Here is a 69573-nt window from a genome sequence, read left to right as displayed (position 1 = left end):
TGGGTGGTGGGGGCAGGACAGCTACTGGCTGCAAGCCGGGCAGAAAACCTGGCTCAGAGTGGCGATCCTGGCCTCCCCTGAGACCAGCCTCTCCCTTTCCCGTAGGTCCTTGCTGTCCTCCCTCCCCCACTCCCTCCTTTCAACCTCTTGCTACCAGGAGCCTCCAGCCCAAGGCAAAAGCTTGGCAAACTCAGCCCCCAGAATTAAGTGAGTGCATGGTTTTTCTGTCTCTCCCCCACCCCCCCTATAAAGCAACATCCCGTGAGTGCCTGCCTGTAGCCAGACACTGCACTCCATGGCTCCCAGCGCCTGGGAGCTGTACTGTGAGCAGAGAAATCAGGCCCGGGGGGTGGGGGGTCAGGTCACAGGCTTAGGGTCACCTAAGCAGCAGCAGAGCCCAGGGAGGAGGCCCAGCCCCACCGGCAGGCTTGTGTCCTGTCTGCTCCACCTGGGGTTGGAGGGGTGAGCAGGAAAGGTAGGCCCTTGGACCCTGGCCTCTGAACCTGTCCCTGCCGCCCTGCCCTGCTGATCCTGTGGCTGTTGAAAGCAGTCAAGGCCTGCTCAGGCAGCGATGGTGAGGGTGGGCGTGTGGTGACCCGAGGTAATGACTGGTCAGGACTGTAGGGGGAGGCCTGTGTGTGCTGCATGGCCACTGGAATGGGCCATGGAGTGGACACAGGGGTGTGATTACTCAGTCAGCGGGCACCACAAGGGGCTGAAAATTATGCTCGGGTGTGAGGCATGCCTGAGTTACACTCAGCTTCCCCACAGTGGCTTCATCTAGGCCTCTGTTTGCTTCCTTGGGTGTCCTTTAGCTGGGGATATTATGAGAATTTGGTCCTGGGGAGGCTAGGGTTCAGGGGTCAAGGGTCAGAGGTCTGGGGATGCTGGGATGCAAGGGTCCAAGAAAGTGCTGAGGCATTGCTTTTGGACTTGTAGCTTCTCCTGGTCTCCACCAAACAGTCACCACAGCCAAGCAGGGGAAGACAGGGGCCTCGGCCTTGGCCCCTACGTTCGCAGGGACCTCCCCATACGGGCGCACAGGAAGCTACCCCTACACAGGAACCTCTCCGCGCACAGGAAGCTACCCCTACACAGGAACCTCTCCGTATGCGGAGACCTCTCCTCATGAAGCAACCTCTCCTCATGCAGGGACCTCCCGCCTTTCCAAACGGCCGGACTCCAGCTCAGCAGAGGACACCACTCTGGCCCCCAGCAGCAGCAGCTCTGTGTCTAGGTGAGCCTCGGATGACCAAGGTCACCTTTCAGGACATCCCCGAAACACAAGGTGCCTTGGAGCAAGTGAGGACCTAGCACTCCTTCCTCTAGGCAAACACAGCCCCCTATCAGGGCTGCAGCTTACAGCACAGACTTGGGCCCCATCCGCCCCCCAGCAGGGCCCTTGAGCAGTGAACAATGGGCACTGCCCAGCCAGCAGCCCTGTTGCTCTGGACACATAGGCCCTCCTGAGGTGGAAGGTCCCCAGCCCTCTCCCCGCACTAGCCTAAGGGGCAGTGGCCCCGATGGCCCTGTGCATCTTGCTCTGGACCGTGTGCCAAGCATGAACATATGTTTTTTCTTACCCCACTGGAGCCCTGGTCTGAAGGATTGGTTCTTGGGGATTATCTATACCTGCACTCAGTCACTGGCTGAGGCTTCCCTGTCTGAGGCATCCAGGTAACTACTGCCAAGTTCAGGCCCAGCTGAAAGTGTTTCCTGGGGTAGGTAGTGGGGGCTGGGTCCCTGCCCCCTGACCAGGTGCCATGGTCCCTGGCGCCCTCTGATCTCTTTGGGAAAGACAAGGGACATGGCTGGGATGCATACGAAGAATGCTGTGGTGCACAGCATGCCACTGACATCTGCTGAAGGCTGCTGGGCTCCTTCTGTCTCATCCACAGAGTCTCCATCCCAATGGTCCGCATCTTGGCCCCTGTCCTGGTGCTGCTGGCTCTTCTGCTGGCCGCAGGCCTGGCTGCCCTTGGCAGCTATCTGCTCCGCTGGAGGAAGGAAGGTGAGCAGAAGTAGACTGGATGGGGTGGGAGGCCAGGGACCTTGCTGAGACCTGCAGTCCCCCGGCCACCCCACCGAGACCTTGTGGGTCAGTGTGTCCATTTGAGATATGGGTACCAGGACCCCTGCTCTTCCCATCTGAGGGAACCACAGGTCAGTCAGCATTAGGAAAAAGCAATTCAAATGTGCAAATGGGAGAGTGGGGGCTCTTGGCTTGCTCCCATCTGTCCAAGCTCATCAATCACTTCTGTCTCTATTGATCCCAGCAAATCCATGTCCAGCCTCTGCAGGTACAGTTCCTTGGGTGACTGCTATGGCCAGGGGTGGAGAGGCCAGGAATAGAGACTAAGCTCTTGAACAGGATGAATGCTGTGACCTAACACCTGCCTCGGGGTCTTGAGAGGTGCTCAACTCCTGTCAGGACTTGGCTTCAAATCCCAGCTCTGCTACCTTTTAAGCTGTGTGACCTTGGGCCAGTCACCTAACTTCCCTGAGCCATGGCTTTTTGGGATCACAGATACAGACTACAGGAGAAATAGAACAGAAATAGAATACGAGTTCAGCAGAAATAGAATCCAAGCCACGTATGCAATTTAAGCTTCTCTAAAAGTCACATGTGAAAGGGTAAAAAGAAACTAGAGATGTTAATAATATACCTTATTAACTTGGTTATCATCTGGATGTGGAATCAATATAAAAATATTCATGATACATCTTCCAGATTCTACATTTTTTTCCCTGTGGAGCCTTTAAAACCTGGCATAATTCAGAGCAGCCATGCTTCCCGTGTCACCGCTTGGATGTGGCTCGTGGCTACTCTGGCAGACAGCACTGGTTGAGAGGGTTGGCCGAAAAATAAATCAGAGGAGCTGCCCTGTGCCAGGCGTTTTTGTGTAGCTTTTATTGCTTTTATCTCCTCTAATGCTCTCCATACTGTAGCATTAGAAACTACTCATTACAAGTGCCCCCATTTTCCAGGGGGAGAAACTAAGGCAGGGTGTTTAAGCAACTTGCCTTGAGTTTGCACAACCAGGAAGCAGTGGAACCAGGAAGTTGTGTGCCAAACACTCTGCAAATTGGCGGTGTTCTCCTACTGCACACGGCTGTGCGGGGCAGGGGCATCCTCGGCCTGCCTCTGACTTCTCCCTGTGTGGCCCCCAGGAAGAAATGTCAGCTTTGCCCGTGTCACCACAGAGGAGCCCGGAGGAGCACGCAGGGAGGGAGCATTCTTGATCAAGACCTCAGAACTTGTTAGCACCTTGCCTCTTGAATTGTGGTCCCCAGCTAGTAGCAGCAACGTTCCCTGGAAGCCTGTTAAAAGACCCTCAGGCCTCAACCCAAACCTGCCGAGTTAGAATAGGCATTTTCATAGAATGTCCCAGGATCCTGTAACGTACACTGAGGTTTAAGAAGCAATGATATGAGGAGATGAGCACTGGGTGTTATACTATATGTTGGCAAATTGAATTCAAACAAAAATTTTTAAAAAGAAGCAGCAATGACCTTAGCACCTAGAATTACTTTCCCAGCCAGTTTCTGGCCCACACACGGGGATTTCCATGTACCCATCCCAAAAAGGCTGAATCACTGCTATGGAACAGAGCTAGAAGTCCAAGCAGCTTGCCTGCCTGACCCGTCTGCTTGCTCCCTCTGGGAAGCCCCTGCTCCCAAGTGCAAGTGGGCCAGTCCCCCTCTGTGGAGCTTTAGTGGGCTGCTCCCAGCTGCTCCTGGCCTCAGGGTACTCCTGCTGGTCTCTTTCAGCTCACCTGGCCGCAGAGACACAGAGGAACGAGAAGGTCCACCTCTCACATTCACACTCGGTAAGGAAGGCAGCCTGCCGAAGCCCAAGCTCGGATCCCTGTGGGGCTGGACATCAGGACTCCTGGGCCCTGTCTCTGCATTTCCCTACTGCGTTGTCTATGACTGTCCTACAGTCAGGGCTTGCTTCCCATCTCTGGGGGATCTCTGCAAGCCAACAGGGTACAAAACCAACAGAGTGGCCCTTCTTACTTTGACTTCCTAGCAGGTGCCAGGCAGGGACTTCCCCAGGCTAAGCGCCCTCCTATCCCACCCACACCCCCCATCCGCTGCTTTAAGAATCAGAGACTGTCAGAGACTGTCAGAGCTGGATCCTAGGGATCTTTGGGCTTTGGGAAGGCTGCAAAACCACAGGTTCAGGACACAAGCCCCACCTGCCTCGCTTCCCCCACCCACACCCCCCAGCTGTTTACAGAGATGCCTCCACTTTATTCTCTTACTTGAGAGGGCAGGAAAGGGGAGCTGCCATTGCCTTCTTTCCTGGCGCCAGTGAGGACAAAAGACTCAGGCCCCATCCCCCTGGGGAGAGGCTAGGGCAGGAATGGGGTTTTGGGCTTTGGTTTAAGGAAGCAGCTGTTGTTGTCTCAGGAAGCCCAGCAAGGCCAGAGGCAGCAGACAGGAGTGAGATAAAGGTCATGGACACAGATGGGGAGGGGGGGCTGCCACTGTCCTCCAGAGACCAGCATCCTGACTGTGCAGGCTGCACATCTTAGGGCACATCCTGCCCTCTAAAAGGGGGACGGGGCGGGAGGGAGAACCTCTGTGCTGTGCTGCACTGCTTGGGGAGGCCCAGCAGAGACCACCTACACCAGCCCCTCTGCCCACGCTGCCGCCACCCTGCCCACCCAGGAAGGGCTGCCCGGGACTGCTTCCTGGGACTGCTTCCTGCCTGCCGCACCTGTCCCTGTCCCAGTTCACTGTGGGAGGGGCAGGAAGGGATGCAGGGCCTGTGGCCCCAGGGGCTGGGAAGAGGGCTGGCCCCTTGCGGGGAGGGTCAGAGACAAGATGCTGTGAACATGACCAATCGAGAGCTTTTGGCATATTTCCTTTTTGGCTCCTTTGTAGTTTTTAGAAGAGTCTGCAGGTGGAATTTTAAGGGTTTGGGATTTTCTTTGCCCACATTCAGGTCAAAGAGGGAAGGGGGCATTCTCCTGGCTCTGCCAGAGAGCCCCAGGGGGGTGTAAAACTCGGAGGGAAGTATGAGGGCCCAGACTAGCATTTCCCTTGCCCAGAGAGCTATTTCAAGAAGCTCTCATTTTACTCTTTAAGGAATACCTACTGTGTGCCAGGGGCTTTACCCATGTCACAGAACCTTCGTAACTCCTGTACGAAGTAGGTGCTATTATTACCCCCTTCTTACAGAATAAGAAATAGAGGCTCAGAGAGCATAAGTAATATGCCCAGAGAGACCCATCCTGAAAGAGGCAGAGCTGAGGAAACTAATCCAGTCTGTAAGGCTGGCAGCAGTGCCCTGTGCCTCTCCCACTCCGCCACATCGAAGTGTGGAGGGTTTGAGGAATGGAGCCACCTGCTCAGCCCAAGACTGTTCCCCTAGACTCGGAAGAAAGAACTTTTCTCCATCCATGAACGTGGGACAGCAGGGCCCCTGACTCCTGGAACAGCGCAAGTGGGAGTACTGGGCTTCCCTGATCCCCTGCTATTTTTCTAGCACCTAGACACAGAGGCTCTCCTAATATGTCTTGTATATTCAACAACACAGAAAATGCCTCTGCAGTTGCTGGAACAGCCCATGGCCCATGACGTGGGTAGAGGGACCAATGAGGGACCCACCCTGCCGCCCTGGACGTAGCGTAGTGGTCCTGGCCACTGCCTGCATGTGTGGTTTGGTCTCTGCCCCATGAGGTTCTTTCCTCAAATTCAGTCACCTGGGAGCAGGGGACGCTTCTGTGGCTGCCAGTGGTCAGCGGTCAGCAGTGGCTGCGTTGGGGCCAAATCACAAAGCTGTTAAGATGGGATGAAAGGGGAATCGACCTGACGCCAGGAGTCCTGATCAGGCCCCGGCTCTGCTGTATCCTCACCATAGGCAGGACTAGGAGAGACCAGGGCCGTGACTGAAAGTGAAGTCTCCTTCCACTCACCCCACCCCATTCCCTCATCACCTCGTCCCCCCAGCGCTAGCCCTGCTGAGGATTTCTGCTCTGATTTTCAGCTTGTCCTGTAAGATGGAATGTGTCGCCAAAGAGGGCTCAGACGTCCACCTCTGCCCCACCCCCTGCAGCTACGGCAGTGATAGAAGCAGGTGCAGAAGGGGCAGTTAGGGGACGAGCGACATTGAAACAAAGGGAAGTGTGCGGATGGTAGCATGGGACTGGAAAAGAGCTTGGGTCTGAGGTCACATGGTCACGAGTCCTAGTGGCAGCTCAGATACTTGGTAGCAGTGTGACATCTGGCAAGTTACCTCACCTCTCTGAGCTGCAATATCCCCATCCCACGGGGTTGTGGTTGGGAAATCATGAGATGAGACCCCAGTAGATGTCCAGAAAACAGGAGCCTCTTTGTCTTCAGTGCGCATGGAGCCATGGGATTTGCCGGCGGGGACACCTGGGAGACTTGCCTGGGGGCCCCGGCCGGCTCCAGCCTCTTCTGCCCCACTGCTGGTCCCGAGATGGCTCCTACTCACCCTGGACTACCTACCTCTCTTCGCTTGGCCTTGGCTTCCTTACCCCACCTAGAAGAGGGTGCTCGGGCTTATGACTTATAAAGAATTTTTTCTCTGTGGTTTGTTATCTGGTGAGCCTTTGAGGTGTTCGACGCTGCCCTCCCCGGGGCCTGCCAGGAACCTGCAGCCTGCACATTCTTTCTGCTTCAAGGATAGAAATGACAATAGTGAAAATGAATGAATCATTCCAGGAGCTCCCAGGTGTCGAGCAATAAAACATTACCACAAATGTTCGTGATAACCTTGAGGGTAAAATTCTTATCCCTATTTTACAGCTGGGGAGACTGAGCCTCAGAGAGGTTAGTGGGTGCCCAAGGTCACTCTGAGATGTAGGAATAGGACGGAGGGGCTTTGACTCCACAGCCTGTGTTCTTCCCTCTATCCCATGCTCTCCCGTGGCTCCCCCTTGCTGGGGTGGGTGGACAATCCCTGCCACCAGGAACGGGGCCCTGCTGACCGAGTCTCTGTTTCAGCCGCTGGAGTACCCCGTGATCAACCCCGCAGGGCCTTCTGGGCCTCACGCCAGCCCAGAGCCCGCCGCCAGCCCGTGCACAGAAATCCAGTGTCTCAGCCAGGTGTGAACAGAGGGCGCCGGGGATCTGGAGTCACCTACCCTGGCTCCCCTCTGACAATGCAGGGAAGTGATGGGGGGGCCTTTTTCCTCAGCATCCGCTTCCAGAACACTGCCCCTTGCATCCGCCCACCTACGCCCACCATAACCATAGGCGCAGGCCATTTCATTCGGGAGTCAGGACTCCCGAACTTACATCCTCATTTTCCCATCCAGAAAGTTCTTGAATAGTTTGGTAGTCACAGTTTAAAGAGCTCTGGGCTGGCAGGATTCCAACACTTGCAGGCAAAACCTAGCCAGAGGCCATGAGGGTGTTCTGGGGGTGTCCGGGAGGAGGATGTTTGGAAAGAGGTGAGGGCATGAATTAGAGTTTGGGGGTTCTGGGGAGACCTTGTTGGTCTGTGCTCCTTAGATGGACAGAGGCCCAGAACTGTGGGAAAGGCTGGGGTGGACCCTACCTGGAGACCCCCGGCTGGGCTCTGCTTTTCAACCCCTGACTGCTTTTTCTTTGCAGAGTTCAGGAGAAAGTGAAGTGCCTTTGCAGGACCCGGAGGGGAACATCATCCCAGGGCCTCCCCTCCACATGTCGGAGGAGGAGCTCTGCTTCTCAAAGTTCATCTCAGTCTAGCATGGCAAGAGTGCCCCCCAGGCCAGCCTGCCGGGAATCTGAACGGCTAGATTTGCACTAACTCCAATAAACTTTCCGCTATAGCTTCAGAGTTCACCTGCCAGACCCCAGGCTCTCCCCCACCCTCCCCAGGCTCTCCTCCTGCATGCCCAGCCTGACCTGGAAGCCTTGGCCAGCCCCAGGGGGTGGCCTCACAGTTCCAGTGGGGAGACTGGGACCTCCTCAATATGTTCACATCCCTGGGCAGGGTGGGGCGGGGCGGGGCGGGCAGCCTCTGGAGCTCCCCAGAGCCAGGCAAGGCTCAGGAGATCTGGTCTGAGTTTGTATCTGCTACAAGAGATCCCTTGCACCGGGGTACCCAGCAAAAGACCCCCACTTTCTTCTCCCTTCCATCCTGACTCAGCACCACTTTCTCCTGCATAAGTGTGCAAGGAGGAGGAGGAAGAGCATGCCAGGGGATAGACAAGGTTCTGATTTCTCAAAATGTGACTGCATCCCACTCCTTCAGGAAGCTGGTTAAAAATGTGATTCTGGGGCTGGCCCCACAACTCTGCATTTCTACCAAGTGTCAGGTGGCTCTAATACTTGAATTTGAGAAGCAGTGGGCTCAGGTTCATCCAGTTTAGAGGCTACATTTGGTGTGTGGGGTCTCCCACCTGCTCCGCCTCCCCCCCCCCACACACACACAATAGGGGTTGCTCTGCCCACGACACCGTGACCCAGTTGGGGGCTTTCCTGGGCCCATCCGAGTCCAAGCCCAGGTTAGGTGCACCTTGGAAGGGGTGAGTCCAGGACTGGCAGGGAGGCATTGTCTTTCCCAGCTCCCCACCCAGCCATGCATCCTAGGCTTTGGAAGGAGGCTGGAGAAAAGCTTGGCTCCTTCCTCATTGAGAAAGGGTTAATTGCCTGTGGGCTGGGGTTAGGGAGGGATTGAAAAGTATTGGGTGCAGGTGGGCATCTATAGGGCTAGAGAGAGGAGACAGGGCAGGAACCTAAGAGGAACCCAATGATGACCCTGAGGCTGGTCCCCTGGAGAGGGAAGGAGGAGGGGATAGAATAAGAAGACTGTTCTTCTTTTTTTTTTTTTTCTTTTTTCTTTTTCAACTTTCTTTAAAAAGCGAAATGGGTGGTTGCTCAGTATACAAAAGTTAGAAATCCAGGCGGAGGAGGAGAAGAAAACTCACTCAGGCTCACCACTCCTCCAGACCATCACTGTGATCACTGCGCGGCATTTTGTTGCATTTCCTTTCCTTTTTTTTCTTCCTTCACATCATTTACTGGTGTTCTCTCTTACAAATTATTTTGCATATACAACTTTAGATCCTGCTTTTCCCACTTAATGCTTTTTAAAAATTTTTTATTTGTAAGTAATCTCGATGCCCAATGTGAGGCTCAAACTCACAACCCAATCAAGAATCACATGCCCCACCGACCTAGCCAGCCAGGCACCACCACCCCCCACTTAATTTTTATAAACATTTCTCCATATTTTACCAAACTTTATAAATAAAATCTTTATCAGCTCTGTGATATTTCCTCACTGTGCTTCCATTTATTTCAATTCTCTTTCATTAGATATTTGTTTCTATTTTTGCTATTATAAATAACAGCATGGTGAGTCTTTACACAAGGCTTTATTTGCATTTGCAGACTTCTTTAAGAAGGATTTGTGTGTGTGGAACTGCCAGGTCATAGGGTGTAAACATTTTTGAAATTACTTATACCCATTGCTTCCTTAAATGACAGAACCAATTTCACTCCCACCAGAGCCTTCCAACCAGCATTTCTCAAAGTCCTCACCAGCCTCTACCCCTGTCGCTGTGGGTATGGCAGGAGAAACCACTCTGGAATGCCCCTGCAGTGAGCCTAGAGGGCTGGGCAACGTAGAGCAGGTCTGATAAAACAAGGGAAACTCTCTAGAAAGTGCCATCCAGCACCCCCCAGGGCTCCAGGGATGGGTAAGCTCTTTTACCTTCTCCGGTGTGAGCTCTGGGGTCTCTGCCTGGCATCTGGGCAGAGTGTGTGCCCAGATGTTGGAGAAGATAGGGAGCAACAAGTCTTAGTGGTGTCAGACCCCAAAAGTTCACCCTGTGAAAAATCCTTCAGGGGAGGGTGGTAAGAACTGGGGCTGCCCAGCGGGGAAAGAACCTTCTTGTCCTCTCCACCTGTCACCTGCTGCAGCCAGGGCTTCCTGGGGACCAGGAAGTGGTCAGCCAGGTCATCCCACTCATACGCTTTGCCTATTTTCAGACCATGTGCCAACTAAATAGACCGATACCTTTTGAGAGGCACAGCTCTGTCCAAGGCAACCTAGAATTGGCATCCTTGGGATTCCAAGTTTTCATGGATTTATCAGATACTCAAGTACCCTCTGTAGACATTTGTTCACTCCCTTCATGCTCACTGTTGTCACTGCGCAGGCTCAGTTGTGTCCTCCAGGCAGGTGAGAAAGACCACTCCTTTACCAGTTGTCACTTTGCAACCCCTCATCTTGAAACACGTTAGTTTTATGTTTACACACCAAAATACATAGGCTGCTCTCCTACTTGTCTATTTGATATTCTGTGGTCTCACTCCTGGCCATGAACTATTTGGTTTTCTTGTTTGATGTAAATTCTTGTATATGTGAATTCATGCCTTTCATCGTTCTAGGATATTCTCCTCAAATGTTATCTGTGCTCTAACATTTTTAATCTCACCACTGACCAGAATTAAATTTTTCTAGACTCTCTATCACTGCCCTATCTCTTTAACCTCTCCCTCCTCCACATCTCTTTGTTCTGTAGTCTATGTACTCTCTTCCAGTTTAGTACTTCTCAAACTTGAACATGCCTACGAATCACAGGGAATCTTGTTAAACGTCAGATTCTGATTCAATAATTCTGAGTGGAGCCCAAGAGTCTGCATTTCTAACAAGCTCTCAGGGCTGACGATGCTGCAGGTCCAAGTACTTAGGGGACAGCTTTCTGATTTACTAATCTCTATGCAGTTATGTTTAATTGGCTGTTAAACCTCCCCACCACACACACACACACACACACACACACACACACACACACAATTAGTTTGTATTTTCATCCTTGTATTTTTTATTTCTAAAGTTTTGGGTGATTCTCTTTCAAACTTAACTGGTCATCTTAGAGTCCTGCTGCTTGTTAATTTTTGTAATGCATCTTTTATTCCATTAAATATTTTATACACACACAACTGGTTTACACTTTGTGCCTAACATCAAAAGTCCCTGGAGATATAAATATGCAGTTGTTTATGTTAACTATCACACGTGGTGGTTTGTTCCTTTGTATTTTGTGGTCTCACAGTGTGAGCTCATGTTTGGATGACTTCCATCTATGGATTTTAATCTAGGAGGTTGAAATCGATGATACCTTCCCCCAGAAAGGATTTGTATTTGCATCTGTCAGGGTCCAGGATATGTATTATCTTGGAACTGAGTAGCCCCTTCCCAGATCCCTACTTTACCAGAACTTCAGGATCCCCCTGGCTTTATATTTAATTTTCCAAATGTGATGCTAATATTGTCATCTGCCTTTTAGGGTAACTCCACCTTTCCTGTCCACTCACCATGCCTCTTGGATATTTCCCTTCCCACAAGCTCAGCAACACAATAAAACTTGATTTATGTGCAATCTCATTGTTTAAAACCACACTGGTACCTTGTTCACCACTTTCCCTAAAGTGATTCTGACTCCCATTTCCAGGCACTACATAAGTCCCTTAGATCTTTGTGTGAGTGCACAAAAAGGACGAAGCCCTCTGAAACAAGATTGAGATTTCATTTCTTTCTACTCTGATGAGAAAAGACTCAGGGAAAGATTTGATTCAAGTTAGAAAAAAAAAGATGGCATTTCTTACATCAGCATGTGATAAAATAAAATTCACAATCACCACATCAGAATAAATGATAATTCTTAAACTTAAATAAATTCAGTTTAATGATAAACTTTCTGCTTTGTTCTTAATTTCCTCATATTGTCCCAGATGAAATGGTCCACAGATCAGTGCTTGAGCCTCTACTGCATAGTAGGAGGGCAGGTGTATGGGCAACTACCAGGAGAAGATCTGTTTCTGAAAAGAAGACCACGCTTTAGGGGGAAAAAATGGGTGAGGTGGGACTTACAGGCTTAGAGAATTTGTTAAATTGTCAGGCTCTATGCCAAGACTTGTGAAAGTGAAAAAAGAGGGCAAACATATAAGCCACATCCAGATGTTGTCTCCATGGCCCTTTCTCCTTCCTAGGCAGGGACGATGGTCAGAGGGGCACACTCATGCCTCATACCTGCCACATCTGATTCCCAGACCGCACTGTGACCCCAGCATGGTCTTTTTCGAGGACATTTGGCTGCTCTCAGGAGCTGGACTCCTGCCACCCAAGAGATGTCCTTCACTAGGCAACGTCAGCAGACCGCTATAATCATCAGCTTTGTCTTCTGGCAACACTCCGCAGACTGTCAGGCTCAGCCTCACTTTGCAATAGCTTTTCTCCCTGATTCTTTAGCATAAAATAATTTTCTGATTTACTGAAGGCAAGAGTCCTGAAAGTGGCTATCAATCTGTTATTTTATAACTATTACAGTCATTATTGAAATTACTAAGGACTTCAAAACATTCCTGTAGTGGACAGGATCCATTCCAGGTGTGCAGCTATACCTGGGAATGTTTGCGTGTGTGTCTGTGTTTAAAGTTTCATACCATTTACCTAACTGGGGCCAAATTTGCCTTTATCCTTTTGTATTGTTCCAGAAATATCATACTTCAAGATGCTTCTAGGTCCTTTATCATGAATGCATGCTGAAGATTGGCTAAGCCAGCAGTGATAAAAGGAATTAAGCTTCTGTTAGCTAACCCTAACAGGTTACAGGGTTCAAAGCTTATGCACACAGGGTCCACCTCCGTTGTGTAAAATAGGGAGTCACACTGTATCTTATAAGACCCTCTCCTGTTCAAAAGTTCAAAGACTACTGCCCAACTGGTACATTTTTAAGGGAAGTAAATCTCAACAAATGTACCTCAGTTAATTGTATTCGTTTGTTCAAAGAAATGATTTAGGGTTGATTCTAATTGTACTAAGCCTTGTACCAAAGGATAGGAGAGCTTGACCTCTGCCCTCCAGGAGCTCTGGTTATTGGGTTGAGAGGAGCAGCCACATAAACAATGCCACAGTGTCCTGAGGAGTACACAGGTTCTTGGAGGGTCACAGAGAGAATGAATGGCAAACACATGAAACTATGGATTTGGATCTTGGGAAATTGCTAAGAGGCTTGCCCAGGAAGAGATATGTTTGGAAAGCAGTTGAAATAGGGCTTCAAGTCAGCCCTGATGGTGCAGTGGTTTAGCGCTGCCTGCAGCCCAGGGTGTGATCCTGGAGACCCGGGATCGAGTCCTACATCAGGCTCCTTGCATGAAGCCTGCTTCTCCCTCTGCCTGTGTCTCTGCCTCTCTCTCTCTCTCTGTGTCTCTCATGAATGAATAAATAAAATCTTTAAAAAAAAAAAAGAAAACAGAGCTTCAGAGTCTCAATGCATAAGTGAGGCCGTGCATGTGCTGACTGCAGAGCTCATTTAGCAGAGAAGAAACAGGAGCTGAAAAAGGCACGGCACAGTTGAGATTGGCTTAGAAGATTCTCATTCCTTCCTGTTCTCTTGCCCCTCTTTGGAGAACACAGCTTCATTCTCTGCGTTAAGTAAGTATGTAAAGACAGGGCACCTGGGTGGCTCAGGTGGTTGAATGTCTGCCTTTGGCTGGGGTTGTGATCTTGAGGTCCTGGGATGGAGTCCCACATCCGGCTCTCTGCTCAGTGGAGAGCCTGCTTTTCCATCTGCCTCTACCTGCTGCTCCCCCTGTTCCTGCTCTCTCTCTGTCAAATAAATAAATACAATACCAAAAAAAAAAAAAAAGTAAGTGTGTGAAGATACACCTCAGACCCCAGATAGGCGAAAATAAGGACCCTATTCTATCCCAGCAATTCTAAGTTGTCTTAAGTATAGCCCAAAGCCAAAATAGGCTGACAGACTAAGGGCAATGGGTGTTCCCTTATTAACTTAAAAATTTGTGAATGGGGGGGAATCCCTGGGTGGCTCAGCAGTTGAGCGCCTGCCTTTGGCCCAGGGTATGATCCTGGAGACCCAGGATCGAGTCCTATATCAGGCTCCTTGCATGAAGCCTGCTTCTCCCTCTGCCTGTGTCTCTGCCTCTGTGTGTGTGTGTGTGTGTGTGTGTGTGTCTCATGAATAAATAAATAAAATCTTTTATAAAAAAAAAATTTGTGAATGGGGCAGCCCGGGTGGCTCAGCGGTTTAGCGCTGCCTTCAGCCTAGGGCCTGATCCTAGAGACCTGGGATTGATCGATGGATCGAGCCTCACATCAGGCTCCCTGCATGGAGCCTGCTTCTCTCTCTGCCTCTCTCCATGAATAAATAAATAAAATCTTTTTTAAAATTTGTGAATGGAAGGTAGATGAGAATTAGGTGATCTGTGCCTTAAGCAGAAGCTCTGCTGCCCCACCCTCACCTTATACACACACACACATACACACACACCCACACCCACACACACACACACTCAGATGAGGCTTCAATAGTGGGCACCAAAATTCAATATCTCTAATACCAAAATGCCAATTGTTTTTCTTTTTTTTTTTTTTTTTAAGATTATTTATTTATTTATTTGAGAGCAAGAGAAAGAGAGAGCACGAGCCAGGAGTGTGGACAGAGGGAGAGGGAGAAGCAGGCTCTCCACTGAGCATGGAGCCCCTGATGCAGGGCTGATCCAGTGACCCTGGGATCATGATCTGAGCCTAAGGCAAATGCTTAAGCAATTCAGCCACCCAGGTACCCCCAGTAGTTTTTCAATGTGAGATAAGCATTCATTCATTTGCTTATCAAACATTACCTTAAATTTGAGAATTTACTCCAGCATCATAGCCTCTTGGAAATGCTTTGTGACGCCTCCTCAGGCTGATCTGATCAAAGAGCAGTTTCTTGGGGCTCTGTGCTCTTATCACAGCATCCTGATGGAGACTGCTGTCCTCTCTGCTCCCTTAGACTCTAGGCCTCTGGATGTAGGGACAATGCCCTATTCAATGATGTTCATAAGATGGTGTTGAATTAACACTTAAAGTTCCATGCCACAATTTTTTAAGCAACTAGATGATTTATTAGAAGATGTAACAGAGGGCAGTTCCGGTAGCCCAGCGGTTTAGCACCGCCTTCAGCCCAGGGTGTGATATGGAGATGGGGGATCAAGGCCCATGTCAGGCTCCCTGCATGGAGCCTGCTTCTCCCTCTGCCTGTGTCTCTGCCTCTGTGTGTGTTTGTGTGTGTGTCTGTCATGGATAAATAAATAAAATCTTTAAAAAAAAAAAAAAAAAAGATGTAATAGAAAAATAAATAAATAAAAAGACCCTGTTCACAATAGCAACCCCAGTACAAAATACTCAACAAAATGCAGGGCATCTGTGTAATGAAACCCAATGAGAGATCTAATCCAAACTTTGAGATTTCACGGATCAATAACACTTCCAAAATATATTTTGTCAGCTTATACATCCATAAACAAGAAAAAAAATTCAGTATCTCATCCTTTTTATAAAAAGAAGACCGTTAAAATGGTTAAAACCCAAAGAGTAGTGTGGGAGTAGAAGAATCTTGGGATCGAGGGCAGTCCTTTTGAAGGAAAGAATTTTGTTTTATAAGAAAGTCACAGTGCTCTCCTTGGTATCAGACTGTTGCTGGCTGGAGACTATGCCAGTCTGACCAGTGCTGCTTGGCAGACAGGTGTGTGGGGGCCCTGGGCTGGAAGGAGACCCAAGTAAAGGGGAGACAGACCGTGGTCCTGCAGGAAAGACTGAATGAAGAGTGAGAATTCTTCCCAATGAATGAATCACCCAATTTCATGCAATTCCAGCTAGGATCCCTATAGGAAAAGGGTGCACTCTGAAAAAATTATCCTAGAGTTCACTTTCTAAAAAAAATAAGAAAATATTACTAAGAAAAATATTACTGATCAAAAGAGTAATTGGAAACCTTCTTTGCCAGAAAGTAAAACATAGAAGTTTCTAAATAATTAAAATCTTGATATTAGATTAGATTAGATTAGATAAATAGATCAATGGGACAAGCTAGGTAGTCCTCCCTGCTCCCTTACACAGCTGTCGGGTCACCACCAAACCCAGTCCCCAGGGAGGAGGGGCCAGAGCTCAGTAAGCTTTAGGCTGTTGATACCCTCAACCACCTGGAGTTGCCTGGATTTCTTCCAGAGTTGACTCTGGGGATGGCAAGATAGCCCACACGTCCCCCTCATGGTTCCCTTTTTTATCCCATGTTTCTCTTCCAGCAGTGCCTTCCTCCCCTGAGTGTCCCCACCCAGGACTCTATCAATCCCCTTCCATCTTTGGGAGGCAGCACACGGGTGGAAAGCGCCAGCCTGAGAACCAGGAATCCAGGGGTCTGTTCCAGCTCTGCCAATGACTTTCTGTGTGACATTGGACAAAGCTCATCACCTCTGTAGGTCAGCTACCCAACTATAAGATGATTAACAATCCTTTTTGCCTTACTAACCATATGCTATTGTGCCAGGAAGGGAAAAGAATTAAAATAAAAAACTGGTAGCAGAATTCATTTTAGAAATTCAACTCTTATGGATACCTGGGTGGCTCAACGATTTAGCACCTGCCTTCCACCCAGGGGGTGATCCTGGAGTCCTGGGATCGAGTCCCGTGTGGGGCTCCTTGCATGGAGCCTGCTTCTCCCTCTGCCTGTGTCTCTGACCCCGTGTCAGAGACACGTGTCTCTGACCCTGTGTCTCCCCCTCCCCGTGTCTCTCATGAATAAATAAATAAAATCTTTAAAAAAAGAAAAAGAAAAGAAAAGAAATTCAACTCTCTTTAATAGGACACTATCCAGATGCTAATTTGGGGCTAAAAGGAGAGTTCCTCCACTCCCAAAGGTATGATGAAAATAGATGAGCAGTGGTTGAAACTTGGCTACACATAGTATCAGTTGGAGAACTTTTTTTTATTTTTTTTCACTTGGGGAACTTTTAAAACATAGCTTCTGAAACTCCACTCCTAGCCTGGTAGAGGCTGGCTAGATTCTGTTTCCTCTTCCTGAGCACCAAGGAAGACTACATTTCCCAAGCTCCTTTGCAACAATCCAGGGCCACATGACTAGATTCTGGCCAATGGAAGTGGGCTGACTGGCCTAGTCCATAATATTCCTGAGTAATTTCCTACGCTCTATTCCTCTTCCATGACACCTGTGGAGCTTGTTCTTAAAGATGGTGATGTCAAAAATGGAAAGAGGCTAGATCCCTGAGTCATTGAGAGGAGTGCCACCTAATTCCCATCAAATATGATGTGAGCAAGAAATTAATAATAAAGCTGTGTTGGGGACACCCAGGTGGCTCAGTTGAAGAGCATGCGACTCTTGATCTCAGGGTCATGAGTTCAAGCCCCACCTTAGGTGCAGAGATTACTTAAAAATAAAAACCTCAGGGATGCCTGGGTAGCTCAGTCAGTTAAGCATCTGCCTTTGGCTCGGGTCATGATCTCAGGGTCCTGGGATCGAGCCCCACGTGGGGCTCTCCTACTCAGTTGGGGGTCTGCTCCCTCTCCATCTATGCTCACTCTCAAATAAATAAAATGTTTTTAAAATCTTAAAATAACAGTAACAATAACAACAATAATGATAAACAACTATGTTAGTTATAGTAATCAGCCTTTCCAGAACTTCTGACTTAATAGATCTGGAGTAGAATCCAGGCAATTATTTTTTCGTTTGTTTTTTAACCCCTCAGGCAATGCTAATGGGCAGCCAGGATTGAGAACCATTAGATTAGGACAAAGATACAAGTGTGGGGTTGCTAGGTAAGATCATGACATATCCATTTTCCAAGGACACCTCGGAGACCGGAAGAAGGTGGTTCAAAAATGAGAGGAAGAGGGGCGCCTGGGTAGCTCAGTTGGTAGAGCGTCCAACCCTGGATCTCAGCTCAGGTCTTAATCTCATGGTCGTGAGTTCAGGCACTGCACTGGGCTCCACGCTGGGTGTGGAGCCTACTTTAAAAAAAAAAAAAGATGACATGAAGAGCACGCAGCAACACGGAGGGAGGCAGGAGCCAACTCCTCAGAAAAATATTCTATGTGCTGGGAATGATCAGAGAACATTTCAGAGTTAGGGTATTTAATATTCAATTCTAAATTCTCATCAGACCTGTTAGGTGAGAGACATAAGTCCTTGTATTGTCTCTAAATCACCAGTGAAGTCGGCCCCACATTCATCAGGAAATCAAAGAAAGAAAGCCAGTTCCACATTTGGTGGTTGGGGGAGGGGGAGGGAAGAACTAAAGCCCCCTGCTGGGAATCCTCAGTGAACATTTTGGCTTCCCCTGAAGAATTCAAGGTGGGAAGGAAGGCTGATGCCTTAACTTTGAAAGATTTCACACACACACACATACACACACACACACACACACACCCATAGTGACATCTAGGTGACATTTCAACCAGCTTTCTATGGCATGTATTGTTGAATGCCTAGAACCAATCCCAGCATTAGCACTGGGAGAGTCCATGACATTTTTATAGAGGATGAACCTAAGAAGTACAGGGACCAGGGCGCCTGGGTGGCTCAAATGGTTGAGAGTCTGCCTTTGGTGTGGGTCATGATCTCCAGGTCTTCAGACTGAGCCCCACATCAGAATCCCAGCTCAGCGGGAAGTCTGCTTCTCCCTCTCCCTCTGCCTCTCCCCCTGCTTGCTTCTTTTTCCTTCCTGAAAGGCTGCCACATAGGGTCCCTGGCCACACACCTCCAAGCTCTAGCCTGTCCAGAATCCCAGCTCAGCGGGAAGTCTGCTTCTCCCTCTCCCTCTGCCTCTCCCCCTGCTTGTGTGCATTCTCTCTCAATGAATAAATAAGAAATCTTTAAACACACACACACACACACACACACACACAAGGACCTGCTGAAGGCAAGTTCTGAACGAAGTGGCATGGACTAACCATGGAGTCCCTGAGTCCCCTGGCCCCCCACGAAAGCTCACAGACTCCTGGATACAAGCATTTAGAATGAGCATCTTCTGGGGACGGGGCATATGGACTGGTGGGATGGAAAATTTTGGAAGACGTCACTGGACACAAGACAAGTCACTCTGACATTCATTCCAGATCATCTGTGTTGGGCTCCCCACTCTCACCCTGTACCAAAGCCATCCTGCAGGCCCCAACCAAAGACAAATAGAGCCCAGAAGCCTTTGTTTTCACATTTAATCAAAGGAAAAGAAAGAAAACCAGTCAGAGCAAAAGCTGAGGGAGGGGAGAGGGGAAAGGCAACAGGGCTGGCACAGAGTGTGGACAATGCGGGGCAGAGTCCTCATTATCCCGAGGTTCCTCAAATGCAAGCAGCCAGGGAAGGAGGATAGGGTCAGAGAGGTAACGTGGTGGGCGCACACCTGTTCCGACCCAGCCCTGGGCCAGGGAGTGGGGCTTGTGTAGGGGAGGTAGGATGCAGTTCAGGGAGGGATGAAGACAGGAGAGGGGGGACCCAGCCCTGCCTCCAGGGCATCACTAGATGTGAAGGTGCCAGAACAGCATCAACACGGGAGATCTGCCCTACAGGGCCAGGAGCCAACTCCTCAGCAAGATGCCCAGCCCCCAGCTCCCTCCACCCCCATCAGAGCATGCTGTTTCCATCAGGGGACTTTGGAGGTTGACCAAGGGTTGGGGGGGCTGCATCTGAAGATGCCTTCTTTGCTTCTACTCCCAAGTGCCCCAGGTAAGGTGGGAACTGGCAAAGGATACCATTGCCTCTGACCAGCAGGAGAGCGGCAACCGGTTTTCCTCCCCCTCCTGGTCCCTTGGGCTGTGGGTAAGGGTGATGCAAGGAAGAACTGAACTGAGGGAAAAGAGGAGTAAAAAGGCGAATGCATAGTGGATGCAGAGCTATGCAAATGAGATGGGAGCAGGCTTGACCTTGACATCTCATTTGCATATCTTATGCAAATGCAAATGAGATCCCTAATATAATAAATATATTTCTAACTTTGTAATAAATATTCTGTTTCTTCTCCCTCCCCTTCCCTAGGAAATGGGCACACAGTGGTTCAGGGGCCAGCTCGGGCTGAACCTGCAGCGAAGTCGGATCAGACGCTCAGAGAACTAGGAAGCACAGAGGCAGGTGGTGGGGACGAGGGGGTGGTCCCTGCAAGGACAGGTTCACCCCAGACAGGATCACAGAGAGGGACAAGGGCCAGATGCCTGGGGAAGTCGAGGACGGCATTCTTAAAAGAGATTCTCCTATTTTACACAATTGTCCTCCCCAAGGACTCAAGGGTGTCATTTAGGATGGGGCGACAATAGGAAAGGGGGAGAAAGACATGGGGGGGTCAAGACTCTGGAATCTGGAATAAGGGTTTCATAAGAAATGGGGGCTGATGGGGAACCCCCATAAAGGGCCCCAAAGAGTGACCTCCAAAGCAAAACAACCCTTCACTTCTCTTCTCCCAAAACCAAGACTGACACGCACGCTAACAGTACAGACACAGACCAGGTGCCCCAGCCTGTGGAACATAAGCTGTGCAGGCAGGAACAGTGTGGATTGCGCCCCCTGGAGTTGAACAACAAGGAGCCGCCTAGAGCACAGATGTCCTCTGCCAGCCACATGCTCCATGGCCAGCTCACAAGCTCCCCTCTGCACACATCCTCAGCCCCCCAGGCAGACCTGATGTGAGCGGGCCACCTGGACCCCTCCAGAGAGACCAACATGGACAATGGTCACAAACAGGGAGCCCAGATGTGCCCCATCGTGGGCCATGGTCAGTAGTAGGAGGCTCCCTGTCACATGGCTCAGGCTTCAGCTCACCCCTACCTTCCCTGAGCCCACCAACCCCTGCTGACCTTGCCCTGCGGGGAGCAGAGCTGACCTGTCCGGGGCACATCAGAGAAGTCTGTGGAGAGACTTCGGCAGTGAAAAGCTGTGGATGAGGGAAGGACAGGGCAGGGTCCACGTGTAGGACCCCACCTCATTCCAAGGGAGCTGGGACGGCACTGCTCCCTGGCTGTGGTAGCTGGCTCGTGCTTTGGCTCCTCCAGCCTTCAGGATGGCACCAGGCTGGCACCATAGCCCAGGACTGCCTGGCTACTGGGACCATGTGGAAACAGCCCAAGGCCTGCTCCCAGGCCAGAGGGGTGAGAGGTGGGAGGAGCCCAGGAATGGAGAGGGTGTTGCTAGTCCAAGGAGAAAAAGTGACTGGAGAGAGGTGGCAGGGGGCAGTGTACCTACCGACCACATGGCCCCATAGCAGCTTTTCTCTTCTCTGGACTGAGCATTACAGAGGTGACCCTGACACACTACTGGGCACAGCCTGGCCCTCAGAGAGGGACATCTGGAGGCCAGTGGGCATCGGGAGTGGGCAGCACCTGGGCACAGAGGTACCCCATGAACACCCACCACCTTGGCAGTACACGCGTCTGTGCTGAAGCCAGATTAGGCCATGCTAGGAGCCGTCACCCAGGGAGAGCCAGACCACCAGGGATCAGGGCTAAGGATCAAGGCTGGGGGTCATGACTGGGGAAGGGGATGGATTCAGGGTTCTGGGGCACAACCCAGAGGGGTGAGGTCCACATGAACAGTCTCAGTACACCCAGCTGACGGGCACCCACTGGGGCTCCGTCCGCAGCTTCTCCATGGCAGCCTGAAGCTCACGAAAGGTCCTCTCCAGGTTGGTGTTGACCAGGCTGAGGTCGAAGTAGTGCCCGTAGCCCCTCTGGATGCGGCTGCTTTCCTCCACTGTCCTCCTCAGGTCAGCCTCCTGATGGCACAAGGGGACCTCCCAGCTATCAGTGTCCCCATCACCCCTGTCATCGGGGGAAATCTGCCACCTCCCCTCTCTATCGCCCTCCCCAGAGCCCAGCCAGATGGGGTACTGACTCCCTGGCCGGGGACACAGGAGCTCCTCCCCACACGGCCCAAGGCAGCTTTCCTGCAACCACGGACAGACAAATGGGTGAAAAGAGGAAGGAAGGATATAACCTTTGGTGCATGCCAAGCTCGGCACTAACTGCATTGCAACCCACATAATCTTCACTACAGCTCTGCAAGGTGGGGTTAATTATTCCCAATTTCTAACAGAGAAAGTTGAGGTACAGAGAGGTCACCTGGTCATCAGCAGCACAGAACCTGCCTGACTCCAAAGTCAGTACTCACTCCACTCTGACCAGGCGCCCTTACCTCTGCAGCCTGAGAAATGCTTCCCCAGAGTGCCACTACTAGGGCAATCCCAGGGGCCGGGGGGCCACCAACCGCCACCCCACACGTAGTCAAAGCTGGCCAGCTTGCCAGGCAGGGGTGGGAAGGGAACTTTGAATGCTGATTTAAATAAGCCAAGGCGGAAGCTCTAGGGCTAGTCCAGCCTTGTCCCAGTGGCCCCAGTTGGCTATGTTTGTGGCCAGCGGACTTCAGTAGGGAGCCCAGCCCAGACAGTCCTTCTCAGGGCACAAGCGGAGCCCTGACCTGGGGCCGGAGAACTGCAGTACCAGGTGTGGCCAGCAGATGGACCCCTGAGCTCAGAGTTCCGCAAACCCTACAACTCCAGGGGAAGGCTGTTCAAGGGGTACCTGGTGGGGAGGTAGGTGCCCTGGGGTCTTGTAACACCTGACTTGAAGCCTCTTCTCCAAGCTCTGCCTCCTCCCTGTTGCTAAGTCATCCTTTGGCCAGCCTTCCAGTCTCCAGCTTCCTCCTTCCCTTCAGACTTTCCCTCCAGCTGTAAACAACCTGAGCCCACCTGACCCATTCTGCCCATACATCTCCCACTGGCCCTCTGGATTCCCGTTGGCAAGCACTCTGTCCCCACAGAATGGACAAAGCTGTGGGCGTGGCAAAAGTTCCTGCACCCCAGGCTAGCCATATCCCTGACTCTGTGAGACTTTGGGCACTTCACTTCCTTGCTCAGACCTGTTTCCAAGCCTATCAAGTGGGAATCGCAAGTCCAACCTCACTAGTACCTAGGGTAGGCTCCTCTCCCCTTCCCCAACACCACCTTCTTCCCCTCATCAGCTCTAGCCTGTCCTCTCCCCACAGGCAGCCACAAGACTCCTCCCACTGCACGTCAGAGCCCTCACCGTGAGTTGCTTGGTGGACACCCCACTCTCCAGTGCAGCCCGATTCATGGCCCGTAGGGTCTCAAAGTCAGGGGCCTCGATGAACACCACATAAGGGACAAATTCAGCTGTTCTCAGCACTTTCACTGCCTGCAGGAAAAGAAGGGGATGCGGGAGTCTATCCCCACGGACATCCTAGAAGGTGGGAGGAAGGATAGCTGGGGGGACAGCTACCTGGGCATGGTGCAGAAAGGGTACCTGGGGTCCCAGGACCTGAGTCCCGAAGATGAACGGTAGAGGAACAGCTGGTAGGTGGCTGGGGACTGGAAAACTGGAGACACCTAGAGGAGTGGGGGGCCTGGGACGCTGAGAAAGAGGTTCTAGGTGGGTTGGGTCCCTAGCAGTAGTTGAGGGGTTCCATGGCGGCTGCTTGGGAGACCAGTGCCTGGAGATCTGTGGGGAGTGCTGGGGGAGCAGCAGAATGTCCAGAAGGGATGTGGGCAGGATGAGAACAAGTAGGCTGGAGTAGTACCTGGGGGTTGACATCCAGCACGCACACCTTGCCGGCAGCAACCACACCCCGGATGGAGTCAATACGCGTGCCATACAGGTTGCCCTCGTATTCCCCATGTTCCAAGTAGCGCCCAGCACGGATGTCAGCCTCCATCTCGCTGCGGGACACAAAGCTGTAGCCCTGGCCTTCCCGCTCTGAGTCTTTGGGCCTCCGCGATGTGTCTAGGGGGGAGGAGGGGCTGAATGAGCATAGGCAGGCTGCACCACCTCGGACACACGCGCATGGGTCCTATGGCCCCTCCACTCCCCAGCATGGCTGCCTTCCCACACACGTACCCTCCCCCTCCCCACTGGCACGCACACGGATCACGGATCCGAGATGTCCTTAGTGAGAGGACCTTCAGGGTTCATTGCTCCAACCCAGTGCTCTCATATGGGGGGCTGAGGCCCAGAGAGGGCAATGTGCACACCAAGGTCAAGCAGATCTGGGCTCAGCACTCAGGTTCCTGCTTCCCAACCAGGAGCTCTCACCACCCCCTGCTTCTGTCACCAACAAGCCCTGTCTTCCACAAGGCTACATGAGGCCCTGTTTCACATGGGTTCCCGACTGGGCTTTTAACAAGTGGAACATGAGAGACTGGAATGGCAAGGCTTGCCCAGCCCACCCAGGCCGCAGTTGCAAAGGACCGCTTCCCAAACCTTCTCCAGCCTGCAGTTCCCCCATCACCCGCAGAGGGTGCACCCCCACACCTCATCCAAAAGTACTGCTTGACTCAATGCCCAAGCAGAGGCCCCCCCCCTCCGTGGACCCAGCCCTGGCCCCCAGGGCAGCCCCTGCTCTTTGCTCCCCACCCAGCAGGGTCCAGCTCCCACTCACAGGGCACCGTGGTGCCGTATCGATCTGGATCCCACATGATGAGCTTGTTCTTCAGGCTGCGCCGGCCTACACCCTGAGCTCCGATCAGCACCAGGGTTTTCCGGCGGAAGGGGGGCATGCGGGCCACCTCCTCATAAATGAGCAGCTCATGGCGGTCAAACTCTGAACACAGGGAGACAGCGTCATCAGGCTACTTGGGTGGCATTGGTGGGGCCAGGGGCCAAGGATTAGAGGGCTGGGGCCATGGGCAGTGGAGAGAAGGAGGCAAGGCCTAGGGACCCGACTGGCAGCATCAGCACCATGACAGCATGTGCACCAGTCAAGGCAGGTGGAGGGAGTGGGCATGCCATGTTGGAACAGGACAGGGAAGGGACCTCCAAAACCCACCTGCATTCTTGGTAGTCAAATACATCATCCGCTTCTTTTTCTTTCCTGAAAGGCTGCCACATAGGGTCCCTGGCCACACAGAGATGGGCAAGTGAAGCCAGGCAGGCTTGTGTCAGATCCCAGATTAGGGGTTACATTGGGGACCCTCCTACCTGAGGTGGGTGTCAGTTCCAGGTCCCGTTTGACAAAGGCTTTCCGCTTCTCCTCCAGCAGCTGGCTGGGGATGAGCCCAGCGCTGCCCCCTTCTACATGGCATGCCTGAAATGGACATGGGACCAAGATCTGCCTGAGTGAGAAGATACTTTCCCCAGGCCCTCACCACCCACCCACCCCCAACCCCCGACAAACCACAGCTGGAGACAGACACAGAGGACTCACCTGCCACCAGTTAGCGTCATCCTGGTTTACAATCTGCAGTAAGTCCCCAGCACTGAAGCGCAGGCCCGCTTCCTTGCAGGGGATGAGGCTGTCTCTTGCAGGGTCATAGTCAAAGTGGCATTTCACAAACACCTGCATGGGGGATTAGAGAAGCGTCAAGGGAAGAAGGGAAGGCTGGAGGGCAGTACCCTTCTAAGACCAGCCTGCCTCCACCACTTCCCCCTCTTGAGGGAATGGGGAGTGTCACCCAGTCCACCATCTTCCTCCTACCCTGATGAAAGAGGCTTTGGCACTGCCCCTCTGGAGGAATGATGCCCCCAGACCCACCCGGCCACTTCTCTGGTACCAGCCTCCCTTTCCATCTAGAACAAAAGGACTCAAGAGTGATGGGGCCTCTGCTCAAGCCTGGGGCCAGGGACTCATCCCTTGAGGAGAAGGCAGGATCGCTGGGGAAGGGACACAATCCTGGCACCTAATGCAGGATCCCTCAGTCCACCCACACCCTCCGCTTGGAACAGGGAGGCCTGGCAGATGACTAGGGAGCCAATAGGAGAAGGGAGACTGCAGCCAGATCCCCATCGTCCACCAACCAGGCAGCAGCCCTACAGGCCACGCCGCAGCCTGACACTGCGCATGCACGCACCCAGTACACCTAGGCTGGTCCAGGGCTGCCTTGAAACGGGTGCTCACATGTATATCCCAGGCCTTAAATGTGCACATGTCCCTCACATGTGCGTATGAGTGCCCAAGACTGGGGCTAATGCATGAGCATGTGGGAGATGGGGCCTCCCACCCCGGGCCTGTGACCCTGGCGGCTGCCTCCTGGCCCTCGGGCCGGAGGGATCCACCTGGCGGGGCAGATGGGGCTCCTGGTAGCTGGGCAGGATCTTGAGGATGACGCTGCCGCTGGCACTGCGTAGGAGCTCCTGCAGCGCACGAGGGTCGCTGCCCACCGGCTGCCCGTTCACCTCCTTGATGATATCACCCACGTGCAGCAGGCCTTGCTGAGCCACCATGCCCCCGTGCAGAATGCGTGCAATCACCAGCTCACCGCCCTCCACACGGAACGTCACACCCTGGGGGACAGAGGGCAGGTATGATGAGGCCCCAGATGCTCCAAGCCAGAATCTTTAGATGGGTCTCCTAGAAGCCCCGCCATTCCCATCCTCATCCCCTCCACCCCGGCCTCGCAGAGTCTCCTCTCCCATCGTTCTGCCCAAATTCTTCAGTTAGAGGGGCATTTGTGGAGAGAGAGGGGGGCAGAGTGGAGAGGGTTCTGGTACATGTGCGCAGCTCGGATGCACCATGTCTGTGGTCTCCTGGGGCTGCATGGGCCCGTCCCTGGGCAAAGCTGGTCCCATCTTGGTCTTTAGCCCTTTCCTGACCAGCTTTGGTCCCCATTGGTTATTCTCAGTGCCCTCCCCAACCCCAGATCACACCTCCAGCCCTGCCTAGCAGCCTCACCAGATGCTCTCCAGCAGTCTTTCGGATGCCCACCATGCGTACTGCGTCGGGAGGTACTGGCTGGTTGCTGAAGGTGGGGTCCAGGCCAGGGCTGGGGGGTGGTGTCTCATAGGTTTTTGAGGCCACAGAGTCATGGGTCTCCAGGAGGGACTGAGGAGGCAGTGGAAAGAGAGGGACCATGTCCCATGGTCCCTTCCCATCCCTGCTGAAACATCCTGTAAGCCCCCATCTGCGCAGCCTGCCCCAAACACCACCCCACCCCAGAGCAGGAACCTGGAAGTGAGGCTCCTGGAGGATCCGGGCCAGCTCTGCGGCTGTGCTGCTCTGCTCTGCCAGCTGTGCCAGGTCCCGAAGGATCTCCTGCACCAGCTCCAGATTGTTATCCCGCACGGCCTCCAGCTTGGTCTCCTCCAGCCGCTCGTGCGCCTGGAGGATAAGGACAGAACAGGTGACACCTGAAGCTCCCTGAGAACCCTAGGGTACCAAATACTGTCCCCTACCAGCTCAGATCCTGACTTCAGACCTCACCCTCAGCATTGCATCAGATCCTCCCTCACCCAGGCACAAGCACGCTCGCTCATGTGCAGACACACCTTGCTGCTTCCTTATTTCCCCAAAATGAAGACTAGGATCCTGTTTATAGAAGGGAAAATACAAAGGACAATCCTTCATTCCCATCCTCTTGTCACAGAGAGCCATTAAAATGATCAAGCTGTCCCCAGCATCACCTCCACTCCCCTACCCCCCAGGACCTTATAAGCATGTGAATTCAAGGACAGCTTCTTCTACCTGACATCATGGTCTTGGGCATCCTGTAGCCCAGGACGAGGAAGCCAGGGAGGTGGAGGTCACAGGGACCCAAACTTGGGTCTCCAGACCTTGAGGCCAGTGCTCCCAGTGAGGGAGGGGACAAGAAATCAATACAATTGACCTTTGAGCAACATCAGCATTAGGCACACCAACCCTGCACAGTCAAAAAAAATCCATATGTAACTTTTGACTTCATGAAAACTTAATTACTAATAGCCCACTGTTGACTGGAAGTCTATGGATAACATAAAAAGTTGGTAAACCATATCTTCTATGTTCTATTATTATATACTGTATGTTCTATTATTATACACTGTATTCTTAAAGTAAACTAGAGAAAAGAAAATATTAAGGAAAATATATTTACAGGACTGTACTATCTTTACTGAGAAAAATCCACACATAACTGAACTCACACAGTTCAAACCCGTGTCGTTCAAGGGCCAATTGTCCATGGTATCAAGAGAAGGCACTGTACCTACTTGTTGCTCTACTGACTCTGGACTTTATGACAGGATGCTTCAAAAAGGGGAAAGGAAGCTTTCACCAGAGACCAGCCCAGCTGGGACAGTTATGTTAGTTGGGTCAGGAAGTAAGGAGTGCTACTTCAGGGATATAAGTGAAGACTTTTTTTTCTCTGAGTCATTTGAAAAATAAATCACTTCACCCCAGAGTACTTCAGCCACACATCACCTAGGAACACACCGGAGATCTGCCACATTGACTACAATACCATTATCACATGCAAGAAGTTCAGCACTGACACATTGATATCATATCATCTAATAGTCTCTATTTAAATGTTAGCTATTGTCCCAAAAATATCCCTTATCGGTTCCTTGTTGTTGTTCTTTCTCTGATGGACAATCTCATCAAGGACCATGTGTTACCTTTGGTTGTCACAACTTTTTATTCCCTTTCATCTAGACCAGATCCCAGTGCTTTTGGTCTTTCGGGACATTTTACAGTTCAGGCAGGTAGTTTGTAAAATGCCCCACAACTGGATCTTTCTGATAGTTTCCCCATGATTAAATTCAGGCCAATCATTTTGGCAAGAGTTCTAAACATAAGTGATCTTGTGTCTTTCCCATGCCTTGAGATCATGTGACTATTCTGCTCCCCAACAACCTTTCACTGATGAATTTAGCATTTATTCATGACTCCTGCCTAAATCAACTTTTTTTTTTTTTAACAGGGGAGTGTGGGAAGGAAGAGGGAGAGAGAGAGCCCCGAGCAGGCTCCCTGCCCAGCACAAAGATGGATGCAGGACTGAATCTCATGACCCTAAGATCATGACCTGAGCTGAAATCAAGAGTTGGATACTTAATCAACTAAGCCACCCAGGTGCTCCAGTCAGTTCTTAAATTGGAGGTTGCAAAATGGTGATTTTCTACCTCTGTTACTACTTCTACATTTACTAGTTGGCATTCTACTATAAGAAAGAGCTTGTCCTTTCCCTCTCCCACCCCTCCTCCCTCTTGCCTATACCCCCCTCTCTGTCTCACTATGGATTCTTTTCACTCTGTGTTCTAAACCATCACCATCACTATCTTCATTGTCTCAATTTATCCCAGATTTGTGCACTGGGAGCCCCAAACACACCTGTGTCCTTTTGACATCTCCCCATCATTCCTTGAGCACCTTCTTCCTTCTGCCACAGGCTCATCCTGTACTTTCCCTAACCCAGGTCTGGGTTCAACAATTTCTCCTAGGAATTCATATTCCTTTCGGCAGGGAATTTAGAAACCAAGATGAGGGCAGTTGGTACGCAATGCTTCTGGGGTGTCACTTCTTTAAAAGCCATTAATCAATACTGATTGTTCCAACTAAAATCTAACTGCAGGATTTTCCTCATCTTCTCCCATTCCATATTTGTACCTCCCTTCTCCCTCAGTAAGAATTTGTTTCCCAATAACATTTAATATATTTACTTATTTGTTCTATCCTATAATATTCAGAAAGATTTCAGAATTGCTGAACTACTGCTACTACCTATCACAAACTTAAGAATCAAGATTTATCTACAGTTCTTTTTGTTCTCAGAATAGACTAAAAACACTTACAGCATTAATGGGAATGTTCTATATCTGTGCTGCCCAATGTGAGAGCCACATGTGGCTGTTGAGCAATATGATAAGTACAACTGAGAAACTGAATTTTTAATTTTATATCAGCATTTGGGTTATTTTCATTTTAAGTATTTAAATAAATACATGAGGCTGGTGGCTAAGAATATATCTCACATCGGGTATAAAGTCAGAAGATTGTGAGCAAAAGTTATTAGGGTTGGGATGCCTGGGTGTCTCAGCGGTTGAGCATCTGCCTCTGGCTCAGGGTGTGATCCTGCTCTGGGGATCGAGTCCCACATGGCACTTCTTGTAAGGACCCTGCTTCTCCCTCTGCCTATGTCTCTGCCTCCCTCTGTGTCTCATGAATAAATAAAATCTTTTTTAAAAAAGGTATTAGGGTTAATTTCCTTTTCTGGGAGCACCTGGGTGGCTCAGTGATTGCACATCTTCCTTTGTCTCAGGTCATGATCCTGGGATCCTGGGATCAAGTCCTGCATTGGGCTCCCCACTGGAAGCCTGCTTCTCCCTCTGCCTGTGTCTCTACTCTAGAGGTAATAATTTTCATTAGTTCTGGTTTATTCTATTTCTTTTCACAAAAATAAGTAAATATTTCTCTTTTTTACATAAAAGATAGAACACTATACACACTCTTTGATTCCTTGAGGTTTGTTTGTGTAATTAGCTTGGTTTGTTGTTTTGTTTTCTTTTTTACTTAACGATATGCCCTGGAAATCACTCTATGCTGCTATGTGGAGATCTTCCTTATTATTATTTTTAATTACTATATTTGACTTACTGTGTAACATAATTTATTCAACCAATCCTATGGGTATTTAAGCTGTTTCTAATATTTTACTATTGCAAATAAAGCTGCAGTGAATAACCCAGCACAGCTGTTGTCTATCTGTAGAGAAGTCTTCCATGTCAACTCCTGGATCAAGCAGGAGATACAAGTATGATTTCCTTAGATATTGACAACCCCCTTCTATGGGGCTTGGGCTGCTTTGTCCTTTCACCAGCATTGGATGAGAGACTTCCCTGAAACCTTGCCCCCAAAGTGTCTGCCAATCACTTGGATGAGAAACAATCTCTCAGTGAGACTCGGCTTCCATTTTGCTTATTGAGTGAAGCTGAGCATCTTTCCATATGTTTAAGAGCCATCTTTATATCTTCTCCTGTAAATTGTCTCCTGCCAATTTTTCTATCAGGTCTTGTTTCTTTTTTTCTTTTTCTCATTTTTAACATATTTTCTATTTTGGAAAGATAAGCCCTTTATCTGTGATACCTCTTGCTAATATTTCCCTTCTAGCTTGTCTTTTGATTCTGCTTATGGCTTTTTGTCAATACAAAAAAATTTTAACTTAGTTAAATTTATTAATACAGGGCAGCCCCGGTAGCGCAGCGGTTTAGCGCCCCCTGCAGCCCAGGGTGTGATCCTGGAGTCCTGGGATCGAGTCCCACATCAGGCTCCCTGCATGGAGCCTGCTTCTCCCTCTCCCTGTGTCTCTGCCTCTCTCTATCTCTCTCTCTGTGTCTCAAATAAATAAATAAAAAAAATTAAAAAAATTTATTAATACATGCATCTGAATTTTAAGGCTTCGTTTAGCGGGGGGGCGGGGCGGGAGGCTTTCCCCACACACAGATCCATGTTTTCTTCTAGAATATATATGGTTTATTTTTTTCACATTACATCTCTGATCTGCTTTGAGTTTATTCTGATGTATGGCGTAAGTATGGATCTGCTTTGATGTCTTTCTAAATGATAATCCAGGTATCCTAATACCATTTATTAAAAGTCCATCAGAAAGTTATTGTTTAATTTTCTATGTGTGGGGCAGCCCTGGTGGCTCAGTGGTTTAGTGCCGCCTTCGGCCCAGGGCCTGATCCTGGAGTCCCAAGATCGAGTCCCACGTTGGGCTCCCTGCATGGAGCCTGCTTCTCCCTCTTCCTGTGTCTCTGCCTCTCTCTCTCTCTCTCTGTATCTCTCATGAATAAATAAATAAAATCTTTAAAAAAAATTTTTTCTATGTGTGATGATGGTAGTATGATTTTTTTTTAAAAGAATATTTATCTTTGGGATGCCTGGGTGGCTCTGCAGTTGAGCATCTGCCTTCGGCTCAGGGCGTGATCCTGGGGTCTGAGGATCGAGTCCCACGTCGGGCTCCCTGCGAGGAGCCTGCTTCTCCCTCTGCCTATGTCTCCTCCTCTCTCTCTCTCTGTGTCTCTCATGAATAAATAAATACAATCTTTAAAAAAACAATATTTATCTTTTAGCTATATGTACTGAGATACAGATGAAATTATGTCTGAGATTTGCTTCAAAATAACTTAGGAAAGAGGGATGTAGGTGGAGGTATGGATAAAACAAGATTATTTATGAGTTGTTACATGTTGATGTAAAGTAATGGATGATGCGAGTTTGGAAGACATTTTTGAAATTTTTCATGATAGAAAGTTTTGCAAGCCCATGAGATGGGAAGATTTTAATAACACCTCACAGGGATATTCTGAGGATTCAGTGAGACAGTGCCTGGCACTTAACAAGTGCTCAATAAAGGCTAGCTTCTTTCTGTCTTCTCTTCCCCATACAGGGGTGAAGAGCATCACACATCGGGGGAGAGGCATGTTACCCCACAGTGACCTAAACCGTCCTCTGGCAGGTGTGCAGCATTTCAGACGTACTCCCACAGCCTGGATGGGCATAGCCCTCCTGCTGGGGGAACAGACAATTGAAGTGGCAAAGAGTAGCACTCAGGAACCAGCTACACCCTGAGGTTCTTCTGACATTAGAGGCATGCCTCGGAAGGTTCCACCAAAACCTATGTGATCCTGTCATTTAGTTCAGCACAGCCCACCAAGCTTCAGTTACCAGCATTTAGGATGATGCTGGGAGCCCAGCAACTATGTTTCAAGAATAAACAAAGGCACTCAGGGACACGACCATCTTACCATGGCCTGGTAACGTGAGCACAGAGGTCACCCATTTCAGCATCTTCTGCTCCACTGATGGGGAAAACAAATTTCCCTAGGAGCTGTCACCTAACCAAGACGAAGCCACTCCCAAGCTGCTTACCTCCCATCTCTGACTTAATGATCCTTCCCTGCAGGCTGGTCCATTCATCCTCCTGTGGCTGCCCTGGGCTTCTTACCCACAGATATAAAAGCACAGCTCTCCAAGCTCAACCCTCACAGCCCAGAGGAAAATTTAAGCATCCAATCATCCAAAAACGAAAGAAACACTACAGCAGGCTGATCTAAACAGCTGAGTGACCAGTGCTAAGAACACCTAACATGTACTATAATTTGCAACACACTTTTCTGGGACTTTGAAAACCCAGAAGTGGATGAACCCTATCCGTGTTTCATGATATTGGTTTGTTCATGGCTTCTTTTTAGTGAGTTGGTAGTGAATTAGACATTTTTGTAGTAGCATAACAGGGATCTAAGAACTCACCACTCAAATCATAAATGAGGATCTTGGCAATATCCTACATCTAAAACCACATGCACCATCCACCCATCCACTCCCAGAAATCACCATCTTGATTCCCTGTGATCATCATGCTCTAGCTTCCCATTTTACAGTTTTATTGTATTTCTGTATTGTACATATTCCTAAAACTAATACCATTTTTAGTTATTTTTACCTTTTTTTAAACAGCAGGGAATTGTGCTATACATAATTCCTGGGGACCCAATTTTTTTTCACTTAACATTATTAAGTGAAAAATTATTTTCCGTACTATTTTTTTTTACCCACTATTACTTGGCTAAGATTTACTCTCATTTTTCATTTCACTTTGTTTCACTTTGTTTCACCTACTAGTTTTCACTTAATATTATTCTCTATAATTCATTCTTTTCCCTCCCATCATGGTCGTTCATTTTAACCACTATATTATATTCCATTTGTGCGATTATGCCACATTTTATTCATCTCCTCTCCTGGGTGAGAGCAGCTGGGTCATGTCAGGTTTTTGCCATTGTGAATGGTGCTGCTATGAACATTCCAGTCTGTATCTCCTGGTGCACGTGTAAGAGTTTCTCCCGGGGACAAAATGGCTGGGCCATGGGTACATCTATGCTCAACGGTAAAGCAGCATATTTGCAAAATATCTCATTTAAACATCACAATGACCCTGTGAGATTAGTAGTCTCAAGGCCATTTTCACAATAAAGTATCTGAGGCTTGAGTGGGTCAAATGAATTCCTTCACAGTCCACAACTCATTGGTGTACAGCAGGGATTCTGGTCAAAGTTTCCTGACTCCCTGAGCGCCTCCACTGCTGTGGTGCCACTATCCAGGCACTTATTTTTAGAAAGCATGCTCTTGGTACGTGCACACCCTGTAGTATTAGATGCACCAGGCCCCGCTACCAGGAGACAGGAGAGTGGTTTTGAATTTCTGTGGGAACTATTTGTTGAATTCTGCTCGGAAAATCATCTTTGGCACAGCAGGGACTCAAGTTTATTCTAGACCAGAAGACTGGACCAAGTACACAGCTGGCTAATGGTGCAGCTGGTGCTTGAACCCCAATCTATCAGCTCCTGATCCACAGCTGTAAGCAGACTGCAAAAGCAGAAATGCCACACAGCCACTTCTTAGAGAGCTCTTCCCTCTGCCCTCCCACTCCAACCTCTCTGATCTTGCAGAAGACAAGGAATTCTCATTTGAAGCCTAGGCTCATAATTAAATAGCTCAAACACTGGGAAAAAAAGTCCCAGAGAATGGTGTGCCAGAAGGTAAAGTGACTCTTCTATCTGGAATTGACAATGTAATTTGTTTGGGTCCATGGGACATTAGCAAATGTGATGCAAGCAGAGGACTGGAAAATGCTTGAGACTTGGGGCTTGTCTTCCCATGCTGCTGAGACTGGACCCCTCCCTAGAAGATGAGAGACCACACCATCCTAGACATCACAGCCGTCCCACCAGAGACACCAGCCATGTGAATGGGAATGTCCTAGAACACCTTGCCCTAACTGAGCAACCTAGACCAGAAAAACCACCCAAGCCATCAAAAAGATCATGAGACATAAAACATGGTTGTTTTAAGCCACTAAATTGTGGGTGGTTTGTTACGCAGCAGAAGCTGGATGATATACTGAGCTCCCCACCACTGTAGCTTCCACTTGTCATGTTCCTTGGTCAGAGTCTCTATTTCAGTGACCTCCCCCGCCCACCTCATCCTTCATTCTTCTAGGACACTATCTTGCTTTGCCAACTCTCTCACCCTGGCCTTATCATAGGAGTGGAGTCCTCCCAATGAACTCCGGTCCAACGGCCAAGACTGCTTCGTAACAACTCCTTATGATTTGAAAAGCATTTCTACATCTATTACTTTCCCCATCCCCGCCATGACTCTGAAAGAGAGACATCTTTATCCCCACTTTTCAGAAGAAATAACTATTATCAGACACACTAAAACCACACAGCCAGCCAGTGACTCTTCTGACTCCAAATCCTATGTTCTTTCTACCTCGTGTCATATGGATTAGATCACAGGCCTTCCAGCTGGCAGATGTCCCCACTGTAACAGTTTGCCTGAATTTCTGAATGTCACTTGACTTGGATTCCTCACCTTAGCCTTTCCTGTTGTTGGAACACCTGCTGCTGGATCCCGATGTCACTCACTTGTTAGGGCCGCCACCTGTTGTCTGCAGCCAACCCCCTGGATTTACAATCCATTGGCCAGATCTGACTTCCTTCCAGAGCCTTTAGGGTTTGTCCCCTCAGGCCCAGAGAGGAGCGGAAGGAGCCCTTCCCATGCTATCTGCACAGCCCCAGAGGAAAGGCAAGCTTCCCTCCACAGGAGGAAGGGAAGGAGATTAATAGTTACTCCAGGCAATTCCAGCTTGACTACTCTTGAGTGGAAGGGCCACTGCACCAGGAGAACCAAGTTTTTGCAACTAGATCTTTGATCCAAGTGCTTTGTCTGTTAGGTTAGAAACGATCTCTGTACCTATAATCACTAAAATTAATGAGGAGTGAAAAGTAAGTCCTGTTGTCCAAAGCAAGTCATGTGGTCAAGCCCAGACTGAAGAGTGGAGAAACTCTATCTTTTGATGAGGGAAGTGACAAAATTCCATTGCAGAGAGTCACATGTACAGGGACGGGAGCAATTCTTACTGAACTCAGACAGGCCTTTATGGAGATACATCTTGCTCCTCTCACAGCTCGATGGAGAGAAGCTACAGGGTGCCCTTAGCCCATCAGCCTCTTATTGGGAGTCTCAGTATCAAAGAAAGGTCCATGCTACTTTTTCTTGTGCTTTATGCATCTAGAAGCCTCCTGGGAATCCCTGGGGAGGCAATTCTGACCAGCTCATCCCCAAGAACAATTCTGGAGAAGGGAGTTGATGTTTACAATCTGATCCATTCATCAATAACTTCTCAGTGCAGCTGTGCTGTATACCAGGGTGACAGACTGGGGCTCCCTCGGGAGAACAAACTCTCTGATAGCTCACTCCCTGGGCCCTAGCACTGCCATGGGTACTCGGTGAACACGCACTAGACGTTCGTCAAATCGAAGATAGATGACTGAGGGAGTGACGAAGTCCTCCGGCCAGCAATCCCCGCACTGGATTGCTGGCGGGTGGATCAGACACCGAATACACTATGGGGGCAGTGGTGCTTTGCAGGGCGCCTTCCAACCCTGTGGTTCTGCTATCCAGAAAGCTCCCTATCTCATTGTCTCACTGTAGAGGCAACAGCTCACATGCCCCAGAGGTGATGCGGTCTAACAAATTCAACTCTGAAATCAGCTTTGGCAGGTTACAGGTGTGGAGGGTCAAGTGTCCACCCTGGAGAGACGCTCACACGTGTGCAGAAGCAGAGGACTGTGAGGAAGTCCTTAGTAGAGGCAAATCAACAACATGCCTGTCTCTCAGCAGAAGCAATAAATAAATACACCGGACTCTCTTTCATATATGGGAACACCACACAACAGTTAAAACAAATCTACCCGTGTCTACATCTATACTTATGTCAATAATCACATTCCTTCACTAAAACTCTCACAAACCTAAGCGGCTCATGCTATTATTCCATTACAGAAAGTGTAAAATCCCCTATCATAGGGGTGGATTATTTACACCTAAATACATCTGTAGGTGAGATGGGCAAACATTCAGGGGGTAGGACATCATCAACCCCAAGCCAGCGGTCACCTGCGGGGAGAGAAAGCAGCGAGTGTGAGACAGAGAGTCACTAGCTGCATCATACTACTTCTGTCTTACAAAGAAATAGCAAGGGGCGTCTGGGTGGCTCAGTCGGTTGGGCGGCTGCCTTTGGCTCAGGTTGTGATCCCAGGGTCCTGGGATCAGGCTCCCTATTTGATGGGCAGCCTGCTTTTCCATCTCCACTGCTTATTCTCTCTCTCTTTCAATTAAATAAATAAAATCTTCTAAAAAACAAAACAAAAACCCAAAGAAATAGCAAGAACATAAGACAATATGGCCAGCATTTCATCCTGGAGATGACACTCAGAGGACTGGTAGGCTTTCTCCTATACTCTTTGTACTCATTCATTAAGCAAACATTCAGTGGGCACCTACTGTGTGTGAGGCACTGTTCTAGGCCCTGGGCACACCCCTGCCCCTGAGGAGCTGCTCACATTCTCTTTGTTTGAAACATGCATGATTCCTTGTGTTTATGTTTAATACATGAATATGGTCCTTGACCACTGAATGAAAAGCACTCTCCCTTTCTCCAATCCTCTCCCCCAAGTCTGCTTGTTGTCCTCCCCAGAACATTCCACTCTCACCCTCCGTGGTTAGCAACCTCCCCAAGCTTCAGCCATTCCACAGATGAAACGTTCCACATGATGAGGCTGTGTCTCCAGGACACGGTGTCCCCTCCGGTGGGGCCTGGCCCGTCTCCTGGTCCCCCTCCACACTCTATGACAGAGCCAGCCACAGCTGTCCTGTGACCCACTCCCCATCCCTACTCTGTGGAAAAGCTGCCACCTGACTGTACCACCCTCTCCCGCTGCCTCATCACCATCACCGCCAACTTCCTGGTCACCCCACCACCATTCCCTGGGACCCTGGGCCCCACCTCGGTCTTCTCCCACCCCAATGCCCACTGTACCCTAGGTCCAACACCATCCCACATGCAAACCTTCCATTTCTGGGCCTCTTTAACATCACTGACCTCCCAGTCCACTACAGCCACACCCTAAATTGTCACATCACCCCCGCCCCAGAGCTGTCCTCCTTGGAAACCTCCCATCTCCCTCTCTCTGACCTCTGACTTCTCTTCCAGCTATCCACTCTCTCCCCAGACATCCTGTGACCTCAGGGAGCCCCCAGGCCTTCACCTCCATTTTCGCCCTGCCTCTCTGTCTTCTCCTGACACCCCCCAACCCCCTCAGCCTGGGCCCCAGAGGTGATGCTCTGAGCTGCTCCCTCTCCCCTGTCTCCGTCACACCTTCCCCTGCATCTCAGCCTCCACAGCCCACACCCAGCATAAAACTTGGCCCAAAGCCACTTCCTTTACTCCCAGCATCCAGGGACTGAATCACCCCACCCCAGAAAGTCACACACCTGCCACGGACCATCTGGGGCCCTGTTCATCCTGCTCCCTGGCTTTGGTGGGGTCCCTCTCCTCTCCTTTCAGCAATTAGTTGAATCTTCATTTCCAAATGGTCCTGCTCAACCTTGACCCCCAATTTCCAGCAGACAACTGCCCCCTTCTCTGGAAAAATCTGAGTAAGTAGACATGATTCCCTATAACTCGTTGCCTCCATCCCAGGGGAGGGGGCAACTTTCTACCCCACCCTTACTCCCCCAACCCCACCTCGAACCCCGGGTGGCACCAGCCTTTTACTTCCCCTGTGCAGAATCCTGGGTGCCTTGCTACCCCCATCCTTCACCTTCCACACCCAAACCCCAAGCACTGCCAATTCACTTCCTAAATACTTCTTTTATCCTCCCCTCCTGTTGCCACAGGTCTAGTTCAGAGTCATCCCTAACTCTGGTCTTTCCAGCTCCAGCCATGACCCTCCAACCATCCTCCATGTGCTGCCAGAGGGATGCTCCTAAAACACTATATCATCACACCCCTGCTTAAAATCCACAAAAGGCTCCATGTCATTCACAGGACATCACAGGATGAGCCCCAAGCCCTCAGCACAGCCCCCAGTGCCCTCCACAACCTGTCAGCATCTCTGCAGCTTACATTCTCTATCTCGTACCTGAAGCTCCAGCCTAACACCAACATTTTCAGTCCTCCACATACCTCTGGCTCTTTCTCACCTCTGTTTCTGCTCAAGCTCTTCCTTTGGCCCCAAATGCCCTCTCCCTCCTCCTCAGTATTCCAGATTCAGCTCAAGTAGCCCTTCTTCCAGGAAGCCTTTCCTGGCTACCCCAGGCCAGGTTAGGCATCTGGCCTTTATATTCCCAAAATGCCTACTGCATCTGCCTCTATCATGGCCATTACCAAATTGTTTCATAACTTTCTCTTGTGAGTTTCTCCCCCACCTGATGCGTGGCAGGTGATCTTAAAAAGACATCTGCACAAAATGCCCAAAGGTAGAAGGACAGGCAGGACAAACTGTGTATTAGAGATTCCAATGCACAGGCATGCCCACCCCTCACCAGTAAGACTCTTCACAAGCTGGCAGGCACACCCATCCACAGGGGCATGTCCACACTCTCACCAGCCAGGCATGGGACAGCCCGCCACCTGCAGTCATACACAGTCATCACCTGGGCATGGATATTCATGGAGAGCCCTTCTACAGGTCTTCTGTGCCACCTGCCCCACTTCCAGGCACCCTATGGCCAACACCCCATAAACTCCCTAGGCACAGTGCCCTTATGCCCACCTCCCTGGAACACTATACCTTGGCCAGGGATCTTACTATGGGACTTTCCATAATGCCTCGAAGGAAGATCAGGTCCAGTTCTGCAGCTCCTGTAGCATTGGGGAGGGATCCCAGGTTGTCCAGAACTTGCTGCATGGCTGGGGAGAAGGGGCAGGCAGTGAGACACAGGTACCAGCTGGGCACAGGAGACCAAAACACAGCATAGCAACCCCACCCTCCTACCCTGTGTCCCACAGAAGACAGTCCCTCTCCGGCAGCACTGCCCCCCTGCACAGCACAGGCACTCCAGGCCCCTGGTCTAGGGGTGAAGGAGGAGGTCAGTTTCCTTGGCCTACTCTCTAGGCCCTAGGTAATGCCTAGGCAGGTGGGAGGCTCTAGGAAGCAGGAAATGGACTCCAAGGTGGGGAGCAGTTGTCAGGTTCTAGGTTCTACCCTGAATCAGAGAACCATAGATGCCTCAAGCAACCTCTGGATGGGCTGAAGTCTCAGGATTCAGCCCCCTGCATCTAAAGGGCTAAGGGATAAGAGAGACAGTACTTGGAGCATGTACCTGAGTATAGGCCCAGAGTCAAGCAAGCAGCCATGAAGGAGGCTAGAGCCTATGACAGTAAAAAGCATAACTAATTCTGTGTGATTTTTCAAAAGTCAGCATTCCCAAATGGCCTCAGTCTTTCCTTCCTGTAAAATGGGTGGGTGGAACTGGATAGTGTCTACAGGCCCTTTAGCTCTGACAGAGACTGACCTATTATCATTGAGAAGTTAATATAGATCATAGGAAGCCAAAGTTGCGGCCCAGAATATTGACAGGAGCTGGGGAGATAGGCACCCTGGAGTACTGTGGGCACCAAAGGGCAGACGTTAGTCTAAGTCAACCCAGGGATCAGCAAACCCTCAGCCAGCCATGGGACATAACCAAGTACATGAGATCACCTGACACTGGGCCACAGCAATGGCTGCTGAGATCTGAGGTAGGGGTTGTTTTTACCCACCCACGGAGGTGGGAGCTCCTGGCTGTGGCAGGTTCTACAGGGAGGAAGGGAGGAGCAGAGTGTGCCCAGCTGGGGGCAGAGATGGGCAGGGGTTATCATTACTCTGCCATCCAGCCACCCACGCCTGTATCTACATATCAGCACTCAAGCCGTGGAGGGTGGTGGGATGGATACAGTCCCTGGTTCCCTCTCACCACTCTTGTCAGAACCCCCTCCTCCAGGGAGGAATAGGAATGGGGAAGAGGGGCCATTGAAACTAGAGAGGCAGACATGGCTCAGGGACCCTCTCTTCCCCTCCTCCTCCTCTCCACCTTCTCCAGAAACAACATCAAACCCACCCTCTAGACCCCTCCTGCCCAGGCCTGGGTTTGGTGTTGATCAGACACCTGCAAGGGCCTTAGTGGCCTCGGAAAGAAGCCAGCGCAGGGACCCTTCCCACTCCGCCAGGGTGTCTAGGATCCACCCTCCCCAGCCATCCTCACCTGCAGACTCACGAACCTGTCAGCCCTGAAGGAGGACAGAGCCGGGGGCGTCAGTGCCCTCTGCCCAGGCCGGCTCCCTTAGGCTTCGGGAGGCCCGCTCCCAGGGCACCCTCTCCGGACGCCCAAACCCCGAGGTAGGAGGACGGATGAAGGGGCCAGCTTCCCCCCAGCCTCCCCGCCCCGCCTTTCCCTACCTTCCCTCCGGAGATCGGCCTCCTCGGAAGAGCCCAGGGATACACCCTCCAAGGAGGCCTCGCTGCCGGGGCTGCCCGCCATGGCTGCCCCCCACCCCCGGCTCGGGGGCTCCCGGAGTAGCCTCCACGCAGCCGTCGCAGCCGCCCCAGCCCGCCGCGGGCAGCGCTCGAGGAGGCGGGACTCGGGGAGCGCCCTCTGCAGGATCAGCCAATAGCAAGGCTCCGTCTCCCTGACCGCCTCGCTGATTGGCCAGAGCCCCGGCCGGGCGCCGCGCGGTGGGGAGGGGGCGGTACAAGGGCTGAGAGTCGGGCGGTGGGAGAGTCCCCGTCCTCGCGGCGCCTGGTCCCCGACCCCACCGCACCCCGTGTTGGCACCAGCGGGAGTGAGGAGGGGCGGCTGAGGGGAGGTTTGTGGAGCAGGGGGGGTAACTCTGCTGCCCCTTCGGAACCGCGGCAAGTGCTCAGAGACCCTCCTCTCACAGCCCCGCTGCGGGGAAACCGGGGCGGCGTGGGGATTTGGCCCCAGCTTGTTCCCGCCCCCCCTCTTCTGGAAGCCTCTCCTCTAATACACACGTGCCACTTCCTCCTCTTGCCCGCAGACCTCCACTCTATGTTCCTTCTCCAGGCCCCGTTTCCTTTACGATGACCCCCTCAGGATCAAAGGAAGCGCCCAAGAATGACTCTCTGTGCTCTGTCCGGAGCTGGGACACCCCTGTGGCCTGGGGCAAATACCTCAAGCCCCAAATGCCTCCCCCTAACTGCTAGCCATGGGGCACCGAGATGGGCGGGCAGGGAGGAAAAGGAGGGGTAGGGAGGGACACCCCCCTGGGCTGGGAGGGGGTGCCTCACAGTCTGACCCCACATCTCAGCACCCGCCCCTCCCCTCCCCACCTCTCCTTAGCTCCTCCCCTTAGGTTAGGGACCTTGCCCGGTGGGCAGGTCGGGCATCTTGGAAGGGAAAATGTATAGGTGCATTCTCGCAGCTGGGACATGGGTGGGCAGGAGCAAAGGACTTGGCAGTTAGCCCAACCCAGTGTCTCCATTCCTCTGATACCCTGTACCCATGAGGACACCGCCAGCTGCTGCTGCCACCAGACAGCCATTCCCAGAGGAGTGGCACCAGGTCGAACGCACCCCTGGTTGCCATGGCAGCAGGAGGGATTACACACCAGGACATTAACCCAGGGATGCAAGAGAAATTTAAAGGGACAGCTCCACCTCAAAACAGTCCACATCCCAGCCTTGATTCCAAGAAAAGAGGAAGTGGAGTAAAGAGGGAAGAGAGTGTAGAGCTATAGGTCTGGAGACTCAAGAGGCAAGTTCTCTGAACTTGCTGATGCCATAGCCCACATATTTCCCAACTCATCCCCAACCCTCAGGAAAGGGGCCCTCGACTTACTAGAAGTAAAGTTGGGTCTCTCTGCAAGAATACATTCACACCATCTCCCCTCCACAATGCGGAGGTTCGTGTTGATCCATGGGGAAGGGAAATGTTAGCTTTTACTCTGCAGATCCCAAAGCTGGAATCTCCCCAGGAAGGGAGTGGGGAGAGGGAGGGTGACCCTGACCCCAGAGGCGGTAGCACAGCTGTCTGGCCTGTAGGAAGCCGAAATGGCCACCAAATGAGAAGCAGCAGACCCATCATTAGATTTCTGAGGCTAAGAGCCAATCTAGACTAGGGTGGGCAGAGAGGGCCACCTGCAGGAAGGGCCAAGAGACTTATAGCCTTTGGGTCACACATCATCCCTTTATAGAAGAGGAAACTCAGGATCCAAGAGGTTAAGCTGCTTGTTCCTGTCCTCCTTCCTTTGGATGCAAGAAGGCAGAAGTAGCCATGGCATAACACCCAGGAGATCAGGGGCCCCAGGAGTCCTCAGAGGAAGCATGCCTATACCCTCATTCCTGGCCTCCACTCCCTGCCTGATCCCCACTGCACCCATCAAGTGGCCTGCAGCAGAGAAGTCAAATTCTCTTCCCTCTACGCCCCTGCCAGGCACTATTAATGGGTTTACTGGATAGCCCCAGATTGAGAGGCCCTTAATCAGAGGCTCAGAGATGGGTTTAATTAACCCCTAAGCAGCTTACAGTGGGGCCCAGGTAGACTGGAGCAGCAGAAGAGCCCAGGAAGTCAGCAGGCTGGACACAACATGGGGATGCTGAGCCCTCTAAGGCCATCAAAGCTGGGGGACATTACTACAGTTCCTCTACTACATGGAGAAAAGGCCTTTCTTGGGGGATGAGGGTGTCACAGTGTAGGGTCTGGCCCACTTAGAGTAGTTTTCACTTTCCTGGTTCACTTTCTCAGACAGGAGAGTCATTCTAACTAAATTGGCAGACCTGGAGCATCTTGCAGAGGCAGCAGCAGTGCCCAGAGCAAAGGAAGGGGCCACACACGGGCAGGAGGCATCCAGGCAGGGCAATGTCAAAGGATTCAGAGCTCAACCAGAGTGGATCGCAGCATTAGGGCTCCTAGCCTCTAGCATAGGGAACTTCACCAAGAAAGTCCCCAAATGCACACCAGGGCCCATGAACCCCCAGAGTGGAATGCAGATTTTGAGCACAGAAGCATTTGTGTATGGTGAGGACCCACAGCTCTATCAGATTCTCAAAAGGGGATCCAGGACCAAGAAAAGTTAAGAGCACTTCTCTTGTCCAATCATCTTACCTTACAGATGGGAACACCTAGGTCCTAAAAAGGACTCAAGGTCACAGGCTAATTGAGTTAATAACCCAGCTGCACAGCACAGTAACTGTTAATACTCCAATTATAGGAATATCCTTTCCCCATCATAGACTTAGAGTTTCATATCCACCTCTTTATAGAAGAGGAAACACAGGTTCCAAAGGGTTAAATAATTTGCTCCTGAGACTTCCTAGCTCATCTGGGTGACCTGCTCCTTGCCTAAGACCTCCCACAGAAGCAAATCAGGCTTCCTGAACTAGCATTCTCCGAATGCAGCTTCTTGAACCCCAGCGAGCACAACCCCCCCCCCATCTCCCAAACATGTTGCTTTACTCCACCCATCTGGTGGGCACAGCATGGTGGACTTCTCAGCTATTCTGCTACAGTCCTTCCACCCCCAAGCCATCTTCCAAAGGCCAGGTCCTAAGGGCCACCTCACCAACCAGCCTGGCCCCAGGCCACTGCCCACCCCACCCCACCCCCAGCAATACTGTGGATCATCTCTGGGGCATTGCATGCCCCTGTCCTCCATGGAGGTGAGTTGTGCTGTGTCTCCAGCCCCAACCTGGAACAGGTGCAGCCGGGCCATAGAAGCTGCTCGAAGGAAAGGCTGAGTGGCAGGATGGAACAGCCATGTCTGAATTGCTACTATCCCCCCCTCAAGTCCCTGCCCAGCACTCTCCAAACTACTGATACAAACTGACATCCTCAGCCCCTTCTTACCAGACTCAGAGTTGGTGGCAGCAACTGGCATGGTGAGGTCTGCAAGGGCTCTGAAATGTCTCTCCTGGAGAAGGGGAGAGAAAAGAATGAGAAAGCACAATGGCAAAGCAATGCAGAAGGAATTAGGAAGGGCCTCCCCTCAGGATCAGGGCACTCCCCAGAGACTGCATGATGCCACAGTCCTGGGAAGCAGGAAGAGCAGGTATTCCATGCCCATTTCTCCAAGGAGGAGGAGCTAGAGGATCAGAGAGGTTAATTGCTTTGCTCAAGGTCACAGAGCTAATAAAGGGAGCTACGACTCTTTTATTATTTTTTAAGGTATATATCTTTTTTTAAGATGTATTTATTTATTTATGATAGAGGAGAGAGAGAGAGAGAGAGAGAGGCAGAGACACAGGCACAGGAAGAAGCAGGCTCCATGCAGGGAGCCCGATGTGGGACTCGATCCTCGGACTCCAGGATTACAACCTGGGCTGAAGGCAGGAGCTAAACCACTGAGCCACCCAGGGATCCCCGGTTTTATGACTCTTAAAAAAAATTGTGTTTCTGCCTGCTGTTTGTCCTTTATTTATTTTGGGGGTGGTAAGAGTCCAGAACTTGAGTCAAAGCAGGAAAGATGGGCATTCTTAGACTGTAAGCTCCATGAAGTCATGAACTGCATCTGTTTTATTTTGCTTCTGGATCCCAAACCTAGCCACTGTAGATGCTCAACAAACACTCATCTGGCTGGCTGACAGAAATGAAGTCATACTTTCCCGAGGCCTCTCTGACTTCCTCTTTCTCCCTTTGCCCCTTCTCAGTTCAGAGCTGGGACAAGGAAACAGGGTGCTCCGTATTCTCCAGGGGAGGGTGCAGGGGAGACCCCACTACCCTTCTTCCCTTTGCCTTCCTGGGCACTTACTGCAGGAGAAAACCCTAATTCCCAGTTGCCATGACAACAAGAGGCAGTGGCTCACAGCAGGGGTGGGGGAGAAGAGGAAAGCAGCTGGCAGTGCCCACTTTAGGACTGAATGCCTGCTGGGCCCTGGGGGTAGGAAGCCACAACTTCACCTCCCCCTAAAAAAAGGATTCTTCCCAGAGGGACCATCACCAGGTTTTGATATAACCCTCTCTAGTTCCATCCCTTCCACCCTCAGGCCAGAGCTGGTCACCTGAGCTCACGTAGCAGAAATTACAAAGGTCTGAAGATGACTCCCCTTCTTCCTGGATCTTCCCCTAAAGACATGGAAGAAAGGAGTTTTCAGGGAAAAGAGAGGCATCCCCTGTCGGGCTAGCACCCAGGCTGGGAGAAATGCCCAGAACCTACTGTGCCAGCCAGTGCCCCTGTGCCACCCCCTGCTGTCCCTATTCCTTCCCTCCTCCCTCATCCAAGGTCCTGACCACCTGAAACCTGGAGCTGTTCTCCCTGACAGTCAGTTACTGGCAGAGGGGACTCCAGACATCCTCCTTCCTTAGAGACTGGAAGGTGAGAAGAGGCTGGGAGGATCCTGTCCCCTGGAGTCTTGCCCAGCCTGCCTGGGTTTTTCTCTGGGTAATCAGTTCCCACAGCATCGGCTAGCTCTTCCCCACCCCCACCCCAGCCTCTGGGAGGGCGGGGCCTGGCTTGTGCCCACATGAGAACAGCAGTGCCAGGCAAGCCAGTCTGGCTGTGGGCCAAGGTCCGGGGCCCAGGCTTCTGGGAACGGCCACCTCGGCTTCCAAAAGCCTGGGCCTCGGGTGTCCTCTCACCCCTACCTCCAGACTATCCACACCACCCAGGGTCAGTAGGTGATGCGGCCCCTGCGCGAAAGGGGGAGGTTTCCTGCAACCTCCCACCCACCCACCCCTCCACTAATAAGCATACAAAGAGGTGTTGGAGAGAAAGGTCTGACAAAGGCGCTTTGAAGACCGACCGGTCAAGGGGAGGGGTAGACAGACTGAGGGACCGGGGTCTAGAGACGTGCGGACCCGCACGCACCCCACCACCGGAGAGCCCCCGGCCCCACGAGCCGGGCCCTAACTGGCTGCGCGCTAGGACCTGGGGGAAGGGGGGCGTGTTGCGAGCCATCAAAGAAGGCTCTTTGCGAGCGCGCCCGCGGGAGACCGGGGGATGAGGTCACTGAATGGATGCCCCCCGCTCCCGTCCTCACTCTCCCCGCCCCCACCCCTTAGTTGACCTAACTTTCTGACCCCGGCTCCTCGCTCCTGGCACCGATCCCCTCTCAGGTCTCCAAACCGTAACCCTAGTCCCTGACCACGACCCGCCCCCCCTACAGCCAGGGAGGAGAAAGAAGCAGCGCTCCCCTCTTCCCAAGACCCCCTCCCGGGGAAGGTTAAGGTGTTGGCATCCCAAGGGGGTCGCGGGGGGCCACTGGGACCCGTGCAACCTCTGTCTCGCGCCCCCAACCCCGGAAGCGCGAACAGCGCGGTTCTTACGTAATGCCGGGCCCCGAAGTCCCCCGAATGCGCACAGCCCCCGAAGAGGCCTCGCGGGTCCCGGAGCCCCGCGCTGCTCGCCGGCGTGGAGCCCTAACCGCGCGGGCCAGCAGCCAGAAGCAGCGGGCTCTGATTTCTCTCTAGGAGCCCGGGAGGAAGGAGGGAGGCCGGCGGCGGAGAGGGAGGGGACCAGGCTGAGCGAAGGGGCCCGGGGAGACCCGACCCAGGGAACCGGACTCCAGGTGCTGTGCCAGGACGAAGAGGAAACAAGGGCCCTGGGGGTGGGCGCTGGCCCGGGAGTCGGGGGGCGCTTACCTGCGCCCCGGGCAGCCCCCGGCTCGGTGCGGCTCCAGCGCAGCCCGGCGCTCCGCGTTTATTGCTTGTCAATTGCTACCCCGGCTCTTAAAGCGGCGAGGCCTCCTCTGCGCGAGGGGGCGGAGACCGGGAGCCCAGAGGAAGGGAGGGGGCTCTGGCTGTCGCGGGAAAAGCCGGAGAAAGTAGCCTTTCCGTGCAGGTGGAGGGCAGGCGGGGAGGTGGTGGTTTGGAAGAAACCGCACAGCCCAAGATCCCCCCGCTCGCTTTCCACTCGGGGCAGCACGGGCTAGGACTTGTTCCCACTCTAGCGGCCCTCGGCGCCCCGCGATCCCTTAAAGGGGCGATGGTGAAAGATCGCGCCGCTCCCTTCTCTCAGCTTAGAGCCGCCTTTCAGTTCCGGGCGTGCTTCACCTTCCCCCGTTATCCTGTTTCCCAATTGGGAAAAGGAACAGGAGGAGTTTAGGGAGATCCCCAAGGCGCCAGAGACCCATCCCCACAGAGTCTTAGACTCAGCGGCAGCTTCCAAGGACTCGGATGGTGGATAGCTGGATTCCGGCTCTCTAGAAGAATTTGCAAAGACGAGGAAACGTCTTTGAGAGGGAGTTCCAGATCTTTTTAAAAAATATTTTATTTATTTATTCATGAGAGACACACAGAGGCAGAGATATAGGCAGAGGGAGAAGCAGGCTCCCGGCAAGGAGCACGAGGCCGGACTCGATCCCAGAACTCCAGGATCACCACCCAAGCCAAGGCAAACCTTAACCACTGAGCTACCCAGGCATCCGCAGATCTTATTTCAAGTCTAGACGGGAGAGCTGATCCATACCCCTGTCTACAGAATACAGAAAGAAGTAATTTGCTATCCTTCCTCAGAGTTCCATTTCAAGAAGTAGTGTTAAACCCACTTAGGTGTCTGCCTTCATCCAGCTTCCTCCAGCTCCACCACAGACCTGCTTGTGAAAGACAGTGTGGATACTTGAAGGGTCAGCCTGGAGACCACCCTTCCGCTCAGACAGCCTAGCATATGGGGCCAGCTGCAATACTTCTCTGACCTCAGTGTCCCCCACCCCCTTTGATTGCCTTCCAGAACATGCAGAGATTATTCTTCTTTCTTGCTAGCTAGGCTCCTAAAACCAGAAATGGATCCTGGTGCCTGGCTGGCTCAGTCAGTGAAGCCTGATGCTCTTGATCTCCGGGTTGTGAGATTGAGTCCCTCTTTGGGTGTAGAGATTACTTAAAAATAAAATATTTGTTTTTATTATATTTAGGTAGGCTCCATGCCCAACACGAGGTCTTGAACTTGTGACCCTGAGACCAAGAGTAGCATGCTCTAAAGCCAGGCATCCCCCAAAGAAAATCTTTTTAAAAATGAAAGAAAGAGAGAGAAAAATGGACTGCATCCTGACATTTGCTTAGAAATCTCAGAAATGGATTTGACTTGGGAATCCAGCCAGGAAGCGGGGGACTGACTGATTCCAAGGACCACAAGAGACTCAGTTCACCTCTGAGTTCTGGAAGGCATAAATTTGGCCATATAAATACAGGTGAAAGCATAAAACCAGACCAAACTGCTCAAAGGCCTGACATTTCCCTGCTCTCTCCCCTTACTGAGGGAGGAGAAGAAAGTTAGTGACCCCAGATGGTGGGGAATGGAATTGCAGGTTTCTGTTTCCAATCCAAGGCTTGGGGGAGCACACTGTTTGCAACCTCCTCAGCCCTCAAACTGGAAGATTCTCCTAATCCAACTCAGAAAAAAAGTCTCCTTTCTATTATGAAGGCTACCCTCCATTGTCACCTGTTCACCTCAGCTAATTGCTGAGAATCACTCAGCTAATTGCATTTGGTTGGGAAGGGGAAGGGTCTTGAATCCTTCTGAAATATGAATTACCTCTTTTCAATCAGACAACTATTATGCCATATATAGCAACCCACAGCAAACCTTCAATTCCATTCAGGATCCCCAAGACAAGATGGAATCCCAGATTCTGGCCCACCAGAATCCAATTTTTATTCTTACAAATTGTCTCCCCCACACACATCCCCTTGTAGTCATTCAACAAGTATCTCTCCAAAAGGGTCTTACAGAATGCCAGCCCCTCACATCTTTTCAGGACCTTACCACCAATAAATTGTTTGATTCTCCCAAGAGCCTGGTGAGGCTCTGGTGTGGGGAGAAGAATTTTTTTTTTTTTTTTATGATAGTCACACAGAGAGAGAGAGAGAGGCAGAGACACAGGCAGAGGGAGAAGCAGGCTCCATGCACCAGGAGCCCGACGTGGGATTCAATCCCGGGTCTCCAGGATCGCGCCCTGGGCCAAAGGCAGGCGCCAAACCGCTGCGCCACCCAGGGATCCCGGGAGAAGAATTTCTTGATGCAGAGTACCACGCTCCTCTTCTGTTTCAGACAAGGTACCAGCTTCAGTAATACTAAGATACCAGCTTTGGTGCCAGGTTCAGTAGCTCCTAATCTCCTGGAGCTCACAGTCTAGGGTGGAGGTGGGGGAGACGCCCAGTGCCAGACACAAAAAGCACTTTCTGGTGGTATAGGCGAATGTCTTAACAGAGGCGCAGTAAGTGGGCCCCAAGGAATGAGAGTGCTACTGGTGGGAAATAGAGTATCTGAGAAGGGACACAGATTGGAGGGGTTCAAAATGCATCCCATGGCAGTTCAAGGCTGCCCGTCCTGTGGGGGCGTGGGAGTGTAGGAGAGTAGGGGAGGGGCGAAGGGGGGGATAGCGTCCTCTCCCTCTGTGGTCTGTAATTAGCTCAGTGTTCCTCTCTGCCTCCTCAGATCACAAGGATGCAGAGTGTCTCTGCTTCCCCTAAAATTAAGGTTTTCCTCTGGTGGATGCTCATCCCAGGGTTTTGGGAGTCAGGACACAGAGAGAAATAAAACTCAAAGCTGCTGTTCTGAATTTCCCCGCAGATCTGGCGGTGAATAAAGCCATGTTGCACGCGCGATAATGGCCAGCAGGTGCCGCCAACAGCTATCCCAAGTCTGTCTACACCCACAGGCTCTAGCCCGGACCCGCGCAACCCGCCGGTCTGGTTCTGGAAACTTTTCCTAGTGGCTATAACTCTCAACAGAAAAAAAGAAAAAAAAAAAGTTTGAAACTCTCACTGCCTGTATATGTGCGTGTGTGATGTGTGTGTCCTAGGCCAGTTACATTACCTCTCTGAGCCTTGATGTTTTCATCTGTACAATGGGAATAACTCCCTCCACTTTGGCAGTGACTGCCACAATGCAAGGCACTCAGAAGGTGCTCCATAAATGCAATTGCCCTTTGGGTCTGGGTTGAACAGGCTCTAGCTGGGTGCCATCTAGGCAGTGGGTGTTTAGTCTCTGTCTCTGGACATCTGGTGTGCCCATAACTGACCTCAGGTCCTCCTGGGGTAGGCAGGGGTCCACCCCAGGGCCGCTGGATCCCCAGGTATCTGGTATGGATAGTATGTCCTCTTCCCGCTGCCCACACAACCATTAGTGGCATCTTGCCCAGCCCTATCTGTGCCACGCACTTTAATCGTCTTTTTCTTCCACTGCCCCCCCCCCACCAAGTTGCCAAGGGCTTTGCTGTGAACACCGTATAAGTGTACCAGGAATAGGTAGCCCATCATCAGAGCGAGGATGAGCTTGCAAAAGGCAATGCAGACCCTAAGAGTGGGAAAGAGTCTTGCTAGCCACCCCAATAACCCAGTATCCATTGCTGGAGACCTTCACAAACCAATTATGCCTTGGACTGCTCCTGTAGCCCTGGACAGGGCCAGGAGGAGGGGTCAAAGGGAAGAGAGTGGAGGGAGGCTCTAGATGGTGGGAATGTATGCCCTGAGGACTGTGTGAGGCTCTTGGGTTGTTGTTTGGAGACAGAAAAAAAGGAGAGACGAGTGTCCCCACTTGAACTGCTGGCCTGGAAGAGGGCTGCGTGTGCAGGAGTGCCTGCACGTATGCACACACGCGCACACATCCCATGCTGCTTCCCACCCCCTGTGCCCTGGGCCAAGGGAGCACTTGCAGAGTGGGTTGGAGCAGAGACAGAAGGGACAGGGACAGAGGCTGTGGAGAGCATTAGGGCAGCTTGCTGGGTGACTTCAGGCAAGTGCTTTGGCCTGGGTTGAGTAATATCCACTTTACAGACTCCGTATAATCAGGAGGGGATGACCCGTATAAAACTGCTTTGTGAACCATGGCAGGGAGCCCGGTTACCCAGGCCATGTCCCCTTCCCAGGAATGCAGGGAGGTCCCAGTCCCAGAGCCATTCTCTGTCTCACACACACACACACACACACACACACACACACACACACACACACAGCAATAGCTTCCCCCCTCCTCAACAGCCATGCTTGGTGCCAACTGCTCAGCTTCAAGCCTCCCCACCAGAATCTTCTGCTGCCCTCTGCTCTGAGGTTCAACTGTGCTGGACCCATGCTGCACACCTCTCCTCTCTGAGGTGTCTGAGGGTGGAGTGGGGGACCTTCTACACATCCCACAGGGCTCTACACCCTCTGGCTTTTCAACCTCCAGCTGCCTGCCCTGTGCTGCTGTGGGGAGCAGGTGGGCCCTGAGAGGGCGAGAAGTTCAATCCCACAACCACCATTGCCCTTCTCCAGGTTAGAGCCACTGGGGGAGGGGCTGCCCCCGTCACCACCATCAGTACAGAGTGCAGGAAGACTCATGGTCACCTGATACCCAGCAGACTGAGACACAGCAGATTGAGAGTGTGTGGGTCCTGTGTGGCGGGTCTCAGTGTCTATGTTGGAGGTGCGGGGAGTGGGGGACATGGTGAGTGCTCATGGAAGGAACACCCTGGACATGCCCCTCTTGGACATCCCCTGCCCCACTCAAAGATGAGCACTGAAACTGGCAAAAGGAGGTGGTCAGGTGGCAGTGTCTAAGTGCATACTAGTGTCTTTGTGATCATTTGTGTGTCTGTGTGGATGTACGTACGTACAGGTGCGCAGAATGGCATGCTATATCTATGCCCATGCACGCGTGTCTACACTATAGCCTGCATGGGTCTGTGTGCATGTGTGTGTGCCTGTTGTACATGTGCATGCATGTGTGTGAGCTAGGGGAGTGCTGGTTTCTGCCACTGTGGGATTCTGAGCACCCTCCCCAGTAGCCCCAACCTGCTTCTCCCATTGTGATTTTGGGACTAGGGATAGGAGATGGAGGCGGACACCTCTCAAGCACCTTGAAAGACTCACTGGGCCCCTCGTGGCCCTTCTCATGTTGACCATCTTCTTTCCTGAACCCTCCTCCACAGCCCACTGCCAATCTGTTCCTTGTCCTCTCTTTCTTCCTCTCTTATTTAATGGGATCTTAGTTCTTTAGAGGAGGGCTTGACCAGAGTGACTTAGCACCCTCCAATCCCTGATTCCTTGCCATCAAAAATTCAGTTGCCATAATTCAAGAGTCCAAATGGATTTTCTCCAAAGACTGTGCATGACTTTGAGTCCTGAAGTTCTGTTCTCCCCTAACTGAATCTTCAACCCAATGATACTCTTGGAATATGAGCTCCTATCAGCCAGCTTCTCAGCCTGAATAAACCTGAGTTCCTATGGTGGTTGCCTCCCTCTTATGCACACACGCACACATGCACACACGCACACACATATGCACACATCCTCCCCTTCCTTCCAACCTCATGGCACCGATTCCTGGAGGACTCCCCATTCTCCTAGTTGTCCTTCCTCTCCTACTCTCTGTGCCCACAGACCTGAATCCAGTCAACTTGCTTTCTGACCTCCTGGCCCTCTAAAGAGCTTTCCTTCCTTCCTTCCTTCCTTCCTTCCTTCCTTCCTTCCTTCCTTCCTTCCTCCCTCCCTCCCTCCCTCCCTCCCTCCCTTCCTTCCTTCCTTCCTTCCTTCTTTCCTTCCTTCCTTCCTTCCTTCCTTCCTTCCTTCCCTTTCTTTCCTGACTTCTTTGAGAGAAAGAGAGAGAGCACACAGAGGGAGAGTGATAGAGAGGGAGAAACAGACTCCCCACTGTGCAGGAAGCCTGATGCAGGGCTCAGTCCTAGGACTCTGGAATCATGACCTGAGCCAAAGGCAAATGCTTAACCAACTGAGCCAGCCAAGTATCTTTCTTTCTTTCTTTCTTTCTTTCTTTCTTTCTTTCTTTCTTTCTTTTTCTTTCTTTTCTTTTTCTTTTTCTTTTTCTTTCTTTCTTTCCTTCCTTCTTTCCTTCTTTCTTTTCCTTTCTTTCTCTTTCTTTCTTTTTCTTTTTCTTTTTCTTTCTTTCTTTCCTTCCTTCTTTCTTTCTTTCTTTCTTTCTTTTCCTTTCTTTCTTTCTTTCTTTCTTTCTTCCTTCCTTCCTTCCTTCCTTCCTTCCTTCCTTTCTTTCTTTCTTTTCTCTTTTTCTTTCTTTCTCTTTCATTATTTCTTTCTTCCTTTCAGAAAGAAAGAGAGAGAGAGTACAAGTGGCAGGGTGTCAGGGGTAACAGAGGGAGAGGGAGAGAGAGAATCTCAACCAAGCTCCAGCGCAAAGCCAGATGCGGGGCTGGATCTCATGATGCTGAGATCACCACCTAAGCTGAAATCAAGAGTTGGACGCTTAACCAACTGACTGAGCCACCCAGGCAACCCCAAGAGCTTCCTTTTTTTATTCCTTCTCTCTACCCTTCCCCTAAACCTGGCTCACAGAGAATCTAATAGTAAAGTAGAATTTCAAAGAAACCCTAGCAATCATGGTATACAGCTCCAGGACACACAGTGGCAAACCATCAAACCCAAAGCCTCCTTGTGTTCCAGTCCAATGCTCTTCCTAGGTCACTACTTTCAGGGTCACAGCTGATGCGCAAAGCCTGCTTGTCCTGAGCTGTCACGGGAAGGCCTGCCACAAGAATTCTCCTCTGACAGCGCGGATGTGCCCCAGCCTCCCACTCCCTTAGCCAGCCGGCCAATGGACCCTATTCCATTCTTCCTGGGGAAAGAGGAAGGATGATATGGAGTTAGGAGAAATGGGGTAGATCTTTTCTTTCCACTGTATCTGGAGCATTTGCTTGGTCAGTTCACCCCACTGTGTAATCTGCATTCTTTGATCTTCCAACAGCTTATTCATAATTCAGAACCTTCTCCAGCAATGTGGGCTGCCACTCTGTGTTCTAACCATCACCCACACTAGCGCTGCCATGTGTGAGCTCAGCCACACGCAGTTCCAGTCTCTGTCTGAACATATTTTTTTGATCCTCATGACAACTGGTCAAGGTGCAGAATACTATTACCCCTGGAGTACAGGGAGATTAAGCAATTCGCCCCCTTGGTGTGATGATGTTAAGTGGTGGAGCTGGGATTTCACCCCAGGTTGTGTGGCCTCAGTAAATGTCACACCTCACTTCATAGGTACTATTTTTAGCTTTCATTTCTTCATAGATGAAGACACTAAAGGACAGAGGAGTTCAATGACTTGCCCAGGATCCCACAGCAAGCAAATGGCAGAGCTCCGCTTAGCAGGCTTTGTTAGTAAAGAAACTTGCTTCATTTTCCATAAATTATTCTCCAATCTACAAAAATATGATAACTCAAAAAAACTGCTGAACTTAAATAACAGTTAAATTTGACTTAATTTGAGACAATGCATAAAATTAGCAGCACTAAGAGAAATAAGCATCTAGAAACAATTGGTAATCTTTCTAGCTGATCCTTTGCTGTTATCCATCACAGCTTAGTGTAATCTTGATTTTTTTTTTTTTTTTTTTTAAAGTTGAATTTTTTTTTTTTTTAATTTTATTTATTTATGATAGTCACACACACACACACAGAGAGAGAGAGAGAGGCAGAGACACAGGCAGAGGGAGAAGCAGGCTCCATGCACCGGGAGCCCGATGTGGGATTCGATCCCGGGTCTCCAGGATCGCGCCCTGGGCCAAAGACAGGCGCTAAACCGCTGCGCCACCCAGGGATCCCTAATCTTGATTTTTTAAAAGGATTTTATTTATTTATTCATGAGACACAGAGAGAGAGAAAGAGAGGCAGAAACATAGGCAGAGGGAGAAGCAGACTCCCTGCAAGAAGCCTGATGAGGTACTCGAACCCATGACCCCAGGATCATGACCTGAGCCAAAGGCAGAAACTCAACCACTGACCTACCCGTGCATCCCTGTAATCTTGAATTTATCTAGATTTGATTAAAATACTTCTACTAATGTGTCCTAATCTTTTATTAACTTGGCATCAGATACTGGGCTTGACAGCTTAGAGCAGCTAGCAGGGATGCCCTCATGCAAGAGCCTTCTGGCTTTCAGAAACTACCTTCCTCCTCCAGGTCAGAACACCCAGCTACTTGGCCTTGGTTTTCTCATCTGTAAAATGGGAAGTTGGAAGTTGGAACTATCTTCCTGAATCCCCTTCCAACTCTATCAAAATATGTATCCAAGGAGACAACTTCCTACTCTTTCCAACAGGGATTGCCACGAGATAGTATCTTGATAGACATTTCTTGAAATATTCATTATTCCACTCAACAAACACCTATTCCCACTACTGTGAAGTTCTTTGAAGATAGTGACTATATCTTATTGACTACTGGGGCTCCAGCACCTAAGGCAGTGTCTGCCATGGAGTGGATGCTCAGTTACAAGGTAAAGACTCTAGGGACGGGGCCATACAACAGTAGCTGGAAAGTTGTCCAGATGATTCCAATGCACAACCAAGGATGGGAACAGGTAAGCGATCATCGTCAGATGATGGGCCTGGTGCGTAGGCAGATGAGGACCGCCAGGGAACTGGATGCAGAGAGGAGCCAAGGAGCCCAAAGCGGTGCAGTGAGGGGACTGGGGAGGCTTTGCAGAAGAGGAATTGCCAGAATTGAGTCCCATGATTTTACAAGGCAGAGGAGTAGAAGACACTCATTCCAGAGAGAAGGAAGAGCACAAGCAAAGGCTGGGGTATGAAAGTGCAGAACTGTTTGGGAGGCCGGCGGAATCTAACGGGTAGAGGGTTGGACAGGTACGTCGAGGGAGGAACCTGTCCACGGGCAGGAGATGTGGGTAGAAATGCACACATCCAGAACAGGGGAATGGTAAACAGATTGTGGCACATCATCATCAAGGAACAGTACTACTCGGCAATAAAAAAGAACAAATGGCTGATCCGCCTAACAATTCAGAGGAATGTCAAAAACGTTATGCTGAGTGAAAGGAGTCAGACAAAAAGAACATACTGTTTGATGCCATTTCTATGAAGTCTAAAACATGCAAAACTAATCTATAGAGATCAGATCAGCAGTCGTTTGGGGCCAGATGAACTGCAAAGGGGCAGGAGGGAACCAGCTGAGGTGATGGAAATGTTCTGTGTCTTGACTGTGGGGGTGGTTGCACATTTGTCAAAACTCATCCAACTGTGCACTTCAAACGGGCAAATTTTATTGTGTTTAAATTATACTTCTACAAAGTTGTTTTTGAAGGTTTTTTTTTTCTTTTTAAGTGGGCTGAGGTCAAATTGTGAAGGACCTCAAATATCATGCTAAGAAACTTGGACTTAATCCAAGAAGTAAAAGAAGGCTTGTTAGTCAAAGGTTTTTCAGTTTGCTTTGGTTTGGCTTGGTAGCAAGCAAAAATCCAATTAAATCAGATTAAGTAAAAGAGAGAATTTTCCCTGAAGGGTCACTGGAGCAAATCACAAAATTCAAGGAAGACCTGGGGCCAGAAGCATATCCTTCTCTCAGCCTTGTCTCTTGATAGCTCCATGACCTAGCTCTAGTGTTTCCCCCCACGACGGAGGACACAATGCTCAGAGAAGCAAAGCAACTTGTCCAGGACACATGGCAACAAGCGACTAAGTCAAGCTTGGAACCCAGGTCAGTCTGATGCCAATGTCTATTTTTTGACCATCGGGCCTGGAGAAACAAAGATGAGTTTTCTCAAAAAGCCCCCCCGAGAGAAACAGAGCCGAGCAGATGGAGAGAAATTGGGACACAGAGCATGGCAAAGAACCCCACTTGAATCAGAAGTAGCTGAGAGGCCAAGGGATGGGGATGTGATTGAGGGGGACTCTGGATTGCAGATCGCCTGAATCCCAACGGATAGAGAGGTATGAAATTCACTGGGGGTAGCTTTCCAAGAAGATGGAAAGATCTGAGCAGTCCGGAGCTTGAATCTCAGTCACACTGGCCTTGGATAATCTCCTAACTTCTCTGAGCCTGTTTCCTCAAATGCAAAAGGAGTTAATGCCTACAAGTGTCATTAAAATTAGAGACACTGCAACAGAGTGCTTCTCCCAGTACCTGGCACCAAGCAAAGGCAGTGATTATCAGTTATTAGTATATACTTATATACTCCACAGTGCTATTATGACTGTGATAATACTTTGTGATTGTGATTACCATTATGATAATAATATTGAGTGCTTTGTGCCTCCTTTCCCAACCTGCTCACCCCATCAAGCATTTTCTCTTTTTCTGGGCAGGAAGGCGGGGAGATGTACACCACCCCTCAGAACTTGACAGTTCCTGGAATAAGTGGGTCCAGAAGAATGAGGGACTGAAAGCCCTCAGTGCTCTGGGTTTGTAAGGGCAGCTTGTATCCTCATAGCCAAGGCTGCAAGAAGACACATCGTTGGAGCTCTTTCAGGAATGGGGTCATCAACCCTGGGCTTGGGCCTAAGAGAAATAAAAGACAGCCTGTTTGTTGGGACTTGGGGCACACTGACACCAAGATCTCTCCTCTCAACTTGTACTATGGAATTTTATCACGGGAATCTCATTTATTTTTCTTAGTGTCTTGGCTCTGTGGACACGAAGTTCTTTCTCACTTGGCTGCTGAGCCATCCCATAAACTTCGATGACATTGACATTGAATTTCTCACCCTTCCCCTAAGGGAGAAGTGACGATGGAGGGAAGGGGTGCATCCCTGAGTGGAGGAGCCCATATATGTTAATCATTGTGTGCCAGCAGCTGTCCAAGGGCTTCAGCTACATCCTCCCACTCGATCCTCACGACAGCCCTAAGGCTATAGATGTGATAAGCTCCATTTCACAGTGAGGATGCGGAGGTCCAGGGAAGACAATGTCCCTTAATCAACGTCACACAGCCAGGAAGTGGTAAAGTCAGGATTCCTACCTAGAAGCCCCTGCTCTTCCTACTATGTCCCTATTGGCAGGGGGGCGGGGGGAGTGAGGATTGGCATGAAAAAGCTTCAGTTCAGATCCTACAAACTTGCCACAGAAAAGCAGCAATGTTGGGCAAGTAGAGGGGCCCTAATGGCCACACAGCCAAAGTTCTGTGACCTGAAGCAGTTCAAGCCCTGAGTCCATCATTCAGGGAGCTGAGACCCACCACACTTCAGAAGCTCTGCAGGTCTCCCATCAGGGTCTCCAAAGTAGCTAGGCAAGCTGCAAAAATCTCCAGAATGAGCAATAGGGCCTGCAATCCTAAGGCAGAAACCTTAACATCACCCATGCCCCTGCCAGCAGGCCTGGAAGCCAGAAGTAGGGGTGTTGAGCCCCCAGCTGGGTGGGAAGGGGCACCTGGTCTCTCAGCATAGCCCTCCCAACCCTAAGAATAGTCCTTGGGCAAGCCCAGCCCCCTCTCAACCCCAGAGACAGTTCCTCCCTGGGATCTGTAGACTTGAGGCAACAAGTGACCCCTACTCCCCAGTGCCTCCCGCATCTGCCACCCACACCCCTGGGCCCCCGGCACTAACTGTGCCCAGGTCAGGACAGCTGGCAGCCCATGTGCTTCCACCCCCACTTTCTCCCTGTTCCCAACTCCCAGGTTATGACACAGGGGCAGGAGGGGGCCAAGCTAGGGGTGGAGCCTTTGTGGGAAAGGTGACATGGATCTGAAGGAATTTAAAGGGCCTCGGACTTCCTTGCCAGATATCCTTTTGCTGAGCCGCTCTGCACCTGCCCAGCACCATGGTAATATGTGACGGCTGAGTCGGGGACCCCTGTCAGCTACGTTCTCCAGGAGCTTGAGGATGGAAGCTGGCACCAAGGGCCCTCCGCAGGATCACAGGCATGAAGGAGTGAGACCAGAGTAGCCCCTCCACCAATCCGAAGGCTAGAACAGCCGCCAGGCTTTCCTGTCCCTGCCTTGAGCAGTGGGGATGAGGGGATTTCCTGGTCAAGAGAGGGTTGAGGGTCCAGGGGCTCTGGAGGGTGTGTATCACATGTCTGGGCATTATAGTATGTGAATCACCGGATGTGCCTGTGTGTCGCCAGCACAAAATTCTCTGTGCACGGCTGGGTGCACATGTGGGGATCCCTGGGCGGGCATTCCAGTCCGCAGCTGTTAGTCATTCATTTAACATGTATTACTGAGCACCTGCCAAGCGTCAGGCACTGTTCTAGGTGCTTGTGCTACATTGGTGAGCAGAACAGGCGAAGAGCCCAACTGTGACGGTGCTTACACGGGGTTGGCGGTGGGGAATTCCTTGGGAGAGACGAAGACAATTTTTAAAAAGCACAGAATATAGTAAGTTAGAAGATGACCTGGAAGGGGAAAGTACAAGATGAAGGGAGGGGTGTGAGGGTAGGACCCATTTAGGGGTGGATCTTGAGCGGAGGCCCTGCGGGTATCTGGCGGGAGCCTTCCAGGCGGAGAACAGCACGCCTGGCATTTCTGAGGGACGGCAAGGAGGGGGGAGAGGCTCGAGTGGGGTGAGCAAGTTGTTGCGGAAGAGGTCGGTGAGGCGAGCGAGCTGCCCCGGGGGCCCACCCGAGGGGGTGCTCCCGGTCCCCCCTCACCGTCCCGAGTACCCGCCGCTGTCTGTGCGCGCAGCACTGCGCAGGTCCCGGTGCGCAGCCTTCGGCCCGGGCAGCGGGAGGGCCCTTCAGGCCTCGCGCACCTGCGTGCGTCCCAGAGGCGGACGCGTCGCCGAGTCTCCCGGCCCGGGGGGTGGGGGGGTGGGGTGGGGTGGTCACGTGACAGCCGCGCTCCTGTCTCCCCCTCCCCCCAGGCGCCGGCTCTGCGCTGCGCGTGCGCACTGGCCCTGGTGTGCCTGGCGCTGCTGCTGCTGCGGCCCCGGGGAGCCCTGGGGGAGGAGCTGCAGCCGCAGCAGCCCCCCGGGCCCAGGGCGGCGGACTGGCTGTCCAACTTCGCCCACTTCAACAAGTACCTGGAGAAGCTCTTCAACAGCAGGTGGGCGGGGGGAGAGCGGGAGGGCGGGAGGACGGGCAGGGGGGTGGGGGAGGAAATGGGCATCACCGGGCACCCCACCCACCGCCCTCGCCACCCTGAGATCTGTGCAAAGATGTGTTCCCCAGCTCTAAGTCTAAGGACACCAAGAAATCTAAAAACGTTAAAAACCCCAAGAAAGCTGCCAACACCACAAGAACCCCACCAGCAAACACCACGAAACCCGTACCAGCGAATGCTACGAAACCCCCCCGACAGACCACCGGGAAACCCCAACCTCTGCCCTCCTCCTAGGGCCCCAGGTAGGAGAGCCTGGGCAGGCTGGCACCTATCAGGAGCCCCAGAACTGGGGGCAGGGGGGGCCGGACAGAGAGGAAGTCCTGGGCTGTGCGGGGTGGACACCAGGGCCCCAGGGACATCCTTCTCCAGGCAGGGCCCTGACCTCCACTTGCCTGACTCAAGTCTGCTGGCCCACCCTCCCCCTTTGTATTCTTCAGGGAGCCTTAACTCCTACCTGCTCACCTTCCTCACCACCACCTACCCCAAAACAATAAAGAGAAATATCTCCATGGCTTGGTGACTCCTGTGGGCCCTAGGCAGGAAGGGATCTGACCTTCAAGGGGAGAGAGGACCCTGGAACTCCTACTGTGAGAGAAAAGGACCTCCCCTGCAGGTCTCTCCTGCCTCCTTCCAGCAGCCCATCCACCTGCCCCCACTTGCAGATGTACTCCACTGGGATGGGAGGGGGGGGGTGCTCTAACCAGAGGGCCAGCAGAGGCCAGAGGAGCAGGTCCCAGTAATCTGGAAGAAGGGGCTTCAGCTAGGATCCCCTCCCACACAAGTGTCTCCACAGAGCAGGGCACCTTAGATGCTAGCCCTGGACGACCCAGGTGACCCAGGAACAAGCAACAGTGTCTTTGCTTACCCTTAGGGGTGAAGAACAGGTAGTCCTGCCTTTGCCTCCAGGACCCTCTCAGCCTGTCACTCCAGCAATGTGCAGAGCAGAAATGGCAGGAGCCCATCGAGGGCCTGTCCCTGATAAGCTGGATGTGAGGATGGCACTCTCCTAGGTTTGCGGGGCGCAGGGCAGGGGGGAGGCTGGTGACTATCAGAAGACCTGGACAAGAGGGCAGGGGCAGAGGTGCTCGGCTTCAGAGGCACCTCTCACAAGCCACCTCTCACACACAAGTATGCCCTGAGAAGGATCCTAATTCCTGCCCCTGGAAAGTGTCTACCTCTCTCCCTACTCAGAGCCCATCCGTTTAGCTGCCAGAAAATGCTGGGGCTTCAGGCTCCATCATCCAAACTCAAACTTTGCTCTCTGAAAGCGGCTCCCCTCCCAGCCACTCCCTTGGGTTTGAGAATCACCCTGAGCCGTGCATCTGCCTGGTAGCTGCATCTACCCATGACTTTTAGGCCCTGGTTCCAACTCTTGGGCCATTTGCACACTCCAGGCACAGCCAGGACTTAAGGGAAAACATATTTATCCTTGTCTTGGAGTCAGTGTGAGGTGCTGAGCCCAGGAAAGGGGACCCTCTCATCCATCAAGCCCACAAGCCCTGTCTTTTCTGGGCAGAACATGTGGGGGAGGCTGGAGAAGCCATTCCAGGAACAGAAATGTTCTAATTCTCTCACTTCCCTCACGACCCATCCCTGCCATGACAATCCCTCATCCACAGGTGTTCCCGTCCCAGGAGAAGGGGAAAGAGATGTGTTCACTCTCCCAATGTGTGTGTGTGTGTGTGTCTCTCTCTCACACACACACACACACACACACCCTACCCATCCCCACCTGCTCAGAGTGCCCAAGAAGGGCAAGGGCTGCCGAAGACCACTGGGGCCACTTGTCCTCAGTGCAGGCTCCCTGGGGCCAGATCCGGGTCCTCACCCTTCTGGAGCTGGAGTGTAGAATCCGCAAATTGGGCTCCTGGGGGTGGCCACAATTCTCACACTGCCAGCCTCCTCCCAGAAGGCTGAAGTCCCCCTGCGGCCTCCACTGCTGCAGCTGCTCCAGTAGACCCTACGCCCAGGACTTCATTGCCTCTCCGGACCCATTCTCTCTAAGTTTTTAGTTCTTCAAAGATGCTTCCATGTAATCATGGAAAGCCTGCCTTCCAGAGCCCCATCCAGGAGCCACATGGAGTTCCCTGTATCCCTCTTGCATCAGATGGAGAGCTTCACGTGTTTGAAGCCCGTGTTTTCTCTCCACTGGTCTTTCTGGCATGCTTCATGGAAACAGCTGGTTGGCCAGGGGCACATCGGCCTCTGAAAAGCTCCTGTTTACTGAGCATTTACTTGAGTCAAGAACCACGCTTAATATTTCTTTTCTATTTTCTTTTTTTTTTTTAAGTAATTGCATTTGACTGAAATTTAAATTTCCAACAAATCAATACTATAGCTTATTGGTACACATAGAGATCATAATAGTACATCTATGGGTTTACTTGCTGAAAGAGGAATTGTTCAAGGGATTCTCAGCATTTTTACTCCCTCCAGCTGCAAATACCTGGGTTGTCTTGGGTTTTTTTAAAAAGATTTTTTTTTTTTAATTTTAGAGAGAGTATGTGTGAGTAGGGGGAGGAGCAAAGAGAGAGAATCTCAAGCAGACTCCCCACTGAGCAGGGAGCCTGATACAGGGCTCAATCCCAAGACCCTGAGGTCGTTGTAACTCGAGCCCGAAATCAAGAATCAGACACTCAACCAACTGAGTCCCCCAGGCGCCCCCCACAGTCAACGTTTCATACATGTTATTTCATGTCATCCTCACTGCAACCCTATCATCCTTCCCTCTTGACAGATGGGAGGCTCAGAGAGGTTGTAGCCCTGCTTCCCAGCACACAGGGAGTGGCAGATCCTAGAATCAGAGCCAAGTTCTTCTGACTCTTAGAGCGGGTGCTACATAGCCTGTACTAGCTTGTTGTCTGTGCAGGACCTGGGATAAGCAGCCACACCTCACTGAGCCTGAGTCTCGCCCTCTGTAGAGTGAGGGCCACAGCATCCCCCTCACTAGGTTGTTGGGAGGGTTGAACGTGCCCCCATCCCCCCGGCACACAGTAGGCTTATTTTCCCAACAGTCTGTACAGGACCCCATCTCCAGGCCCTCCCCATCACAGTCCTTCCCTGCTGGCCATGCTTCTGTGGGGCCCGTGCCCCCTGATGAGTCATGATCCTACTGGACACACACAGTGACACATCTCTGACCTGCCCAGAGGTCAGAGGTCTGACTTAGCACCAACCATTCCTCCATGCTGGGTTGTTGCCCCTGCACCCCACCCCCTGTGCCAAGGACACTTTAATACACATTAGAACTTCACCTACTGCCTAGGCACATTGGCAGGGGATATGTTTGGGGGCATGGCCATCATCAGGCTGCAGATCTGGAAGGTCTAGAGGTGCTGAAATGGAAGAGTCAAGCCTCATTGACTTGCTGAATGGTCTGGGAGGAGTCCCTGGCTCCCTGAGATTCTGAGCTGAATGGCTCAGAGGACCCACAGGTCTTCTGCATCACTGACAGTACTCTCCTTTCCCTTCTGGGCCTCCCCCCCATCTCTCCCATGCATTCGGCCTGCTCCTGCCCCCACCAGGGGTCCATAGAGACACACACCCACAGAAGCTATGACTGACTTGCTTTATTTAGTCTGTGTGCGAGAGCAGGGAGCAAGCTTTGGCCAGGGGTGCAGAGGGGAGAGGTAGGCTGGCATTGGCCTGAGAGGCAGAGGTGGCATTACTTGGAGGTGGCATTACTCGTCCATCAGCTCCCTGTGAGGAGAGGGGGGAACACAACAGGGGGAGTGGACAGTCCTTGTGCCCCCAGGAGACCTCAGGCCAGCACTGGGCCTGTGTTCTCTCCTCCCTGCCCCGCTTCCAGCCCCAGGGATCTAGGCACACAGGGCAGGGAAGCAGACCTACCTGGGGGCGGCTGCATGGGGGGAGCCCCATTCCAGGATGTCCCGCATTTCTCCTCTGTCTCTTTTCCCATACCTGGGAGGGGAGAGGCAGGTGGGGCAAGCACTGTGCCCACCCTTGGGCACCATCCCACCCGGGCCCCAGGGATCAGTGGAGCTGCTTTGCTTTCCCAAGAGCGTGGCAGGGGCTGAGGCTGGGTTGTGGCCCAGGGCCGCAGGGACCGGGCTCTCTCTCTCCCTCTCTCACACGCACCTGGGCCTGGTCAGCATGTTGATGTATCTGCGGAGCTCAGCCGCGTACTGGGCCATCTGCTCTGGTGTGGCATCGTCCCCCGGATACACTGGCTCCAGCGGGGCCCCCCGGGTACCCAGTGGCGGCTGCAGCAACAGAGCCACACAGGCTGACAGGAGCAGCAGGAAGAGGCAGCGGCAGGCGGCAGGCATCTGGGGAGTGAGGAGCAAGAAGGTAAGAAAGGACAGAGACCACCTGCCCGGGCCCTTAGCCCATCACCCATGTGTCCAAGCCTGGGGAGGACAGAGCAAAGGGCTGTTCGAATGTGACCACCCACCTCCCAGACACCACCCTGGAGAGCATGGACAGGCCCCCAGCAACGTCAGAAAGCATAGCAGGGAAGGTGGGGACATGGGGCAGGAGACCCAGGACTCGTGACATCCAGAGCCCAGTGGCTCTGAGGAGGCAGACGAGGGGTGGGATGAAGGGGTGCTCTGGCTCACACAGTAGGAGCACACAGAATGAACTTGTGAGCCAAAGGACAGGGATCCAGGACCTGTGGGTCTGCCCCCGCACCTCCACCTGGATAGACATTCAAGTGCAGGTCCTGGAGAAGACACTGTTGCCTGGGTCACCCTCAGCCGATAGGCACAGGACCCCGTCACTCACAAGGTCGCCATCACTCACATTTGTGTGCACGGCCACCCCTTACTCCCCATGCATGCTTTGTCTTTAGTCAGCAGACTGCTTGCTCTTCCAGGGTGATAGGTTCAGCCAGATGTAGAGTGAGACCCAAGCAGGGCCCCAGATGTCCCAACACCAGCCCGCTGCTCTGCAAAGCATCAATTCCTTCCCCCACCCCAGACCCTAGTCCCAAGGACCCCCCAAGGCCCTGCCTCCCCCCCAGCCGAGGACCACTTACCCTGAGTCCTAAGGGCCGGATGGGTGTCCTTGCCCTCCTCGGTGCCCCTTTATAGTCCTCAGTCCCCCAGAGTCCCCGCCTCTTGTCAGCCTCTCTCATTGCCCAGCCCTCACCCCCTCCTCCCACTGTCTCCCTGGTACCTACGACAGCCAGCCCTGGGGCCAGGGCTGGGAGGGGGACAGGGCGGTGTTGTGGGTGCCAGACCAGCAGTATAACAGGTAAAAGTGGGCCACAGTAAGTCTCCTGTGGGCCACCATCCACCTTTGGGCACCAGAGCAGGCTTGGTTCAAAAAGAATGGGGATGTCCGGCTACTGAAAGGTTCTGGTCCCAGCCTCAGAACAGCCCCGACTGCCTCCCAGAGATTAACGGGAATCCTCAAACAAATTCCCTCAGAGGGATCCCTGGGTGGCGCAGCGGTTTGGCGCCTGCCTTTGGCCCAGGGCGCGATCCTGGAGACCCGGGATCGAATCCCACATCGGCTCCCGGTGCATGGAGCCTGCTTCTCCCTCTGCCTGTCTCTCTCTCTCTCTCTCTCTCTGTGTGTGTGACTATCATAAATAAAAAAAAAAAAAAAAAAAAAAAATTCCCTCAGAGCATAAGATTGAGCCTGCGACTCGGAGACTCCAGGATGAAGAGTCAGGACTTCCTTTCCAGATTGTGACTAGAACAAAGTGAGACCGAGGGTCGGGTGGGGAGAGGCCTTAAATGTGCAAAAGAGTTGAGGACACAGGCAGGGAGAGACCTACTCCCCGGCTGGTGTGTGGGGTGCAAATGAGAACCCATGTGCCTGGGGCCAGGGGAATGGAGTGAGGGGGGAGCAGACACCAGAGGCAAATCCCAGAGCTCCTTTCCAACACCGTGATAAAGTTGGCATCATAAAGCCTTGAATTTTCCAACATGCTCCCTATCACCTCACTGAGTCCCTGCACCAACCAACCCATCTTACAAATGTAGACAGGAACTCCGAGGCATTAAGTGACTAGCCGAAGGCCAGGTAACTAGTCAGTGGGAAATCCAGAGTTTGAAACAAAGTCTAATTCCAAAATCTGAACTCTTTTTTTCCTAAGTGGGGCTGTCAAACTATTGCTATAATTTTCCATTTCTTTTTGGCTGAGAAACATGAGGTTCACAGAGGTGAAGAGACTTGCCTGAGACCACGCAGCTGTCTAGGCCTCAACCCCACCATCCCAACATCACCACCACCCCCAGGAGCCTCTGAGCCTGCCCTGCTCAGGCGTCCCTTCCTCAACCCCCAGCCCCCTCCCCTGCTCAGGGCAAGGAGCAGACCAGGCATGTCTGAAGGACACACTGAAGCCAGTGGGGAGCCAAAGACCTTTTGCCTCCGAGGTCCTATTGTCCCAGAACAAGACACCAAAAGTGTGTGTGTTCTGGGGGGAGTCGTAGGGGGTGTGACACCTGGAGGTGTGACCCCAGGGATCTAACACAGCGGGCTTAGAGGTCCAAATCCTGGCTTTGCTGTGGGCTCTGTGTCATCCTGGGGAAATAATTTTAGCCCCTCTGAGCTTTGATTTTCCTCAAGATAGGGAGGATAAAGAGGATCTCTAAACGTCAGTGTTATGTCAGTTCCTCTCAACCCTGGTTTCTGGTAACAAGAACAATAATGCCTCACCAGACAAAAGTTTATATCCCAAAAGCAAATATGGAGGTCGGTCTGTCTGTCTGGGCAGCCTTGGCCCTGGCTCCCGCTTTGCAAAACGAAGTTGGTGAACCAGCGCTGGTGCCCGCGCCCCTCAGGTGAGGCCGCGGGGGCTGCATTGTGCCACCAGGGGGCGCCAGGCTCCAACCCTACGGCGGAGGGTCCGGCCTCCAGCAGGATTGCCGCCTGGCCCACCTGTTCTGGCCACTGTGTCAGGACCGAGCCCCTGCAGATGGCAGATCTGGCGCTTGACTGAGTACTGCGGCCAGTGACAGTCTTGTCTTGTGCCTCACAAATGACTCATATTCCACACTGTCAACTGGACCCATAGCTTTCATTTTTCTCCTTTGCAAACGACAGATTCCCTTTCTGGGTCCTCTCAGGGAAGTTGGGACAAACCAAGAGGAAGAGGCAGTGGGTGTGCCTTCTGCACCGTAGGCCAGATCCAGAACCGAGTGATGCGTCTCGCTCATCTTCATACGTTCCGAGGACCTGCCGTGGAGCCCGCTTAGACAAGGCACCAAATACTTACCTGCAGGTGGATGAAATGAAAATGGAAAAAGGTCCTTCTCCACCTGCCCAACCCCATGGGTCCTTCTAGGACCGGGCGGATGGCCACTGGGCAGTGTTATGGATGGAGTGAGGGCTTTGAAGCAAGTAGAAGAGGAACTCCCCAGGAGCACCTGGGGTCACAGGCTGAGGCTGAGTGTGCCATAAGCGGGGTGGGGGTCCCCACATATGAGACTGCAAGGACAGGAATTCAGCCAGCATCACATCCTCCATATGTGCCTCTCACAAGAGTGCCTCCAAAGCAGCCTGGCCCAGCTCTTAGGCCAATGTCTTATTCCTGTGCTGGGTGGCAGCAGTGGGGGGCTGGAGGGGTACAGGTGGCTGCCCCCAGATGTCAGGAACCTAATGGGTCCCCTGTTCCCTGGAGAAACCCTTAGACTGAGGGTAGCTGTTGCACGTGCGCATACACACATACACCCCCCCCCCCCCGAGTCCCTGTCCTATTCCCTCAAAATCAGTGCAGGCCTGACTGGGGACTCAGGTCATTCATTTGGAGATTGGACTCTGCCCCCACTTCTCTCTTCCCAGGAGACTCCCTCTGCACCAGGGCCCCTGCAGGCGCAGAAGTGTTCAATATTTTTCCCTCCCTGCCCACAGCACCTGCAAAAGCAAATCCAACCATTGTCAGCCCACATTTTTTCCTAAGAGGGGACTGGGTGTGGAAGGAGGGGAATTTCTCCCTTGGGGTCATTGGAGGGGAAAGTTTCCTGAGCCTGAGTTTCCAGAAGGGTTAGAAGTGAGAAGGAGAGTAAAGGAAAAGAGGGGGTGTTAGTAAGCATGTGCCAGGCTGTACGTTCAGCTGCCTTCCTCATCAGCTCTACCACTCAAGAGCTGTGTGACCTTTGGCAAAGCACATAACCTCTCTGAGCCTAAGCAGTGAACTCTTATTATTATTTAAGGTGTAAGTTTCCATGTGTGACCAGTGAAGAAACACAGGCAGTGAAATGGAATGACTGACTAGGCGGGCCAAAGTCACATGGCTGACCAATGGCAGACTGGGACTCGAATGCAGATCTTTGGTCTCTGAGGTCCCTGCCCCCGCTTGCCCACAGCGGGACTTGAGGGGGTAGGCCCGTGTGAGAACTCAGAGTCAGGCTCCAGAGACGGGCAGGCCAGAGCAGAAGGTTCCCAGAGGAAATGAGGCTGGAGTGGCCTTGAGGACAGTAGGAGATGCTTCTCACAGAAGTGGGGTGGTGACAACGGGACTGCACTGTTGGGGGACACTAATGGAGGAACGTGGGAGGTGCCGCCAGAGGAGACAGGAGTGCACCATGGGGAGCCTTGCAGAAGAGTTGAGAGTGAATGGTTAGTGGAGCCAGAAGCGGCACACGGAGGGCTCTCTTACCTCTGTCCCCGGCTGTGTGACCTCCTGCCAGCTTCTCCCCATCCCCAGACCTCAGGATTCCCATCTGCTCAATGATGAGATGGGCCAGGTGATTTCCAGAGGATGTTCAAAGGAGATCATGTTTGTAACCGATAACGTTGGTTGCTCCAGTAGGCACTCTCTCCTCCTCCCATCATACACGAGCTTGAGAACAGCACGTGGCCACTGGGCTAATGACATCTTCTGGGTTGTTCTGGCCATGAGGTGGGACCGCATGACTAAGTTCTAGCCACTGAGAAGAGCGTTTCGGTGCCTCGTGCCATTCTCGTGCTGTCCTGAGGCCGACTGTAGCAAAGATAACAACCACTGAAAGACCTCCTATCCCACATGTAGTTCCACAGAGGGGTCCGTGTCCCTTTCTCAGGTGTACTGATCAGGTGAGTGTGTTGGAGGATGTGGCTTGTGAGGCCAGGTCATAGGAGGCAGTTGTTATGGTTGAATTGTGTGCCCCCCCCAAGTTCGCATGTTGAAATCCTAACCCCCAGTGCCTCAAAATGCAGCCTTATTTGGCAATAGAGTCTTTGCGGATGAAAACTAATTAAGTTGAGCTCACCCTGGAGTAGAGCGGACCCCTAATCCAATATGACTGCTGTGTTTAAATTAACGGGACTTTGGGACACAGAAACAGATGCACAGAAGGGAAGCCACCTAGGAGCCAAGGACAGAGGCCTGGAGCAGCCCCGACCCTCACAGCCCTCAAAGGTAAGCAACCCTGCCCACCTGGGACTTCAGACTTCCAGCCTTCAGACCTGCTGGTAAACTCCTAGGTTTGTGGTATTTTGTTACAGTGGCCCCAGGAAGACAAAGGGCAGCACTGCTTCCTCCCAGTTCTCTCCCAGCACTCACTTCGTGGGGAGCCAGCTACCATGTGGGCCCAACT

The 69573-nt window shown here is 51.8% G+C and overlaps 3 protein-coding genes across 10 annotated transcripts in view; 1 reads left to right on the top strand and 2 right to left on the bottom strand.

The window, feature by feature from the left end:
• CD300LG (CD300 molecule like family member g) overlaps window positions 1-10914 on the top strand; it is a 14837-nt gene extending 3923 nt beyond the window's left edge. The window contains exons 3-8 of one of the 4 annotated variants that reach the window (XR_005983169.1): window positions 940-1237; window positions 1899-2011; window positions 3772-3830; window positions 5999-6757; window positions 6982-7083; window positions 7594-7630. Coding sequence is in view for 3 of the 4 variants with exons in the window: in XM_041726022.1 (XP_041581956.1) it covers window positions 940-1237; window positions 1899-2011; window positions 3772-3830; window positions 6982-7083; window positions 7594-7707 (686 nt within the window). In the remaining variant the exon portion in view is untranslated. Of the gene's footprint in view, window positions 1-105; window positions 208-939; window positions 1238-1898; window positions 2012-3771; window positions 3831-5998; window positions 6758-6981; window positions 7084-7593 lie in introns of all 4 variants that reach the window. The other 3 variants (XM_041726023.1, XM_041726022.1, XM_041726024.1) reach the window with 3 other exon arrangements.
• An 8058-nt stretch (window positions 10915-18972) lies between these two features.
• Window positions 18973-47196, bottom strand: MPP2 (membrane palmitoylated protein 2). Of its 5 annotated transcripts, none has more exons than XM_041727201.1 (14): window positions 46947-47196; window positions 45368-45431; window positions 44217-44280; window positions 39182-39282; window positions 26712-26864; window positions 26439-26588; window positions 25823-26050; window positions 24975-25106; window positions 24749-24854; window positions 24597-24665; window positions 24210-24371; window positions 23352-23554; window positions 22841-22969; window positions 18973-21531 (listed from the first exon to the last, which is right to left on the bottom strand). In XM_041727201.1, the coding sequence occupies exons 3-14, from the start codon at window positions 44245-44247 to the stop codon at window positions 21355-21357; spliced, it is 1641 nt and encodes a 546-aa protein (XP_041583135.1). In that variant the 5' UTR covers window positions 44248-44280; window positions 45368-45431; window positions 46947-47196; the 3' UTR covers window positions 18973-21354. The 5 variants fall into 5 exon arrangements, with proteins under 5 accessions (XP_041583135.1, XP_041583132.1, XP_041583133.1 ...); XM_041727198.1 differs by having other exon boundaries at window positions 39164-39282; window positions 46947-47195; XM_041727199.1 differs by lacking the exon at window positions 46947-47196 and adding an exon at window positions 46632-46666 and having other exon boundaries at window positions 39164-39282.
• A 16450-nt stretch (window positions 47197-63646) lies between these two features.
• PPY (pancreatic polypeptide) lies at window positions 63647-65003 on the bottom strand. Its single transcript, XM_041726928.1, has 3 exons — window positions 64181-65003; window positions 63932-64003; window positions 63647-63781 (listed from the first exon to the last, which is right to left on the bottom strand). The coding sequence occupies exons 1-3, from the start codon at window positions 64369-64371 to the stop codon at window positions 63763-63765; spliced, it is 282 nt and encodes a 93-aa protein (XP_041582862.1). The 5' UTR covers window positions 64372-65003; the 3' UTR covers window positions 63647-63762.
• Between the last annotated feature and the right edge of the window lie 4570 nt (window positions 65004-69573).

This window comes from Vulpes lagopus, chromosome 12, assembly GCF_018345385.1.
Source record: "Vulpes lagopus strain Blue_001 chromosome 12, ASM1834538v1, whole genome shotgun sequence".
Taxonomy (NCBI): Eukaryota; Metazoa; Chordata; class Mammalia; order Carnivora; family Canidae; genus Vulpes; species Vulpes lagopus.
Note: the sequence above shows the minus strand (reverse complement) of the source record. Positions and strands in the feature narration are given on the sequence as shown.

Coding starts and splice junctions, on each gene's coding strand:
- MPP2 (XM_041727202.1), bottom strand. CDS start 40,892: ATGGCGGGCAGCCCCGGCAGCGAGGCCTCCTTGGAGGGTGTATCCCTG. Junction 23,555..24,209: donor ATACGGCACCACGGTGCCCT/GTGAGTGGGAGC, acceptor CCTCCCCCCTAG/ACACATCGCGGAGGCCCAAA. Junction 21,532..22,840: donor TGTCCACCAAGCAACTCACG/GTGAGGGCTCTG, acceptor TTGTGCCATCAG/GAGGCTGACCTGAGGAGGAC.
- PPY (XM_041726928.1), bottom strand. CDS start 64,371: ATGCCTGCCGCCTGCCGCTGCCTCTTCCTGCTGCTCCTGTCAGCCTGT. Junction 64,004..64,180: donor AACATGCTGACCAGGCCCAG/GTGCGTGTGAGA, acceptor CTCCCCTCCCAG/GTATGGGAAAAGAGACAGAG.